The sequence below is a fragment of the Pongo abelii genome, chromosome 1 (assembly GCF_028885655.2).
Source record: "Pongo abelii isolate AG06213 chromosome 1, NHGRI_mPonAbe1-v2.0_pri, whole genome shotgun sequence".
Taxonomy (NCBI): domain Eukaryota; kingdom Metazoa; phylum Chordata; class Mammalia; order Primates; family Hominidae; genus Pongo; species Pongo abelii.
Window position 1 is genome coordinate 26,304,336 of NC_071985.2, and position 72,089 is coordinate 26,376,424.

The window sequence follows — 72,089 nt, forward strand, 5'->3', positions numbered from 1 at the left end:
TTTGGCCTGGCTCTGCTTTTGGACACTTCAGGTCTTCGGCCTGGGTTTCCTCCTCCGTACGATGAGGAGAGGATGGGAGGGGGCAATGCTGGCATGTGTGATCTCGATAGACACTGTGGGAGTCTGCAGAGACCGGAGCATTACCTCTGCCTCCTCTCCCCGGGCCTGGCCTCTCACAGCCCTCAGAGAAAACCCGTCCCTGGGCTGGGGGCGAGGCCGAGACGGGGCGTGGCCTGATCGGTGGGCGGGCCCTTCCGTGGGCGGGGCCGCGGGGCTTTTTGGAGCCCGAGCGAGGGCGCCGCTTCTGAGGCCAGGAGGAGCCAGCCGAGGCGCGGGCGGCGCGGGGAGGCGTCCCAGAGGTGAGCGCCCTGCAGCGGCAGGGGACGGGCCGGGGGCCCTAAGTCGTAGGCGGCGCGGGGCGGGGACGCGGCTGCCTGCAGCGGTCGGACTCCTCTCCGCCCTCCTCCTGGGCTGTCCGGGTCTATTTTCCAGCCTATGTCCAACTCGCGCCGCCTCACTAGGCGGCGCTCTCTGCCCCGCGGCACCTGCGAGACGTGGGGTCCCTCGGCCCAGGGACAGAGTGAGGGTGTCATGTGGGTGTCCTGTGCCCGGCAGGTTGGAGACGAGGAGACCTCGGCAGTGACGAAGTCACTCACGCCCTCGCTTTGAAACAAAGCGGGTCCCTCTTGTGCTGTCTCGCTATCACTCTCGCCCCCACCCTGTGGAAGAGGCAGGTGGCTTGTCCCCAGTCACTTTCTTCCTTGGAAAAGGGAGACAGGGCCACCTCCAGCAGGGCCATGGAAATCCCAGAAAGTCACTGAGCTGCTCAAAAAAAGGCCCGAAACACCCCATCCCACAGCACCAGGCAGTGCACCCTGGCCAAGACTCCGTGGTAAATATTGCTGGCCTTTATGTTGAGGGGGGAAAAAAAGCCTGCCTGTGAAGATCATCGCCCAGTGGCCACGCTCCCGTGAAAACACAATTGGAAAGCCATTTTCTAAGGGGCGAGGGTGGGTCTGGGACCATGCTGTAGCTTGGGTGATTGATGGTCGCGGGAGTGAGGGTGCTGCCCTGGGAAGGCGCTGAGGCCCTGTTGGGTGGGAATCGATGGCTGCGGCTTTCTCCCGGAGGAGGGAGAGCGGTGTTGTTACCTAGTGTTAGGAACACATCCGTCCAGTCCAGCACCGTGAACTGCAAACAAGCAGAGTAACCCTAGTGTCCTTCAGATACTGTTGCTGAGCAGTGACTTAATGAGATGATCAGTTTGGACAGCAGGTGCATCTGTAATGCCGCCCTCTTGCTCAGTGCCTGGAAGAGGCATTGGTGACTCCCCGCTAATGCTAAGGGTAGCTACCGTGCAGGAGCAGTCAGGCTCTTGCAGGGCCTGTGTGGTTTCATCAGTTTTCTCCTGCATTTACCCAGCCCTTCTGAATTCTGAGACGTGTGTCCAAGATCTCTTGGACTCCTTGACTCAGTTCACCCTTGTTCTTGTGGGCAGAAAACAATTCCCAGTGTGCCATACACAGCCAGTCAGAAGGGAAGCCCTGGAGCAGGGCCCTGGGAGAAGTTCTGTGGGGCTAGATGCTAATTATTCAGTTACTGGATTGTGGGAAAATTCCAGGGGAGGTCCCAGAGGAGGGACCCGGCTAAAGCTAATTACTAAGCAGTACAAAAATAATCTCTCTCTCTCTCTCTCTCTCTCTCTATATATATATATATATATATATATATATATATATTTTTTTTTTTTTTTTTTTTTTTTTGAGCAGAGTCTCACTCTGCTGCCCAGGCTGGAGTGCAGTAACACCATCTCGGCTCACTGCAACCACTGCCTCCTGGGTTCAAGCGATTCTCTTGCCTCAGCCTCCCAAGTAGCTGGGATTACAGGTACCCACCACTACGCCTGGCTAATTTTTGTATTTTTAGTAGAAATGGGGTTTCACCATGCTGGTCAGGCTGATCTCAAACTCCTGACCTCAGGTGATCCGCCTGCCGTGGCCTCCCAAAGTGCTGGCATTACAGGTGTGAGCCACTGTGCTGGGCCAAAAATAATCTAAATTTCAACAATCAGTATGACCATGCCTGTGCATATGACCCTAATTACCAGTCTGACTGATTCTTCCTTCCAAAATGATGGCAGAGGATCACCTCTTTGGATATTTACAGCTCTGAGCAAAGCAAAAAGCATTTAGGTGCCATTGTCTGAATGCAAAACCAGCCCTGCCAGGTTTTCAGTGTTGTTTCTGAGGAGGGAGCGCCTCTCCGGAGGACGGTGTTCCAGGACAGTGCCTCCGTTGTTCATTCCCGTGCATCAGGAAGTTTGGCCCTGCCGAGTGTTGAAAGCAAAACTCTCCTGTTTATTTGTCTCTGTATACTGACAGACTTAGACAGCAGACGGCACTGGAATGTCCAGATGTGTTTGTTTCACTGTTAACATTGTGGAAAAGAATGCAGAAGGCAGATCCAAAGCTTCAATCAGATTTCTGAAGCTTAAGTGATTCCCAGCCTTGGTCCCTTAATGTGAGAGCAACAGCGTATAGTGTCTTCTGCTCTCTGGGACAAACCCAAGTTTGAGGCATAGTCCCTGCTGTCCAGAAGCTCCTAGGCCTAAGTAGGAAGACAAAACCAGCACCTGTGAAACAATTAGAGCGCAATTAAGTGAGAAAGTATGTGGCAGCATCTGCTAGCTCAAAGAAGACAGCTAGTGCGGACTGACTGGGAAAGGAAGAGAGAGCTTCACAGAGCCAGCTGGTGTTCAGCTTGACTTAAGAATGACCATCAAGGGCTGGTCCAGGCCCAGGAAAGGAAGCATGAGGATATACGAAGCTCAGAATAACCAAAGGCACTTGCTGCCCAGAGCCAATTCAAATTCCTGCCTTCCAGGAATTCTGGCTGTGGGTCCTGCCACTCTCTTCCTCACCCAGCCATACTGCCCTTCTTATAGCGTTCTAACCATGCCTTTTTTTTTTTTTTTTTTTTTTTTTTTTTGAGACAGAGTCTTACTCTGTCACCTAGGCTGGAGTGCATTCATGTGATCTTGGCTCACTGCAACCTCCGCCTCCTGGGTGTAAGTGATTCTTCTGCCTCAGCCTCCCGAGTAGCTGAGACTACAGTCACGTACCACCATGCTCAGCTAATTTTTGTATTTGTAGTAGAGGTGGGATTTCACCATGTTGGCTAGGCTGGTCTCAAACTCCTGACCTCAGGTCATCCACCTGCCTTGGCCTCCCAAAGTGCTGGGATTACAGGCGTGAGCCACCACGCCCGGCTTGACCATGCCTTTTTTGTGTGCCTCCTTCACTTTGTGCCTACTCTCCTATGCTCAAAATGCTCTGCTGAGCAATCCTCTACAGTTTTTAAGAAGCAGCTCAAATGGCACCTTCTCCAGTGAAGACTTCCCTGGCAGGCCCCTACCCAAGTCAGCAGAGTTGGAGGGTTTCTCCTTTGTTCTCCATTGGTCCTTGCATAGACCTCTGTTGAAGCTCTGTATTGTCCATAGGAGTTAAGGGGTCTTTGACTCACTCACTGAAGCAGAGCTGTGTCTCACTTACCTAGGGCTTCCCTGAGCCAAATTTCGTGTCTGGCACATAAGAGCCATTTGATAAATGATTCTTGATTGAAATTCAAGCCCTTATATTTAACAGTGAAGTGCCCCACCAACTTGGAGTAGAAGGCACAGGTTATGTGTTATAAGGAGTCTCAGATTGGATAAATTAGACGGAGCCAGTTCCTAGAGGCCTTGAGGAGTCTGAGTGTAATGCAGTGGTGGTGCTCAAAACTCATAGCACCCGCTATTGCCTTCACTATAGAATTCTAGAGTCTTCTTGATCTGCCCCCAGCATATCCTCTTTAGCCTCATCTTCCACCAGCTCCCACCTTGAACCCACAAATCTACCTTCTAAGCCACTCCAGCCCCAGGTAGCTCCCCAGGCCTGGGCTCTCTCTTCTCCTTTGTCCATGCTGTTTGGCAGCCTTGGCCAGGAATGCCTACTGCTCTCCCCGGCTAATTCCTGATCATTCATACTCCAGATCTGAATCCCCTATGTGCAGAGGCCCCTCAGGCTGGGTTTTCAAGTTCTCCTCTGTGCTCCATAGCACCCTGCACAGCCTCTAACAGCATTTATCACACCTTCTTATGGCTGCTGGTTACTTGGCCATCTCCCTGCTGGTTAGTTCCCTGAAGGCAGTGATTGGGTTAATCCTTGATGTAGCCCCCATCAGCTAACATTGTTCCTAGGAGATGGTGTCCAATAAGCGTGCATTGGATGGTAGGCTGAACCATGGTGATAAAAATATCAAACGAAGGACAAATCTAGAGACATCTGGAAGGGGAAAACTAGAATTTGGTGATGAGTTATATAAAGAGAGTGTATTAGTCTGTTATCGCACTACTAATAAAGATATACCTGAGTCTGAGTAATTTATAAAGGAAAGAGGTTTAATTGACTCACAGTTCCACATGGTTGGGGGGGGACCTCACAATCACTGTGGAAGGCAAGGGGGAGCAAAGTCACATCTTACATGGCGGCAGCCAAGAGAGCATGTGCAGGGGAACTCCCATTTATAAAACCATTAAATCTCTTGAGACTTATTCGTTATCACAAGAACAGCACGCAGAAGACCTGCCCCCAGGATTCAGTTACCTCCCACTGGGTTCCTCTCTCAACACGTGGGAATTATGGGAGCTACAATTCAAGATGAGATTTGGGTGGGGACACAGCCAAACCATATCAAAGAGTAAGGGACAAGGTTCCTTCAAACCTATGAGGCAGGTGGAGATGGTGTCCTGCAGGGGTAGGATTCCCTAGCCTGGGGAGAAGTCCACTTATATGTCTCTGAGTACTACGCAAAAATGTTTTTTGTTTCCTGGAGGATTTTCAAAATTCAAAATATCAAGTCACTTTGAGACGTATTGAGTCTGTTGTTAAAAAAGGAATGTTCTAGAGTCAACTGAAACACACTTTAAGTACAGGTGAGGTCAGGCCTAGAGAAAGATTTTGGGAGCATAGTGGCGACAGTTTAACTTGTGAAAGCAAATGTGGTCACTGGTGGAAGAAGCCTAAAGCAGAGATCAAGGTCTTGGGGAAATCTGGAAGCCACGGGGGTGGGAAAAAGAAAAGTATCTGTTGGAAAATAGAATGATAGAAAGATAGGGAAAAAACTAAGGATGCCAAAGGAAGAGATATTTCAAGAAGAAATAGGTGGCCAAAGCTGCCCAATGCTAAAAAACAAACAAACACCCACAAGAAGATTCATAAAAGAAAAGAGGCTGGGTACAGTAGTTCATGCCTGCAATACCTTGGGAGACCAAGGTAGGAGGATTGTTTGAAACCAATAGTTCAAGACCAGTCTGGGCAACATAGTGAGACCCCCCCACCCCCACCCCACACACAAAAATTATCTGGGCATGGTGGCACATGCCTATAGCCCCAGCTACTCCAGAAGCTGAGGTGGGATGATCACTTGAACCCAGGAGTTCAAGGCTACAGTGAGCTCTGATTGCACCACTTCACTCCAGTCTGGGTGATACAGTGAGACCTCGTCTCAAAAAAAAAAAAAAAAAAAAAATTTAAAAAGCCAGACCTGAGGAGGTTAAAGAGAGGCTAGTTACTGAGTTACTGGGCAATGGAAACACTGGGTGGGGTTTTTAGACTTTTTGTCTGAGGAATTTGGCCATAAAAGAAAGAAGGAAGGAGGGGTCTGCTCAAGAGAAGATGTTCTGTTTGTTTTATGGTAAGAGAGATCTGCCTGCCTTTGACCACACTAGGGAAGGAGCTCATTTATGCTAAAGGAATATGGATAAATATTCGTATTGTTCACATTGGTTATATTTCATTTAAACCTTCCTCTCCTCCTTTCCTGTCCCCTACAAGTGTCCCACAGAACTTTCTTTCTGGGGAATTGCCAAGGTCATGGTATTGCTAAATCCAGTGACAGGGTGTTGCAACACAGAAATCATTGGTTCTCACTTCACTGGCCTGTAATGAGCCTCCCTCAATGCTTCCAAACAACTTTCCTTCCTAATAGTGCTAGTCAGGCATTTTCTTTTTTACTGTGCACAAATTAATAACATCAGCAATAATAGCAAATGCATAGATAGCAGTTACTCTGAGCTACAGACTATTGTGAGTACCTTTGAGGGGTAAGTGGTGAACCAGTATTCAAGCTTAACATATCTGTCTTCAGGGTCCATGTACTTAAACCGCTATGCTTAAATTCAAGATAAGTAAGTTTGTATTTTACCATAGATTGATGTTCATGTTCCTGACACTACTACAAGATTCATAGTCCTGATGCTACTGACAACATGGCTTCTCCACAGTCACCAAACCAGGTATCTCTCTGGACCCAGGTTCACTGTGAGTTGGACTAGCTTTAATAGTCAATAAGGCCAGGGACAACGGCACATGCCTGTAATCCCAGCACTTTGGGATGCTGAGGCGGGCACATCTCTTGTTCCCAGGAGTTTGAGACCAGCCTGGGCAACATGGCGAGACCCGCTTCTACAAAAAATAGAAAAATTAGCTGGGCATGGTAGCCTGTGCCTGTAGCCCCAGCTACTTGGGAAGCTGAGGTGGGAGGATCACCTGAGCCGGGGGAGTTCAAGGCTGCACCATGATCACGTCACTGCACTCTAGCCTGGGTGACAGAGTGAGACTCTCTCTCAAAAAAAAAAAAAACAGTCAATAAATAATTTGATAGTCAACAAGTAATCTGCCACATGCAAAGTATTGCAAGGGACCAAAAAATATAAGCTATATGTCCCATCTCATTTACTCTTCATAACCATCCCATTTTACAGGCAGGGAAACTGTCTGGATTTGAACTCAGAAGACCATGATAAAGGCAAAATTGAAAGTCACTTTTAGTCCTGAGTTTCTGGGGTCTGAGATTCCTCCTCATCTTGGTCAGAGATATAACTGGGTTCAGATAGCTTCAACACTACCTTTTATTTTCTTTCCCAACCTGTGAACCAAAAGGGTAGTGAGTGTGAATCTCTAGCATGCACAGATGTGCAAGAAATACTACCTCGCCACTATTTTCTAGATATTAATATTGGTTTAGAGCCTTCGTCTCATCTGGCTGGCAACCATAGAAACCACCCCAGGTTGTGTCACTGTGTCACAATTTCAGATCTCTTATGCATTGCCAAGATCCCAGAGGCACGGGTGCAGGTGTCTCCTGCTCCCCTATCTGGTCCACTCGGGTTACCACTGAATGCACTCCTGTGCCTGTCTTGCCTAGCAAGTGCCCACTGCTTCCAGACCACATAGCTAACTCACTGGGGTCCTGCCAGAGTCCTGTCCTCCTGGTACCCACAGACCCCTTTTCCCTTCCTGTCTTCCTGTTTCTAGAAGCATGCCTCTCTGCTTTACCCATCAGCACCCCCCACCCCTCTTCCCCCAACTTGGCAAAGCCTTTGTGTCCCCAACCTAAGGCCCTGTTTGGGAAATTGAAGCCAGAATAACCTGCAGGCTATTCCTGGTAGGGTTCTGACATATACCTGCCCTGGGCCAATGACTAGTGAGCTGGCTACAGAGGTGGAGGTGAGCCTAGGAAAGTAGAAATACAAGGAGGGGGAAAAAAAGTCAAATCTCAAAATATCTAGCCACAGACACAAGCTCCTCTGAGGGTAATTTCATGAGGGGGGGGGGGAAAGTTGCTATTTAAAGCTAGGATATATGTGGATCCATTTTTTTCATCGGTACATTAATAACATCATTTTCCACTATGTATCTTCAAGATCCGGTGTAACAGGCTTGCAAATTTGCAAGAATGAAGAAGGAATGTTCTGCTCCAGGGAGGACTGACCCTGGTCTGTGATTGCTGTCATGATGATACTCAGCAAGTTTCCTTAGATAACTTCAGAGTTAACAAGAATGTAAAAATGCTTCCATTTCAAACTCACCGTTACACATATGCAGAAACTGAGGACAATGAAAGTTAGACTTGTCTAGGATACCCAGACTGTGGCCGAAGGAGGACTAGAACCGATATTTATCCTCTCCCAGCCCAGCATTTTTGCCATGGTCTCATGTATCTCGAAGTAACCACCACTAGCAAGTTGGAGCCAAATCAACTAGCTGACTCCCTGCCCTGACTCAGAATGGAGCACAGCCACCCTGGGCAGTCTGCCCAGGCAGATTCCACATGCAATAAACCTCCTTCGGGTCCCAGGACACTGGGCACAGGGTGAGGACCTGTGTTTCCAGCAGGGATGCGCTCGCCAGCCTCGCCTGTCCCTGCTTACAGTCCCTCGGGCAACACCAGTGAAATCATCTTCCTCTCAGGGCATCCTCATCCTGGCCTGAGCGCCCCCCACCTTTCCTTCTCAACCTCGTCAGGGCTTACCTTGCATCAGGGGGTGTCTCCAGCAGCTACAGGGTGCATTGGATTTTATCTGCCTGGGAAGCTTTCTCTTGATTCCTTCGCTGGCCCAGCACAGACTACACATGCCTCTCAGAACAGTTCTCAAGTGTTTGATACTCTCTCTTCACATTCCCATTCCGTATCTAACTGATCAGTTTAATAGGGTTCCTAGTCGCCGGTCACCACCCCCACCCCAACTGTTTCCAATTTACATCACAATCCAAATAATTTTTGCAGCGCTTAGCAGATTGTCTGTGTCATTACTTTCAGGGATGCCATATTGGACTTCCCTACTCTCATCTGCTCCAGCTCCCTGACCTTATAGTTGCCCAGCTTTCCTGGCAATTGACTTTGCCCGTCAATACACAGGATTTAGCTGAGTAGCATCCAGGGAGGATGTCGGAGCCTCAGATATTAATTTTCTAATTGAGAATATTGGCGCCGTCCGAACCTGGAGACAGGTAGGGATGTTCACTTTCTGGGCGAGCTACCTTTTCCCGACGATTTTAAATGTTGTGCTAGTTGTTCGTTTTTAATAGTCACTAAAACAAAATTATTTCTTTCAATCAGATGCTTTAAAATTGTGTGCTATAGAGTTATAATGTGCAAACAACGGGGAAGCTATTCGGTACCTAAACCATGTGAGTTTTCAACATAACTTTTCAGAAGCCTTTGCTTGCGGCTGTTTTTGTTGTTTTTTGATGCTGGGAACCACCACCTAAAGATGGTAAAGAAAACAGAGGAAGCTTTCCGGTAACTTATGCTAAAGAAACACAAAATCACTCCAGTGCCTTGAGAAATTTCCCTTCCCTCTCTAACTTTCCCCTTCAGTGTTCTAAAGGGAAGGCGTTTCTGGTAAGGTGTAGTTGCGTAAATGATGGCTGCCTACTTCAGCAAGCAAGAACTGTTGGAGTATTAAGCATGGGTAACTGGATCCTCTGGTTTGGGCACTGAAGGATGCCTGGAAGCCGGAAGCAGGTTGTTGCTGCCGGGGTAGGGGCGGCGAGGGTGGGAGGTAGAAACTATTATTGCTGTGATTTTATAGGCAGTAAACTGATGCTCCGAGAGGTTCAGCACTCGCCCAAGCTCACACACCTACTAAACTGTGGAGTTAGGATTTGAATCCAGCTACAAATTTAGTTGTCATTGAAATGTCTAAATGCACTCTACTGCGCAAGCGTTAGGAACTTCCCAGCGGAGCTTAGCTCAGGGCCGCTTGCAGCTCCTCCCCGCCCCGCTCGACTCTCCGGCCGCGGCTCCGCGGGCTCCTCCCCCTTGGTCCCTGCCCCTTTTGCGCCCTCTGCTGGTCTCTAGGGAAAGCGCATCTCCTGAAATCAGAAGTCGCACCCAAGCTGTCCTGTTTCCTTAGCTCCTAGTAAAGCGATATGACCCATCCATCCCCTCCTCCTCAAAGCCTCACATAAATCTTCTTTGAGGTACTCTCTGATGCTTCACTCTTCAGCGCTGAGAAAAATGGGGGGGAAGGGGAAGTGAATGTATTACTATAGCCCCTTCTCAAAACCAATCGTGCAGCATCTTAGTCATGCCTCGTCCTGGAAGAATGAGGCAGCTCACGTGGGCATGGGGGTAATGAGCAGGGAGGCAGTTACAGACTCTTAGGTTTTCACCGCTAACAGTGTGGTCAGTGGACCAGCAGCAGCATCACCTGGGAGCCCGTTAGAAATGCAGACTCTCAGGCCCTGCAGCCACAGCCCTGATGAATCAGAATCACCGTTTCAAGGAGGTCTCAGGCGGGCCGTTTCAGGTTCCGAGCTCGTTTTGAGGTTCTATGGATGCTTTGCAGCATATTCAATTTTGATTTTGTTCAAAGGTCACAGTGACAACTAAGTTTGCAGCTGGATTCAAATCCGAGCTCCACAATGTAATAAATGTGAGATCTTAGACAAGTGCTTAACCTCTCTGAGTTAATCATCTATAAAATAATGGAAAGCACTATAAGCCAACTCTTCAACTTTCAGGACATTGTTCACCCGAAACCTGAAATCCAATAACTGCACTGTCTTCTAACACAGCCATAATTTACCTAAATGTACTGCTTAGAAATGTCTCACTCTGATGGTGACCTTAGTTCTATTTGTCCCTAGAGAGCCGCAAGACCATTTTGTCTGGAGGTTCTCTGCTCACTGGAGAATAGGGACAGTGGAACTGTCCTCATCCTTGTGCTTGAGTCTTTGGAAACCAAATGACCCCAGAAATGTCATGAAAGAGATTTTTAGGTCCCAGAGGAACTGAATGGCTTAGACACCCACCTTCTGAACAAGAGGCTGGGCCAGAGATTTCTCAAGATCCCGTCAACCTTGGTGTTCTATACGCCTTGATTTACAAAATGGTCTTGATCTTTTCCAATTAAAATTCCATTTAGTAGAGATACACAGAAAGTTTGCAATTCTTCCACAAGAAAACTGCTGTATGGCATAGAAAAATATCTACATAATATTTTTTGTTTCTTCTTCTTAATTAGCTTTCCTATTTTCCCTTAGGAAAACAAAAAGTCCTTTCTCCTGATTCACCAAAAAATAAAATACTGACTACCATCACTGTGATGAGATTCCTACAGTCTCAGGAACTGAAGTCTTTAAACAACCAGGGACCCTCTGCCCCTAGAATAAGAACATACTAGAAGTCCCTTCTGCTAGGACAACGAGGTAAGTGCTTCTGCTAAAAATGTGTCATAAGTGTGTGTGTGTCTGTGTGTGTATGACACATGTATAAATATATGCATATTTGTTTATATATAATATGTACAAATATACATACATAATATTTATATATATATGTACAAATATACATACATATAAGGTCTCTCTGTCGCCCAGGCTGGAATAAAGCAGTGTGATCATAGCTCACTGCAGCCTCAAACTCTTAGGCTCAACGGATCCTCCTGCCTCAGCCTCCCAAATAGCTCAGACTACAGGTGCACACCAGCATGCCTGGCTAATTTTTCTATTTTTTGTAGAGACAAGGTCTCACTATGTGGCCCAGGGTGGTATAGAACTCCTGGGCTCAAGCAGTCCTCCCATCTTGGCCTCCCAAAGTGCTGGGATTACAGGCATGAGCCACCATGCCCAGTCCTATCTTCAAAATATTAATGGAGAAAAATATTGCTGGGGTACTTAAGTTGTGCCAGATACTACAGGGGGATCCTGCATGAACGAAACTGAGTGCCTGCCCCTCAAGACTTACAATCTAGTGGAGAAGGCATAATATAATAAAAATGCCACGATGGAGATGTACCCAGAATACCAGGGGACGGAGATAAAGAGTGCATGTAGGTCAGGCATGGTGGCTTATGCCTGTAATCCCAACACTTTGAGAGGCCGAGGCAGGTGGATCGCTGGATCCCAGGAGTTCGAGACCAGTCTGGGCAACATGGTGGAACCCTGTCTCTACAAAACAAAAACAACAACAAAAACAAAAATTAGCTGGGCATGGTGGTACAAGCCTGTAGTCCCAACTACTTGGGAAGCTGAGATGGGAGCATCACTTGAGCCCAGGAGATTGTGGCTGCAGTAAGCCCTGATTGCACCACTGCACTCCAGCCTGGGTAACAGAGCGAGACCTTGCCTCAAAACAAAAAAACAAATACAAACTAGTGCACATAGAAGTGTGAGAAGTGCACGTAGAAGTCTCATGGCAGAGGTGGCCTCTGAGGTGGCCTTTGACGGGGGAGTTGGAATGAGATAAGCAGATGAGACGTTCACGAGCATTCCAAGCCCCAGGACCAGCCTAAGCTGAGAGATCGGGTGGAGGGCAGACTCTGAGAATGGCAAGTTAGATCTTGAGCACAAGGCAGTGACGGGACGCCAGTGTAGATACAGCCAGGAAGGCAGGGTGGCTGGAGTTTCCCGCTCTGTGAAATGAAAGGGTTCAAGCACGAGGACCTCTCTAGTCAACCATTCCAGAATTCACTTAGAGTCTGTGGTGGGGACCCTGAGGTCATCCTGCAGAGTTTGAGTGATATGGGCATGAGGAGTCAGTGAAGACTTCTAATCGGAGTCATGCCCTAGGAAGCCCCCTCAGATAGCAAGTGAGGGGTGTGTGTGTCAGGGTCAGGCTTACTCTGGGAGACTAGCAAGGTGGTGTCTCCCATATCTAGAGAGGAGGCAGTGGAGCCTTGCAGCCGAGCAGTGGCTGCAGAATTGGAAGAAGGGGAATGGATGCTGGAGGCATCCTGATGCGAAATTCACAGAACTGGCCACCAACAGCACTGATGCTCTGCTTAAGGCTTCTTCCAGCTGGCAATTAAGGAAACCAGAATGACCTCACCCTCCTGGTTAGATTTTAAGGATATATACACTAAAGACAGAAATAAGGATCCATGAGCAAAGATGAATATGAGGCAGTGTCTGACCAGTGAGAAGGGTCTCAGAAAGGCTATAGCCCTAAATGCTCTGAATTTGGGGGAAATGCTACAAATATGCAAAATGATTTTTCAAGCTCTGTTCAGATAAGCAAGAAGGAAGCAACAAGCTCACTCTCAGAAGCAGATGGTGCAATGGTATCATACTAGCAGATAACCACTCCCTGGCAGGAGAGAAGTGATGGCCCAGGTAGGAGAGAAAGAAGCAAGCAAGTGATGTGGGGCTGTTCTGAATCTGCCCAAGTCCTTCGCAGACCAGCCCATCCAAGGAACCCAGAGAACTGGCAGAGGAGCCCTCTGCACCTGGCAGCCTTTTCTGCAGGGCCACGAAGAGGGAGGGAGGCACCAGGCAGGATGTGAGCAAATTCATTCATTCAGCAGATATTTGCCAACATACTACATTCTAGGTGCTTGCAACACGGTGAGTCAAAGAGAACCAAACAATACTTGGCCTCTGGAACAAAATTCTGATTCACAAAAAGGGACATAGGTGGGCTTTTAAACCACAAACCAGTGAGCTTGACAGCAACTGTGGACAAATTTCTAGAAGAGGTTTAGTAGGTGGTCTGCAGCTCTGTGGAACGGTGTGGGGATCCCTGTATGTCAGCCTGTGTTTCTGAATGGCGAGTCACAGAGAACTCAGCTTGTTTCCATCCTGACAGGGTTACCCTTTTCTAGCAACTCTAGGAATTTGGCAGGGCATTTGACAGTCTCTCAGGGTACGCCCCAACCCCCACCCATTGCTAATGGAACAAAGACTGCACATAAAAGTGCACATAGAAGGGAAATTTAGGCTACACTTAATAGACGTGCTTTGTATTATGGAATCATAAAGACCTAGAGAGGCAAACAGACCCTAATGAGACCACCGGGCATCAGTAAATAAATCAACCGTTCTGCAGTGCACAGAAACCTCGTGTGCTGATTCTCTGAGTCCTCTTTAGAGAATAGTAGTCAGTTGTCAGACGTTTACCCCGCTGTGTTAATCCCTGATGCTAATGACTGTTGCTGCTCAGGCGTGTGATGGCTCTGAGAAGAAACCTGGGTAGGAGCTTGCTTTCCATTTTGCCCGCATGAACGGACTGCCTGTTCCTGGCCGTGGAGTGCATTTTGCACTCACGTTTGCACGTTTGCCCTCCCTCCCTGACCTTGTTAGCCTGAGTGTGAGCTGCCTGGGGCCCAGTCACACCTCCCTGACCCCAGCTTCCCCTCCCAGTGGCGCTGGGACTGTTCCCCGGGGAATGTTCCCCGGGACTGCGGCAGAGCCCTCTTCGCGGGCCTGACACGGTGTCCGGCCGCACGGATGACCGGTAGAGGGCAGCAGCGCGCTCCGGGTCGGTCGGGAGCAGGGCCTTCCTAGTCCAGAAACCGGGTCAGGTCCGCTGCTGAGGGCCGGGGCCTGGTGGGCTAGGGGCAAGGGCAACCTGGTGAAGGGGTGGGCTCACTCTGCAGGAAGAAGAGAAAGAGGAGACGTGGAGAAGTCCTGCTGACCACATGGCGTATTGGACACTGCACCTTTATGTGGGCCCCAATGTGCCTGGCGCATGGTTTCTGCGACAGGAGCCCAGCCGTCACGTGTAGACATGCAGAAGGCTGGCAGATGGGCTAGAAAAGCAAGGAGGCTCAGCACTTGGAGGTGTCGAAAGAGGGTTTGAAGAGAAAGCCCGGAGTGCCTGGAATGATGGAGAGGCATGAAGAGGCTGACACCATGAAAGTCAGGGACAGCTCAAGGGCACTTTCAAGGCCGTCAGGGAATGGTGCGGAGAAGTGAACGTGCGCAACAGCTGGAGAGGGCGGTTGTGAGGAGGGTCAGAGAGAAGGCCCTCCTATCACCGGTAGAGGGTCATGACTGCAAGTTGTCCAGGTTCTTGGCGTTTTGAACAAAGAATTGGACAAAACACCCAGCAAAGCAAAAAGCAAAGAGAGTGCAAATGCAAAAAGCAACCAATCGGAGGCTAGGAAGAAGTTACAGTTATATTTCTATGCAAATGAAGACTCGACAGGCCATCAGTCTGATGGGTTGTGGACAGCAGCTATTCAGAGTCTGGAGTGAACTTACAAAGTTGCAAATGAAGACTCACCTGCAACCAGTCTGATTGGTTGCGGACAGCCAATTTCCCATCTGCCACGCAGAAAAGGACAAAGGGAGTAGCGTCTGGTCCTTTTGTTACTTATGCATGGAAAGTTAGGATTTTCCTTTCAATTTAGTTCTAGGAAGTCGGCGTGAAACAGACTTAGGTTCCTTGCCTCCAGACCCTATTCTCCTGCCTCACTCCCACATTGTTCCATTGTCAGGAATAAACAACTCTGGGGGTAAGGTGGACCTCCAGATGAAGATGAAGGTAGAAGGGGAGGAAAGGCTGAGAGACTAACCTGCCACTGGGACCCAGGGCCAAGGACCTTTGTGATTGAGGGGAAGTGACCACAGATCAGCAGATGATGACTGAGAGATGGGCTGGAGCAGGACTGCGGTCTGGTCCTGAACAACACATGCAGCCATGCCCAGAGATGCTAGGCTTAGAGGCTAACATGCAATAGACAGCTGCGTGGCCTTAAGTTACTTAGCTTCTCTGGGCTTCAGTTTCCTTATCCATAAAATGGTACCTACAGTAATGGTACACAGTAATAGTACCTACAAAAGACTGGGAGGATGAGGGAAGGGAGGGAACTCCCAGCTGTGTGGGGAGGAGCATACGGGCGAGGGTAACCCCCCATATGGTATTATAGGGATTTGCGTCTATTTCTGTCCTCCCTCCAGACTCTAGCCTCATGGTTCTCAGACATGGGTATGCATCAGAATGACCCAGATGCATTAAAAACACTGCCAGGTCCCAGCCCCAGAGCTTCTGATTCAGTGGGGCTGGGGTAAGGCCCAGTAATTTGCATTGCTCACTAAGCCCAGGGGCTGCTGCTGCTGCTTGTTCCAGGACTGCACTGTTGGCACCACTGCTCTGGAGTCTGCAGAGCTCTAGCAGGGACTCCTGTTGAGGAGAGACGGGCATATAGTGGGAGCCGAGGCCTAGGACGAGTAACTCTAGGACAAACAAAAATTCCAGTTACAGTGCAAGAAGAGGTAGTGCTGAATGAAAAAGCGATCACTCCAGCAGAGCTTTAAAGTCATGGTGGTTTATGAAGGAAGTTAGAATTGCACCTGGGGAGCAAGTGCTGAGGTTAATGGCAGTGCAATCCCCCGTCTGTTTTATTGGAACTGTTGTCAGAGGCAGAATGCTGGGCTGGAGGGACTGTGGCCCTAGCAATGTTTTGGACTTGACAGTGCCCATTTGTTGGGCATGGTTCCGGTGGGATGCTGTATTATGCCTCTAGAGAATGTATTTGTCCTGGAAGAGTTCACTTTGTCCACTGCCCTCGAGCCTTTATCCAAGGCTAAACCCACATTCTGTACCTACATTTGAAATTGGTCCAGGAATTTTATACCTGTGTGAATTTGGAGAAACTCTCCAAATTCATTTGGAAATGAATTAGTGTTTTTCTCAGACAGTGAGTCCTCCATGCTTGCTGTTCCAATGGCCCTCCAGGTTTGGGCCCAGCACCTGCCAGGAGAAGCATTCCCTCTGTAGCTTCCACCTGACCACAGCCAGCCCAAGCCCCGCTCAGAACCCCAGGCCTGCCAGCGAGCCTGTGACTGGAATTATCTGTTAGGGATCAAGCATTAACTTGACACAGGAGCAGCCCTGGCTCAGCTGGAGGCATCCGCATGCTGTGGTGCCCCAGGAGCAGAGGCACCCCCGAAATGCAGGCTGTGTGTTTGCTGCAGAGACACCACGGCCCATAACTCCCCAAGCGTAGGTGAGCAGCTCTGCTGTCCAGGCAATGAAGTCAAGAAAGGGAACCAGCCCAGCTAATGGCTGGGATTAAAGCTAAATGAATTCAGCTCAAATGAAAGGGATACTGACCCTTCTCCCTCTGGCCTCATTAACTTAATTAACAGTGCTTGGCAGGAGTATTGAAGCCTGCATTGATTGTTCTGTTTCTGTTTTTCCCCCTCAAAGCCCTAGATACAAGTTAAATCAGCCTTAATAATAAAAACCCAATACTCAACAGCCCTCAGATTTTCTTGCCAGCCCTTCCTCCTCTAAGAGAATCACTTGGTTTCTGAGTTGGAGGGGATCCATTAGACCAACACTTCTCAAAGCATGGCCTGAGACCACTAGCATCAAAGTAACTGGGATATGGCTATAAAATGCACTTTCCAGGCCTCAGAGGCCTGTGGCACTGGAATATTGAGAAGTCCAGTTTGGGTATTTGTAGTGGGTTTTGGGGGTTTAATTTAATTTTTTTAATTGTGGTAAAATAGACATATAATTTTCATTTTATAAAAAATGTCCATTTTAATAATTTTTAGGCAGACGGTTCAGTGACATTAAGTACATTCACCACTGTTTGTCTCCAGAATGTTTTCATCATCCCAGACTGAAACTCTGCCCATTAAACGCTAACTCCCCATCCTCCCCTCCCAGCCCCTGGTAACTTCTGCTCTGCTGCCTGTCTCTTTGAATTTATCTATTCTAGATATCTTGTAAGTGGATTCATGCAATATTTGTTCTTTTGTGACTGGCTTATTTTACTCAGCATAATGTCTTCAAAGTTCATCTGTCTTGTACTGTGTGTCAGAATTCCATTCCTTTTTAAGGCTGAAAAATATCTCATTATATAGACAACAAATTTTGTTCATTTATTCATTCATTGGTGGACATTTGGGTTGTTTCCACCCTTTGACTATTGTGAGTGATACTGCCATGAATATTGGTGTGCAAATATCTGTTGAGCTTCTGTTTCCAGTTCTTTTGGGTGTACACCCAGAAGTGGAATTGCTGGGTCATGCGACAGTTAGTTCTGTGTTTCATTTTTTGAGTCAGTACTGTTTTTAAGCAGCCCACGTGGTTCTAAGGTGCAGTCAGGGTTGCAGTTGGAAGACCAGGTGATCAGACTCTCTGCTGGTGGAGTCACCTGAAGACTCTGAACAACCCTGGATGCCCAAGCCACACTCCACACCAACTAAATCAGCCTTTCTCAGATGGGACCCAGACGCTTGTATTTTTTTAAAGTCCCCTGGTGATTCCTGTGTTTAGCCAAGTTTGAGAACCATTGGTTTCCATCAGTGATTCTCAAATTTGAGTGTGTATAAAATTCACACAATGGCTAACGATACAGATTCCTGAGAGAGCACACCACTGCCCCACCACCACCACACCCCACCCACCACCACCACACCCCTGCCGCCGCCGCCACCACCACCAACCACCGCCAACCCCAAAGAGGCTCATTTAATGCATCTGTGGTCAGTCTGGGCTTCCTGGGTCTGAAGACTTCCCAGTTGATTCTAATGTGTAGCCAAGGCTGAGAGCTACTAATCTTGTTCAGTCTTTCAATTAAACATGAGAACACTGAGACTGTGAGAGGTGACACACTGCCCAAGTCCCCGAGCTCGTTAGGGTCTGAGTCTGCACTCATTCCCAGGGCTGATTTTCAAGACAGTCCCACGGGTTCTCCATACTCTGCCTTGCAGGTGCAGGGGGTAGAATCCTATATAGAACCTGTATTTTTTCTACTCTTAATTTGAACTGTAATCCTTGAATTAGAGTATAGTCAGTGCTGCTGTAATGCTTGTTTTGGAATGTAAATTTGTTTCTAACATGATTGATGTATTAGGGAACAATATTAATGTGTTAAGGAAGACTATTGATATGCTGGAGAATAATATTAACATATTCAAGAATGTGAATTTCATATTTGCTTATGTGCAATTTCTTGCATGTAAAGGCAGAAAACTGTACCCAGCTGTGCCAAAACACAAAAGAATACACAAAATACACCTCCAATACTAGTCAGCTACCTCATTCTCCATGTGTGATTTGAGCCACATGCACCCACATCTGTTGCTGTAACTTCCCCTCTGATATCAAAAAACCCTTCTTCCCCCATTCACAATAACTCACTGGCCGAGTGCGGTGGCTCAGGCCTGTAATCCTAGCAATTCTGAAGGCCGAGGCAGGTGGATCACCTGAGGTCAGAAGATCGAGACCAGCCTGTGCAACATGGTGAAAGGCCATCTCTACTAAAAATACAAAAATTAGCCAGACCATGGGCACACCTGTAATCCCAGCTACTCAGGAGGGTGAGGCAGGAGAATCACTTGAGTCTGGGAGGCGGAGGCTGCAGTGAGCTGGATTGCATTCCAGCCTGGGTGACAGATCAAGACTTCATATCTAAAAATAAAATAACTCACAAGCTGCAACCTTTCGGATGTCCACTTCCACAAGCAAACTGCAGGTCATTTTCAAAGTCAAGTGCTGTATTATGTATTTTTAAGAATTTAACTTGGCTAAAACTGTGCTACCTTAAGGGGGGCTCCAATCCTTTTTTTTTCTTTTCCTTTTTTTTTTTTAGATGGAGTCTTGCTCTTGTCGCCCAGGCTGGAGTGCAGTGGCATGATTTTGGCTCACTACAACCTCTGCCTCCTGGGCTCAAGGGTTTCTCCTGCTTCAGCCTCCCAAGTAGCTGGAATTACAGGTGCCCACCACCACACACAGCTAATTTTTGAATTTTTAATAGAGATAGGTTTCACCATGTTGTCCAGACTGGTCTCGAACTCCTGACCTCAGGTGATCCACCTGCCTCAGCCTCCCAAAGTGCTGGGATTACAGGCGTGAGCCACAGCGCCTGGCCCAATCCTTTCTTTATATGCCACTGTTAAGTTTTCAAGTGTGAAACACCCTAGCTCTATTTTTCCCATGAGCCTTGTGGTTTTTATTGTGTGATTTTGCATAGTGTAATGACTTGTAAAAAGGAATGTGTATGTCACCTGATAGAAGAACTAACTGTAGATGGAATTATACACATTGCTTTTTAGCATCCTTTTAACAATGATTGAGCAGCTCACTGCCCCCTTGAGAATTTTAGTGCCTGTCCCTCCCTTTCCTCCCTCTATAACCACTAGACGGCGCACTCCTCCGCTGGGGTCGGGCGCCTTTGCAGCGGCAACCTGAACAGCGTGGACGCCGTTCTTGAACTCTCGTCTCACTGAGGTTTGATCGGGTCTGGAACAACTTCACAGCCTGGTTCTCCTCTTTAGATTGGATTTCCCCAATCCCAGTGCTCATTCAAGATTTACTTCCGCCCACTTTAGCTCTGGCTCCTTTTTGGATGGTACTTCCTCCCAGGCTGTCTGCAGGAGCTGCCTCGCTGCACACACCTCTGCTCACCTGCTCACCTGGTTCCTCTGCTCACCTGTCCTGCCATATAACCCACAGAGATCTACTTCAGAGACAAAAATCTCGTTATTTCATGCCTTTCTGTACTTCATAAAGAAATCGGTCTGCGTGGTATCTTTGTAATACGACATAAGCCCAGATAATGTTCTTTCACATCCATTTGTTCAGCTGGCCTTATCCACCTTACTTACTTACTTTCATTTTAGCTTCCCTATTATGTACTTGAAAATTCAGTGTCCTGGAACATATTTCGTTTGGGGCTGTCTTTCACTCGTCTTTACCACAAATTCAAGGTCTGCTAGTTTGATGGCATGTTTGGGAACCGGCATTGAGTCATCCATAAAAACAAAGAATTTAAACTAAAAAATGTAACTGTTCTTTAGAGCTGGCATTCTCACTCCCATGTCTGCAGGGATTTCTCCGATTTCATGAGATGAGAATTTCCTTCTCATGTTTGGATAAAATAGCAGCTGCAAAACTGTCAGCAACTTGGGGTCCAAGTTTGTTCTTTCCTGCAAATACTGGTAGTTCAATATTGCAACATATTTATATCTTAGAGTCACTTAAAATCCTCATTTCTGAAATCAAATTTTCTATTCTCTTTTCTTCTAGAGTAGAGATCAGCAAACTACGGTCTGTGTTTGGACTGCAAAACCTAAAATATTTACCCTCTGGCCCTTTAGAGAAAACGTTTTCCATCTCCTGTTCTAGAACCTAAAGTGTGATTGTTTAACAGAAACTAAGGGTCCTCAACGTGACGTGGAGATGGACAGGCCTCAGGAAGTCAGCAAATCCTCTGAAACTGGGTTCAAAATTTGGTTTGTGATGCAAATGTACATTTTTGTAGGAAAAAGGATCAAAGCTATCCTCAGAGTCTCAAATGGGTCCAAGACTTCAAAAGGTTTAAAAACATGTTGTCTACTTATGGGCAGTGTGACTGAGCATGAGAGCCCACCATAACATCCTAGGTGTGCGCAATGAGGCCAGCATGCTTACATGCCTTGTTAGGGCACTTCAGAATCTACTTCATACTATAAGATGTGGAAAAGGTTATGTGGAACCCAATACAAATATGGTCTTTCCATTACCATTTATTTTCTTCCTTGGGTGGCAAGTCCTGTTCTCCCCCACTATTCTTGTCTCATCTGAAGTACATCTTCAGACTCTTCACCTCAGGTACCACTGAGTAAGGGCTCATGCTTCTTACCACACACCCTTATCTCTGCCTCCCAGGATTATATCAGCTTCTAGAATCACAGCCTTCCAATTGCACACCAGGAACCCTGGAGCTGGATTTAGGGCCCATTGCAATAACTGCCTCTCATCTCATCCCTTGTGACATCTGTCCCTCTCTTCATAGATTCTATTCTGCCTTTTTTAGGTTGGTTTATCATCATGATGCATATTTGATATTATTGGACACTGTGGGGTGTCAATGCTAAATGTGTAATTGAGGGTGGCAGGGACAGAGCGGAGCACCTCCCATGGCACCTGAGAAAGCCTGTCCCAAACCTTGGAGGTAGGAGGAATGGTGTTTGCCTTTAGGAGTTTCTTCTGAACTGTAACACCCTCATCTGCCCTGATTGGTTTCTATTTTCTTTCAATAATTCTTCATTTTATCTATTGAGATCACTTTGAACTTTTATCCCATTTTCCAAAATGCAGCCTCCCGCCTGTGTGTGTCATCTATAAATACAAGGTCATTAGCTCTGAGGCCCATTTGAAGCCACAAGAAATTCACTGAGACAGAAAGTGGCTACTTTGTTTGCATTACTCAATCTCATCACCTACAAAAGAAACAAACACTGGCCAGGCACATGCCTGTAATCCCAGCAGTTTGGGAGGTTGAGGTGGGCTGATTGCTTGAGCCCAGGAGTTCAAGACCATTCTGGGCAATATGGCAAAACCCTGTCTCTACAAAAAAAAGTACAAAAATGAGCTAGCATGGTGGTATGCACCTGTGGTTCCAGCTACTCAGGAGGCTGAGGTGGGAGGATCACTTGAGCCCAGGAAATTGAGGCTGCAGTGAGCTGTAATCACACCACTGCACTCCAGCCTGGACAACAGAGTGAGACCCTGTCTCAAACAAAACAAAGCAATCACAAACTATGTAGGTGGAAAGAATACATAGGATTTACAGAATTCCTGGCTTTAGTCATCAGAATGCCTGTAAGGAATGTGGAAAAATACCTGGAAGCTTTACCTTTCGGCACTGCAGCACTGTCAGACCCAGGCCTCTGTTTTATAACAAATATTTGAAATGACCTCTTTATTATTTTGAAATGACATTCATAGATGTAACATAATCCACCTACATACATAATTTTATAGAAATCAGTATACTGTCCTAACTTGGATATAAAAAAGAAATAAAAGGGGAAGTAATTTATAATGAGTTGGTACATGTCTCAATCTGTGAATGCTTGTGTGCAACTAGAAGATGAAATGAGTTAAACACTCACACCTACTTATAAAGAAGATGCTTGGATTTAAGAGAAGTAAGATGATATTCAAGTGACGCTTCTTAAACATTTTTTTCCAAGGTAGGGTCTTGCTCTGTTGCCCAGGCTGGAGTGCAGTGGCACAAACACAGCTCACTGCAGCCTCAAACTCCCAGGCTTAAGCTATCCTCTCACCTCAGCCTCCCGATAGCTGGGACTACAGGTATGCACCACCATGCCAGCTAATTTTTGCATTTTTTTGTAGATATGGGTTTTTGCCATATTGCCCAGGCTGGTCTTAAAACTTCTGGGATCAAGTGATTTACCTGCTTTGGCCTCCCCAAGTGCTGGGATTACTGGAGTGAACCTCTACACCCTGCCTCTTCTCAAACTTTTTTATTACACTTGACATTTTGAAATGAGGACTAAGTAAATTTGCTCACACATAAATGCTGTCACCATATGATGCAGATGGGTACTGTGTATGACATTGTTTGATTCTCCACCGAGGCACTGGCCATCATGAAATGATTTTCTGAAATGGTGAATAGCACTGTCAATAAAAAAAAAGTCAAACTCTGTAACATATTTCAAGAGTTTATTCCAAGCCAAATGTGAGGACCACGACCTGTGACACAGCCCCAGGAGGTCCTGAGAACATGTACCTAAGGTGTTCGGGCTACAGCTTGGTTTTGTATATTGTAGGGAGACATGAGACATCCATCAGTCTATGTGGGGTATGCATTGGTTTGTCCGAAAGGCCTGGGGCTTCCGGGTCATAGGTGGATTAAAAGACTTTCTGATTGACAATTCGCTGAAAGAATCAAGTTTTTATCTAAAGGCCTGGAATCAAGGGGTTGTGAAGAAAGGTTCTTATGCAGATGAAGCCTCCAGGTAGCAGGCTTTAGAGAGAATAGATGGTAAACGTCTCTTTCATGAGAACTAAAAAGGTGCCAGACTCTTAATTAAATCTCTTCTGGATCAGGAAAAGACCTGGAAAGGGAAGGGGATTCTCTGCAGAATGTAGATTTTCCTATGAGACACAGCTGTGCAGCGCCCTCTCAAAATATGTCAAATAAATATTCTATTTTGGGGTAAAATATTTAAATTTCTTTCAAGTCCTGCTATTTTATTTTATTTTATTTTATTTTGTTTTATTTTATACAGCCTCACTCTGTTGTCAAGGCTGGAGTGCAGTGGCATGATCTTGGCTTACTGCAACCTCTGCCTCCTGGGTTCAAGTGATTCTCATGCTTCAACCTCCCAAGAACAGATGTCACCACCCTGCCCGGCTAATTTTTTGTATTTTTAGTAGAGACGGGGTTCCACCGTGTCAGCCAACCTGGTCTTGAACTCCTGACCTCAGATGATCTGCCCACCTTGGCCTCCCAAAGTGCTGGGATTACAGGCATGAGCCACTGTGCCAGGCCTGTTGTGTTGGTATCTTATTGCTACAAAGAGTCTGTTCTGTCAGTCTGAAGATCTCTGTTTTAACGTTTAACGCTGGTCAGTAGTGCCTGAATTCCAAAGGGAGGAGGGTATAATGAGGCGTGTCTGACCCCGTCACCTTTCCCATCATGGCCTGAACTAGTTTTTCAGGTTTTTTTTTTTTGGAATGCGCTTGGCCAAGAGAGGGGTCCGTCAGTCAGTTGGGGAGCTTAGAATTTTATTTTTCGTTTATAACACTTTATTAAGGTCCAAACTAAACAAGGTAGAGTCTTTCCTAGATTGATAATTACCTAGATTGACACAGTAGCTGCATTCCTGAAAAATTCAGTATATATTAAAACAGTGCAGAAACTATTTTGTTAGCATGTAACACAAAGTTAGGTTCTGAGGTAATTTTGAGCAAGTTTTCGACCCTTGGGGACTTTGGGCGGGACATCCTACAGCTGTGTGGATGCTGGCTGATTCTGCATGGTACGGGACTGTCATGCACATGTCAACCAAAAATTAAATTCTAAGGCCCCACAACCATCTGAATGGACTTTCTTTCTTTTCTTTTTTTTTTTTTTTTTTTTTTTTTTGAGATGGAGTCTGTCTCTGTCACCCAGGCTGGAGTGCAGTGGCACAAGCTCAGCTCACTGCAACCTCTGCCTCCTGGGTTCAAGCAGTTCTCCTGCCTGAGCCTCCTGAGTAGCTAGGATTTCAGGCCCGTGCCATCACACCTGGCTAATTTTTGTATTTTTAGTAGAGATGGGGTTTCGCCATGTTGGCCAGGCTCGTCTCAAACCCCTGACCTCAGGTGATCCACCCGCCTCAGCCTCCCAAAGTGCTGGGGTTACAGGTGTGAGCCACCTTGCCCGGCCCATCTGAATGGACTTCCTTCTAGCTCAGGGCACTCTAAAATTTAACCTAAAAGTCTGGTTTAGGCCATGATGGGAAGTGGAGGCTGAAAATGCCTCATTATACCCGCCAGCATTAACATCAACACTGATGATGATTAGCATTATCATCAACAATGCTGATGAGAGGCATTTATATTATATTCTCTGTAGCCTGCTGCCTGGAGGCTTCATCTGCATGATCAAACTTTGGACTCCACAACCTCTTATTACAACCCAGACATTCTTCCCTATTGATAACTCTTTTTTTTTTTAAGATGGAGTCTCTCTGTCACCCAGGCTGGAGTGCAATGGCACAAGGTCAGCTCACTGCAACCTCTGCCTCCTAGGTTCAAGCAATTCTCCTTCCTCAGCCTCCTGAGTAGCTAGGATTTCAGGCATGCGCCACCACACCTGGCTAATTTTTGTATTTTTAGTAGAGATGGGGTTTTGCCATGTTGGCCAGGCTGGTCTCCAACCCCTGACCTCAAGCGATCCACCTGCCTCAGCCTCCGAAAATGCTGGGATTACAGGCGTGAGCCACCACGCCTGGCCTCTATTGATAACTCTTTCAACCAATTGCCAATTAGAAAAATTTTAAGTCTACCTATAAATTGGAAGCTCCCTCGCCCCTCAAGTTGTCTCATGCTTCTGGACCAGACCAATGTACATCTTAAATGTATTTGACTGATGTCTCATGTCTCCCAAAAATGTATAAAACCAAGCTGCACCCTGACCACCTTGGGCACATGTTCTGAGAGTCTCTTGAGGGCTGTGTCACAGGTCATGGTCATCACATGTGGCTTGGAATAAACCTCTTGAAATATTTTACAGAGTTTGACTCTTTTTTATTGACAGTGTTATTCACCATTTCAGAAAATCACTTCATGATGGCCAGTGCCTCTGTGGAGAATCAAATATGTGGCACTCATATTTAGCTCAGAATAAATCTCTTCAAATATTTTACAGTTTGGCTCTTTTCATTGACATACATTATCATGACATCTTGATTACAGGGCGGATACCCACCCCTATCACTGTGACAACCAAAAAGCATCCCTGCAAAATTACAGCTGTCCCCATCAAGAGCCACTGCTTTTAGAGAGTGTTACAGATAAAATGCACTGAGGCAAAGGTCCTCGAACAGATCCAATCCCTTTATCTTTCTGTTGATGGCAGTGTTGTTCATTCAACATACTCTTGCCTTTTCTTTTTTCTTTTTTTGTGAGCACCGTGCTTCTTTCTGTTTGCTGTATGGAGAATATAGTCTACCAGGGGACAGAGATGATAAGTATAGAGAGGTAACAGCATGCTGGCAGCCCCTGCTCGCTCTTGGTGCCTCCTTGGCCTCATTGCCCACTCTGGCTGTGCTTGAGGAGCCCTTCAGCCCACCGCTGCACTGTGGGAGCCCCTCTCTGGGCTGGCTGAGGCCGGAGCAGGCTCCCTCTGCTTGCGGGGAGGTGTGGAGGGAGAGGCGCAGGTGGGAACCGGGGCTGGGGTGCTCACAGCCAGCGCGAGTTCCAGGTGGGCATGGGCTTGGCGGGCCCTAACTCAGAGCAGCCAGGGGCAGTGAGGGGCTTAGCACCCAGGCCAGCAGCTGCGGAGAGGGCGCCGGGTCCCCTAGCACTGCTGGCCCGCCCACGCCCGAATTCTCGACAGGCCTCAGCCGCCTCCCCACGGGGCAGGGCTCGGGACCTGCGGCCTGCCATACCTGAGCCCCCCTGTGGTGGGCTCCCGCATGGCCAAGCCTCCCCGATGGGTGCCGCCCCCTGCTCCAGGGCGACCGGTCCTGTCAACCACCCAAGGACTGAGGAGCGCAGGCACATGGGGCGGGACTGGCGGGCAGCTCTGCCCCTGGCCCTGGCGCGGGATCCACTAGGAGAAGCCGGGGGGGCTCCTGAGTCGGGTGGGGACTTGGAGAACTTTTATGTCTAGGTAGAGGATTGTAAATACACCAATCAGCACCCTGTGTCTATCTCAAGGTTTGTAAATGCACCAATCAGTGCTCTGTGTCTAGCTAATCTATTGGGGACTTGGAGAACTTTTGTGTCTAGCTCAGGGATTGTAAATGCACCAATCAGCACCCTGTCAAAATGGACCAATCAGTTCTTTGTAAAACAGACCAATCAGCTCTCTGTAAAATGGACCAATCAGCAGGATGTCGGTGGGGCCAGATAAGGGAATAAAAGTGGGGTGCCCCAGCCAGCAGTGGCCACGCACTCAGGTTGTCTTCCACATGGTGTAAGCTTTGTTCTTCGCTGTTTACAATAAGTCTTGCTGCTGTTCGCTCTTTGGGTCCGCGTTGTTTTTATGAGATGTAACACTCACCACGAAGGTCTGCAGCTTTACTCCTGAGGCCAGCAAGACCACGAACCCACTGGGAGGAATGAACAACTCCAGATGGGAGGAACGAGCAACTCCAGACCGCCGCCTTAAGAGCTGTAACACTCACCCTGAAGGTCTACAGCTTCGCTCCTGAAGCCAGCGAGACCACGAGCCCCCCCAGAAGGAAGAAACTCCGAACACATTCAAACATCAGAAGGAACAAACTCCAGACACGCCACCTTTAAGAACTGTAACACTCACCATGAGGGTCCACGGCCTCACTTTTGAAGTCAGTGAGACCAAGAACCCACCAACTGTGGACATAGTATGATAAATAAGCAACGAAATAGACAAGACAATTAAGGGCTTGTGATCATTGCTTTGATGGAAATAAGATGGTTTTTGAAATAGAAAACAGGGCGGGGGATTTATTTCAAATAGTGTGTGCAGGAGAAGGCTTTCTGGGGAAACACTGATGTGTGATCCCACCGCAGTAAGGGCAGAGAGAAGAGGGTTCACATGAAGGAAACAGCACTTGCCAAGGTCCCGAGGCTGGAAAGAGTTTGGAATGGCGGACCATGTGTGTATTCCAGGATGGCTGGTACTTCCACCCTAGGACCTTGGTGCTGGCCGCTCCTCTCCCTCAAACATTGGGCCTCTCCACATCCTTTCCTTACTTCCATTAGACCCTTGCCCTAATCTCATTACATCAGAGACACCTTTCCTGATGCCTCTCTATAGACAGCAGCTACCACCCCAGCCATGGCACCCCATCTCCTTTTTCCCACTTTACTTTCTTCCATTGCATTTACCTTTACCTGTCAGTACCTATTTCCTCTTCCTTTTGTTGTCTATCACCTCTTCCATCCACCAGAATGTAAGCTCCATGAAGGCAGGCTTGGTCCATTTTGCTCACAGCTATATCTCCAGCTCCTAAAACAATGCCTGAGGCTTGGTGTGCTGGCTTATGCCTGTAATCCCAGCACTCTGAGAGGCTGAGGCCAGTGGATCACTTGAGATCAGGAGTTCAAGACCGGCCTGGCCAACATGGTGAAACCCCATCTCTACTAAAAATACAAAAATTAGCTGGGCGTGCTGGCACACACTTCTAATCCAAGCTACTCAGGAGGCTGAGGTGGGAGAATCACTTGAACCCAGGAGGCAGAGGTTGCAGTGAGCTGAGATAGCACTGCTGCACTCCAGCCTGGGTGACAGAGTGAGACCCTGTCTCAAATAAATAATAAATAAAACTGCCTGACACGTAATGGGTGCTCAACAAATTTTTTTTTAATGAGTTATTGAGAAAAACTATTCAAGATAATGTTGACAAGACAGTCAAGAGCTGAATCATGTAAGTACTCACAGGATTTTATTCCAAGTACAGCAGGAAGGAAGGGAAGGGCCCTGTACAAAGAGGAATGGTATCAACCAGATTATGTTTTTGAAAGAACATGCTGGCTGCTGGCTGGAAAATGAAAGCAAGACCAGAAATAAGAGAGCCAGTGAGGAGTCTCCAGTCTGGCCCACACAGAGAGATGGCGGTGGCTTACAGTAGGGCAGTGGATAGGCTTGGGAGGTGGCACCAACAGGACTTGCTGAGGGATTGGATATTGGGGGGATGTTTAAAAGAATGATGTTTAAAAGACTCTGCTGTGTTGTCACCCTGAGACTCTGGATGGATATGGTGAAGCCATTTACTGAGATGAGGGAGAAATTCAGAGTGGTGATAAACATTCTCACCAAGTTTTTCCTAACAATTATTAGATGCCTGAGTTTGAAACTTTGAGTCAATCCAGGCATCGATGCCTACTTCTGATTTGCTGTAGCTGTGTGCCACAGCCTCACAGTTTCTGTGGAAACCCCACCATACATCAGCCCCAGCACAAAGCACAACCTCGTCAGAGCTAGCCCACCTCCAGCACCGTGACTGCTCCAGGCTTAACCTCTCCTGGTGTTGACACTTTTGCCAGTGATGGTGTCTCATGGGATTCATGCTCTTTATAAACCATTGCCTTCTTCCTATTTCTTTCATTTATTTTTCCTCTCATTCTCCTGCCCTCTGAGCTATGTAACTCTTCCTTTACCTTCCAACAGAGGCCTTTCATTACATTTAGAGAAAATGGAATGCATAGTAGGCACCAAAGATGGAGGTGCTATGCAAATAATAGACACCAAGCTCTCTGCGGGTGGGGTCCTTGTGTGTTTTCTCTTCATAGCACCCAGCACAATACTTGGAACATAAGCCAGACACATTTATTGAGCACCATTTCTGCTGCACCCATAAAAAAACACTCAACCCAGACAAATGGTCAGCTCCCCAACAGGACTTAAGCAAGTGGGCCAGTCTCTGTTTATTGTTGTACACTCACACAATCACACAGCTGCCAGGCGAGCACTAGGCACTTATCACACTTTTATTAAACCGATCACATCTGGCTCTTTGTGGGGATGCCAGAAAGTGCCCAATTTCTGCATGATGGGATGGACTGTGTGTGGAGTAAGGTCGGATAAATGGAGATGGGCCAGTAGCCTAGACAAGTTAAGGGAGAAAAACAGTGAATTTATTTTCCACTCATCAGCCGAGCTTTCTGTGGGCTAGGAACAGGGTGCCTGGCTGAACTGAAGCAACATTGTGTCTCTTCCTGCTGTTTTCTCCAACTCCCCTCAGCAAATCATGAATGAATAAACAAACGAATGAATGAACAAACATAGAGTTATTATAAGGATTAAGTGAAGGCAGGGTGCAGTGGCTCATGCCTGTAATCCCAGCATGTTGGGAGGCCAAGGTAGGAGGATCACTTGAGCTCAGGAGTTCAAGACCAGCCTGGGCAACAAAGCAAGACCCCCATCTCTGTATTTTTATTTTAATTTAGAATAATAAATAAAATTTTTTTTAAAAGAAAAGATTAAGTGAAATGTTTTTTAAGTACCTAGAATAGTGCCTAGTATATAGAAAATTCAACATAAGTGTTTGATAGAAAGAGAGCAAGAATAGGCCAGGTGTGGTGACTCACATCTGTAATCCCAGCACTTTGGGAGGTTGAGGCGGGCAGGTCACTTGAGCCCACAAGTTGGAGACCAGCCTGGGCAACATGGTGAAACCCCATTTCTACTAAAAATACAAAAATTAGCTGGGTACAGTGGCACGTGCCTATAGTTCCAGCTAATCAGGAGGCTGAGATGGGACGATGGCTTGAACCTGGGAGGCGGAGGTGGCAGTGAGCTGTGATTGTGCCACTGCACTCCAGCCTGGGTGACAGAGCAAGACTCTGTCTCAAAAAAAAACAGAAAGAGAGTAAGAATAGCTTTGTCTGTATCTGCCAGCAGCCATGTCTGTGGAGTCAGAGGAATGAAGGGGTCAAAGGGAGCAGGCACATAATAGAGAATACCCCCAAGATATGAAGACCCCAGTGCAATACCTCGAGCTTAAATGCCTGTGTTTTCATTCTCCCTTCTACTCCATAGGATCATGGGAGACCACCTAGACCTTCTCCTAGGAGTGGTGCTCATGGCCAGTCCTGTGTTTGGAATTCCTTCCTGCTCCTTTGATGGCCAAATAGCCTTTTATCGTTTCTGCAACCTCACCCAGGTCCCCCAGGTCCTCAACACCACTGAGAGGCTCCTGCTGAGCTTCAACTATATCAGGACAGTCACTGTTTCATCCTTCCCCTTTCTGGAACAGCTGCAGCTGCTGGAGCTCGGGAGCCAGTATACCCCCTTAAGTATTGACAAGGAGGCCTTCAGAAACCTGCCCAACCTTAGAATCCTGGACCTGGGAAGTAGTAAGATATACTTCTTGCATCCAGATGCTTTTCAGGGACTGTTCCATCTGTTTGAACTTAGACTGTATTTCTGTGGTCTCTCTGATGCTGTATTAAAAGATGGTTATTTCAGAAATTTAAAGGCTTTAACTCGCTTGGATCTATCCAAAAATCAGATTCGTAGCCTTTACCTTCATCCTTCATTTGGGAAGTTGAATTCCTTAAAGTCCATAGATTTTTCCTCCAACCAAATATTCCTTGTATGTGAACATGAGCTCGAGCCCCTGCAAGGGAAAACACTCTCCTTTTTTAGCCTCGCAGCTAATAACTTGTATAGCAGAGTCTCAGTGGACTGGGGAAAATGTATGAACCCATTCAGAAACATGGTGCTGCAGACACTAGATGTTTCTGGAAATGGCTGGACAGTGGACATCACAGGAAACTTTAGCAATGCCATCAGCAAAAGCCAGGCCTTCTCTTTGATTCTTGCCCACCACATCATGGGTGCTGGGTTTGGCTTCCATAACATCAAAGATCCTGACCAGAACACATTTGCTGGCCTGGCCAGAAGTTCAGTGAGACACTTGGATCTTTCACATGGGTTTATCTTCTCCCTGAACTCACGTGTCTTTGAGACACTCAAGGATTTGAAGGTTCTGAACCTTGCCTACAACAAGATAAATAAGATTGCAGATGAAGCATTTTACGGACTTGACAACCTCCAAGTTCTCAATTTGTCATATAACCTTCTGGGGGAACTTTACAGTTCGAATTTCTATGGACTACCTAAGGTAGCCCACATTGATTTGCAAAAGAATCACATTGGAATAATTCAAGACCAAACTTTCAAATTCCTGGAAAAATTACAGACCTTGGATCTCCGAGACAATGCTCTTACAACCATTCATTTTATTCCAAGCATACCTGATATCTTCTTGAGTGGCAATAAACTAGTGACTTTGCCAAAGATCAACCTTACAGCCAACTTCATCCACTTATCAGAAAACAGGCTAGAAAATCTAGATATTCTCTACTTTCTCCTACGGGTACCTCATCTCCAGATTCTCATTTTAAATCAAAATCGCTTATCCTCCTGTAGTGGAGATCAAACCCCTTCAGAGAATCCCAGCTTAGAACAGCTTTTCCTTGGAGAAAATATGTTGCAACTTGCCTGGGAAACTGAGCTCTGTTGGGATGTTTTTGAAGGACTGTCTCATCTTCAAGTTCTGTATTTGAATAATAACTATCTTAATTCCCTTCCACCAGGAGTATTTAGCCATCTGACTGCATTAAGGGGACTAAGCCTCAACTCCAACAGGCTGACAGTTCTTTCTCACAATGATTTACCTGCTAATTTAGAGATCCTGGACATATCCAGGAACCAGCTCCTAGCTCCCGATCCTGATGTATTTGTATCACTTAGTGTCTTGGATATAACTCATAACAAGTTCATTTGTGAATGTGAACTTAGCACTTTTATCAATTGGCTTAATCACACCAATGTCACTATAGCTGGGCCTCCTGCAGACATATATTGTGTGTACCCTGACTCGCTCTCTGGGGTTTCCCTCTTCTCTCTTTCCACAGAAGGTTGTGATGAAGAGAAAGTCTTAAAGTCCCTAAAGTTCTCCCTTTTCATTGTATGCACTGTCACTCTGACTGTGTTCCTCATGACCATCCTCACAGTCACAAAGTGCCGGGGCTTCTGTTTTATTTGTTATAAGACAGCCCAGAGACTGGTGTTCAAGGACCATCCCCAGGGCATAGAACCTGATATGTACAAATATGATGCCTATTTGTGCTTCAGCAGCAAAGATTTCACATGGGTGCAGAATGCTTTGCTCAAACACCTGGATACTCAATACAGTGACCAAAACAGATTTAACCTGTGCTTTGAAGAAAGAGACTTTGTCCCAGGAGAAAACCGCATTGCCAATATCCAGGATGCCATCTGGAACAGTAGAAAGATTGTTTGTCTTGTGAGCAGACATTTCCTTAGCGATGGCTGGTGCCTTGAAGCCTTCAGTTATGCCCAGGGCAGGTGCTTATCTGACCTTAACAGTGCTCTCATCATGGTGGTGGTTGGGTCCTTGTCCCAGTACCAGCTGATGAAACATCAGTCCATCAGAGGCTTTGTACAGAAACAGCAGTACTTGAGGTGGCCTGAGGATCTCCAGGATGTTGGCTGGTTTCTTCATAAACTCTCTCAACAGTTACTAAAGAAAGAAAAAGAAAAGAAGAAAGACAATAACATTCCGTTGCAAACTGTAGCAACCATCTCCTAATCAAAGGAGCAATTTCCAACTTATCTCAAGCCACAAATAACTCTTCACTTTGTATTTTCACCAAATTACTATTTTGGGGTCCTCTCCAGAGGTTTTTTTCTTCTTTTTGCTACTATGAAAACAACATAAATCTCTCGATTTTCATATCAACACCATGTTCTGTCTCAGTAACCTCCAAATGGAAAATAATAGATCTAGAAAATTGCAACTGCCCTTCAAGGTTCCCAGTCTCCATTGATTTTCTTTCAGATCCAATAATACTGTTCTGTCCTGCTGTGTTGATTATGGAATGTATCCTAATCATGGGAAGGGCACTTTGGGAGAAGTTGCAGATGGCTGACATGCTTTCTCTGGCATTCAGCTAAAAAATGGAATGGTCCATGATTCTGGGTTCTCTGTGTTCTGCAAAACAACATTAAGTAGAAAACAAACAGAAGCAGAGGCACATTTCCTTCTTTTGCCACAGAAACAATGCCACTGTTGAGTGCAAGTCACACTTTGTCTTGTAGATAAGAGGTGGCCCCAAAGAAGCTGGGATGAATGGGAGTCACTACCTGTCTTGTGGCTGTACTGCACTTCATGTTCTTACCTTCAGCTTCTCCAGGTCTCGCCCTAGTGAGTCAAGAACTTTCTCTCACATGCTGCCTGTATTTAAGCCTGGCCTTCAAGACCTTCCATGATTTATCACCAACCTACATTTTCAGCTTTATTTCCTAGCACACCTCATTGATCAGCTGCTCAGGCTGTTGCATGAAGAACATGGACTTTGCACACAGATCCTGGGTTGAGTTCTGAGTCAGCTGTGTATTAGCCGTGTAACCTTGGCCATGGTATGCCCTTGCTGGACCTACATTTTCTCACATAACAGCATCTATGTCATAGAATTCCTATGAAAATTAAATTGGCCAAGGATGTCAGGGCTTCTCAGATCTTTTCCTTCGTTGCCCTAATGACCACAAGAGAACACATACACTGAAGGCCTTCTGGGGGCAGTTGCAATTTCACTGAAGTTGTATTTTTTTATCTTAAATGAAATCTATGTGTATTTTCCATTCTGTTCTTTTTTTCATGTTTATTAATGTAGAAATGTGTTTTTGCAAAAGGATTAAGAACACTTAAAATGAGGAAACTGTGCCAAAATTACCCCATAGCTTCACACACTGCCTCCTCCAAGTCCAGCATAACTCCAGGTCAGCTCCTGCAGTTTGAGGGGTACACATGGGTCTGGGACTCAGCTCTCCAAACTGTCACCTTCTTCCCCTCACTGGGCCCCTCAATCCTGACTCCTCCAACACACACACACACACACACACACACACACACACACACACACACACACACACACACACACACACGCTATTCTCATCCCAACTTCTTTTGGCCACTTCTAATCAATGAGACCGAGCTTGCCCTGCACCCAGCGATGGCATTATTTTCACGCACACCATGCAGGCCCCACTCTACCTCTTTCCTCTGGATTCTTCTCCCATCTCTGCACATCCATCCTACATTTTCTTCAAAATCCAGCCCATGAAGCTCCCTGGGATCCCTAACCCAAAGTCCTCTCTCCCTTTTGTGAAAACTCTTGACACTTTATCTGGTCTTTTAAAAGTAGCATTTACTACTACTTCCTGTCTCCTTTTTTCTGAGCCTGCCTGGCCGCCCGCCTCTCTGGAAGATAAGTTCCCTGAGGAAAGACCTTGTCTTCTGTGTCCTGCCCTCACTGGCTGTAGCAGATCACTTATGGTTTTGGGACCATTCAAGGGTTTCCCACCTACACATCTGCCCATGCTTCTTCTTCCCCATGGAATTTCTTCTCCCCATCCTACCACTCGTCTGCCTGGTGAATTTCCTTGTTTAGCAAGACTGCCCATCCCTCATGACCCCAGTGACAGATTTTCTGTCACTGATATATGACATTGTGTTACACCAGTGTGTTTATGTATGTGTGTGGACAGCTTAGTTTGTGAGACACTGCAGTCAGGACCTTGTCTTGTTCATCTGTGTATTGCAGGCCCAGTTTGGTGCCTGGCCCACAGTATGTGCTTAATAAATGGATGAGTGAAGTATGTTGGGAAGCCTAGCCTCCCTCATGTCAACACCTGCTGTTATTAGACTTTCCACTGGAGGGGCAGGGAGGATGAGGGCCTGAGAGAGCAAGATATCCATGGAGGTGCTGAGTGGTAAGCTGAAAAGGGCAGGAGACCACAGGCTGTCAGACACCCCTGAACAGTATTTCAAATGGCCAGGCGTGGCACAGCCCTCCTGGGTAGTGGGACAGTGGCAGCCTGGATTAGCAGCTAGAAGCAGGGCTAGAATGGAGAGCTGAAGGGGTGGGGAGGAAAACAGAACCCACATGAATTTGCAGTGAATAAGGTCTCCTGGAACCTTGTGCTAAGAAATACAGTAAAACAGGGCCAGGCACCAGTGGCTCATGCCTGTAATCCCAGCACTTTGGGAGGCTAAGGTGGGCCAATCACTTGAGGTCAGGAGTTTGAGACCAGCCTGCCCAACATGGTGAAACCCTGTTTCTACTAAAAGTACAAAAATTAGCTGGGCGTGGTGGTGCACACCTGTAATCTCAGCTACTAGGGAGGCTGAGGCAAGAGAATTCCTTGAACCCAAGAGGTGGAGATTGCAGTGAGCCAAGATGGCACTACTGCACTCCTGGGTGACAGAGCGAGATCCTAACTCAAAAAAAAAAAAAAGGAAGGAAGGAGACAAAACAAAAGTATACTGTGCCAGTAACAGGTATAACCGCAAATCAGGAAGACTGTGGAAAGACCACTCTGCTCGGTTCATGCCCTCCTGTCCCACCTGCTGCTCAGCCATGGTTTTCCCCCAGTTCTAGGGGGCGGGAGGGGCACCCAGGACACTGAAGAAATCTCCTAGTCAGAACACCTTGTATGAACAGGATTCCTAGGGAAAGGGGTTTCCTAGTCCGGCTAGGGGCTGGAGGTAGTGCTACACCAGGGAGCTCCCTTGGTTTGGGTGACCATCGCTATGACTCTATTTTCCAAACCAAACCTGGGACATGTAAAATGACAAGTGCAGGTGTCTTTACAGGAAGAACAAGCTGAAACACAGATAACTCTCAACATAGGAAAGGAGTCTATCCCACAACCTTTTCTAATCTTCTTATTTAAAAACACAAATTACAGGTAATTTTCCTAATGAAACACATTTAAAAGGCATCTTTTGTGGTCTCTGTATAGAGTGTATGGGGGACCTGTTCACGTCTACATCCTAGCCACTGTTGGATTCAACATACCACTCTATTTCAAAACTTCCCTTTTCTGGCAAAGTTCCAAAACTTACTAAAATTCTTTTGTCTTCTTTTCTATGGTCAGGCCCAGCAGTTGGAATTCTTTTTGAGGCCATTTTCCCAAGTCTTTATCACATCACAAGACTTGCTGCGTACATGACAAAAGGAAGGCCCAACGGAGCCACATTGGGAAGTGGGCCCTGGGGAGTCTGCTGAGACGCTGGTTGCTAAGTGACTGCCCTGTCTTCCATGGCGCAGTGATTCAAAGCCAGGCCTCAGGAAATAGATAAATTCCACATAGCACAGCCTTCTGGGGTCACTCCAAAATGGTGAGAAACTACCACAGTTCAATCTCAGAATGGCTAGAGCTTTCTGTAGTTGAAAATGTGACATTCTGGAAAGATCTAGAATATTGACTAGGGCTGCTGAAAACTTCAAAGAGAATCCCACTGATGCCAAATACAACTGACTCTGAAAATCCCTTGCCAACCATGTGCACTTGCAGTGAAGAATGTTTTAGAGTCTTGATATTATGTAAAGCAAATGTGGTTTGAAGTTTTAAATCACGAAAGAATCACGTTAAGAGGACAAGAGACTGTGGGGTAAAAGTTTAAGATAGTTAAATGCTCATGTACCACCATATAAAATTGATTTTAAAAAGTCTACAATATTAAATCAAGAAATAGTGTTCCAAATATATATATTCAGAAGTATGAAAATGCCAGAAGAAAGAACCAGACAAATTAATGATGATTGCCTGGGGAAGTTCTGCCCAGTTCTTCCATTGGGAGCATCTAGAAAAGCTGGAGAAACTATTTTTTAGAATCTATTTAAAGACACGGGAAAGCTGCAAGGTAGTAAATAAGGCCAAGAGGCAAGAGAAGAAGGAAATCAAGAAAGTTGACTACATTGCAATTAAGACCATCTATTACCAAAAAAAAAGACTATCAGTGAATGAAAAGGGAAACTTTAGCATGGAGGGAGATATTTGTAATACACGTATCCAAAAAGGACTCACAGGCAAAATCTAAAAGAACTTCTACAAATCAATAAGAAAAAGACCACAGAAAAGAAAAATGGACATGACACTTACAAATTTCACAAAAGGCTATCCAATGTCCAATAAGGAAACGAAAAGATATTCAACCTCCTTTAGTCATCAGAGACATGCAAATTGATACCACATTGCAATCCCACTACCCACTCACCAGAATGGCTAAAATTAAGATGACTGACAGTACCAAGTATTGGCAAGGCTGGGGAGCAATTGAAACTTTCCTGCGTGATTGGTGAGAATGTAAATTGGTATACTATAAAGCAGGGTTCCCCAGCCCCCGGACCATGGACCCATACTGGTCTGTTAGGAAGCGGGTCACATAGCAGGAGGTGAGCGGCAACCTAGCAAGCGAAACTTCATCTCTGTTTGCAGCCACTCCTCATCGCTTGCATTACTGCCTGAGCTCCACCTCCTATCAGATCAGCTGCAGCATTAGATTCTCATAGGAGCTTGAACTTCGTGTACGAGGGATCTAGGTTGTTTGACCCTTATGAGAATCTAATGCCTGATGATCCATCATTGTCTTCCATCACCCCTAGATGGGACCATCTAGTTGCAGGAAAACAAGCTCAGGGATCCCACTGATTCTACATTGTGGTGAGCTTTATAATTATTTCATTATATATTACAATGTAATAATAATAGAAATAAAGTGCACAATAAATGTAATGGGCTCGAATCATTCTGAAATCACCCCACACCTATCCCCTGCCAGTCGGTGGAAAAATTGTCTTCCATGAAACTGGTCCCTGGTGCCAAAAAGGTTGAAGACTACTACTTTTATTTTTTATTTTATTTTATTTTTTAGATGAAGTCTAACTCTGTTGCCCAGGCTGGAGTGCAGCGGCACAATCTCAGCTCACTGTAACCTCCACCTCCCAGGTTTAAGCAATTCTCCTGCCTCAGCCTCCCAATTAGCTGGGATTACAAGTGTGTGCCACCACACTTAGCTAATTTTTTTGTCTTTTTAGTAGAGATGGGGTTTCACCGTGTTGGCCAGACTGGTCTTGAACTCCTGACCTCGAGCGATCTGCCTGCCTGGGCTCCCAAAGTGCTGGGATTACAGGCGTGAGCCGCTGTGCCCAGCCAGAGACTGCTACTTTAAAGAACAGTTAGTCATCTACTAAAGTTGAACGACACATGCCCTGTGATGCTGAAATTCTACTCATAAGTATATACACACTAGAAATCCATGCACTTATGTGCGAAAACACACTTAGAAAAACATTGGTAGCAGCATTATTTGTAGTAGCCAACATTGGAAACGACCCACATGTCCGTCAACCACAAAATGGATCAATAAATTGTGGCAATTGAAAGCCCTACAGAAATGACAATTAGCCAATTATAGCTACATGTAACAACGTAAGTGAATCTTGAAAAAAATGTTAAGTCAAAGAAGCAAGGCATAACGATGAAATACCAAGTGGTTGCAATTTGAGAAATTTTAACAAGGCAGAACTCATCTGTGGTGATAATGAGGACAGTAGCCACCTTTGGGGAGGAGCGGGTAGCGCTGGGGGGGGGCTTCCAGGATGCTGTGTATGTTTTATGGCCTGACCTGGATGACAACAACACTTTTGATAATACATCTTATCGGCACTGATGAATTTGTTCACTTTTCTGTGAGATACTAGTTTTCCATTTAAAAAACAATTTTATTTTATTATTATTTTTTTTGAGATGGAGTCTCACTCTGTCACCCAGGCTGGAGTGCAGTGGCGCGATCTTGGCTCACTGCAACCTCTGCCTCCTAGGTTGGAGAAATTCTCCTGCCTCAGCCTCCCAAGTAGCTAGGATTACAGGTGCATGCCACCAGGCTCAGATAATTTTTGTATTTTTAGTAGAGACAGGGTTTCACCATGTTGGCCAAGCTGGTCTTGAACTCCTGACCTCAGGTGATCCACCCACCTCAGCCTCCCAGAGTGTTGGGATATGAGTTAGGCAGATTTGTTGGTTAAAGGAATAGAGACATGTAGCAGACCAATTCATGTAGAGCTTATGGGACATTCTTCCCAAAATACCTTATTTTTGTCAGGGATTGCCTCTGATCTAAATGTGTTTCCATGCTCTGCTCCCACCAAAGGAAAAACACAAGTGATTATCCTGGAGGGCTTAGGGAGATTGGAGGAGTCAGGGAACTGCAAGCTTTTATCATGAGTATTTGATATTATTTACATTTTAACTCTGTGCATGCATTTCAGTAATAATACTTAAAACAGACAAAAACAAAAATAAATATGTACTTAGATAAAATTGAGACAGTAACTCCTGCCCCTGGCAGAAGACAGAGAATCTAGAAATAATTAGCCAAAATTCTAAAATTAAGCCACCAACAAAAAAAATTATTTCAACAGGTGAATATACATACAAATGATATACACACACATATTTAATATATAGATCATATAATATATTTTATGTATAATGTTTTGCCCAATTTTATTTTTCTTAAGATTAAAGGCACTTTTAATCTCTTTTACTTAGCAATTAAATATTTGATTTCTTCATGGCCACAATAACTTCCATTTAGATAGACCTTTTAAGAAATTAAACATTTTTATTTCACAGAAAAGTCCATGGAAAGAACTCACTAAGGCTTCCATGGTCCTCTCAGACACCACAGTCCAGGAGAGTCTGACAAGGTGGCTTTATTCCTGAAACTCAGGGACCTGATCCAATGCCCTGGAAATTGTGTTTCTTTTCCCAGCTCAGGCTATTCACCTCCTCAGGCCCCTGTTTTCCTGTCTCCTCCCCAGGAAGGTTGCGATAAAAATCAACGACATCATGTCTCATCGGGACCCAGCCACCCTTCAGGAAGCAGGTGCTTTGGCTGAGTGGAGGCTGGGGCATTTTTCTGTTGCGCTGGCCTGCGTCTGCCGTTCGAGTAGCCCTAGGGGCCTAACACTTGAGATCACCTTCATGGTTTTTCCAGTGACCTTGGCCATTAATGAGCTCCCAGCGCTTCCCCCAGCTGCAGCTGTGTTATACCGCCAGAGTCTTCCAAGCCTGCAGGTTGTGCCAAGCCTGGAGGGATTTGCAAAAGTAAGTCACCAGTGGTTTCCGTGCACTGGTCCCTGTGAAAACAAAAGAAGCTTTTTAGAGTGGGAACTAGGGATCACCACTCATGATTTAAGGAAGACACTCAGGCTTAGGTGTGAAACAAAGGAGAAGCTGGTGTGGGGAGTTCCTGGCTGGCAAGGGACAACCCCAATGTGAGCCTCGGGTGGGGAGTTCCCCAGCCGGCTTCTTCTGGGCTTGGAATGAGAATGCGGAGTTGCAGTCTTAGCTGTGTGTTGTTTCACCCCTTGGCTTCAGGCTTTGGTTTGTTGTTGTTGTTTTCCCCCAGCATTAAAAGGTATATAGAATTAATTAGCACAGTTCCTAGCACAAAATAAATGCACATTAACACCTGGTAGTGCAGAGAGAGAATCTATGTTGTGGAAAAGTTGACCATCTAGGTTCTCTGGGCTCCACAGGTCTGCTTCTAGTTCCCCTGGTCTGGACACAGTTCCTTGTCCGTGGGGTGAATCTAATCTCTTTGGAATTCAAGGCAATACGTCTGGAAATCTGAGAAGAAAATCAGTAAACTGGGTTTTTCTTAAACATACAATAAAATGGATACATTCTAAGTGTAAATTTCAATGTCTACACCCATGTAACCATTACCTCCATCAGCATATAGAATGCTTCCTTTACTCCAGAAAGTTCCCTCTTTCCCTTTCCTGACAATCCTTACCCCTGCCCCAGCTCAGACAACCACTGTTGTAATCTATCAACATAGATTGATTTTGGCTGCTCTAGAACTTCACATCACTGGAATCATTCAATCAACATTTTGCATCTGTCTTCCTTTACGTAACATCATTTTTTGAGATGCTTCCAGGATATTATAATATCAGTGAGTTTTCCTTTTTATTGCAGTGTGGATATATTACAATTTATTTATCCAGTCTCCTGTTGAGGGACACCTGAGTTGTTTCCAGTTTTTAGCTATTAGAAATAAAGTTACTATGTCCATTCATTTACAAATCTTTTTGTGGACATGTTTTCCTTTCTCTTGGATAAATATGTAGGAGTAAAATTGCCAGGTCATAAGGTAGGCATATGTTTTCCTGTTGTATTAGTCTGTTTTCATGCTGTTGATAAAGGCATACCGGAGACTGGGCAATTTACAAAAGAAAGAGGTTTATAGGCCAGGCACGGTGGTTCACACCTGTAATCCCAGCATTTTGGGAGGCTGAGGTGTGTGGATCACCTGAGGTCAAGAGTTTGAGACCAGCCTGGCCAACATGGCGAAACCCCATCTCTACTAAAAATACAAAAATTAGCAGGGCATGGTGGCACATGCCTGTAATCCCATCTACTAGGGGGGCTAAGGCAGGAAGATCACTTGAACCCAGGAGGCAGAGGTTGCAGTGAGCCAAGATTTTGCCACCGCACAATCTGCACTGCAGCCTGGGCAACAGAGCAAGACTTCATCTCAAAAAAAAAGAAAGAGGTTTGTTGGACTTACAGTTTCATGTGGCTGGAGAGGCCTCACAATCGTGGTGGAAGGTGAAAGGCACATCGCACGTGGTGGCAGACAAGGGAAGAGAGCTTGTGCAGGGAAACTCCCCCTTACTACACCATCTGCTCTCATGAGACTCATTTGCTATCATGAGAACAGCATGGGAAAGACGTGACCCCGTGATTCAGTTACCTTTCACTAGGTCCCTCCCACAACACATGGGAATTCAAGATGAGATTTGGGTGGGAACACAGCCAAACCATATCATTCTGCCCCTGGCCCCTCCCAAATTTCATGTCCTCACATTTCAAAGATAATCATGCCTTCCCAACAGTCCCCCAAAGTCTTAACTCATTTTAGCATTAACTGAAAAGTCCACAGTCCAATGTCTCATCTGAGACCAGGCAAGTCCCTTCTGCCTATGAGCCTGTAAAATCAAAAGCAAGTTAGTTACTTCCTAGATACAATGAGGATACAGGCATTGGGTAAATACAGCCATTTCAAATGGGAGAAATTGGCCAAAATTAAGGGGTTACAGGACCCATGCAAGTCTGAAATCCAACAGGGCAGTCAAATCTTAAAGCTCCAAAATGATCTCCTTTGACTCCATGTCTCACGTCCAGATCATGCTGATGCAAGAGGTAGGTTCCCATGGTCTTGGGCAGCTCCACCCCTGTGGCTTTGCAGTGTACAGCCTTTCTCCCAGCTGCTTTCGTGGGCTGGCATTGAGTGTCTGCAGCTTTTCCAGACACACAGTACAAGCTGTCAGTGGATCTACCATTCTGGGGTCTGGAGGACAGTGGCCCTTTTCTCGCAGCTTCACTAGGTGGTACCTCAGTAGGGACTCTCTGTGGGGGCTCTGACCCCACATTTCCCTTCTGCACTGCCCTAGCAGAGGTTCCCCATGAGAGCCCTGCCCCTGAAGCAAACTTCATCCAGGTATTTCCACACATCCTCTGAAATCTAGGCAGAGGTTCCTGAAACCTCAATTCTTGACTTCAGTGCACTCGCAGGCTCAAAACAGTGTGGCAGCTGCCAAGGCTTTAGGCTTGCACCTTCTGAAGCCACAGCCCGAGCTTTACGTTGGTCCCTTTCAGCCACAGGTGGAGCAGCTGGGACCAAGTCTCTAGGCTGCACACAGCATGGGGAACCTGGGCCTGGTCCATGAAACCACTTTTTCCTTCTAGGCCTCTAGGCCTGTGATGGGAGGGGCTGCCATGAAGACCTCTGACATGCCCTGGAAACATTTTCCCCATTGTCTTTGGGATTAACATTTGGCTTCTCGTTACTTATGCAAATTTCTGCAGCCGGCTTGAATTCCTCCTTAGAAAATGGGATTTTCTTTTCCATCTCATTTTCAAGCGGCAAATTTTCTGAACTTGTATGCTCTGCTTCACTTATAAAACTGAATGCCTTTAACAGCACCCAAGTCATCTCTTGAATGCTTTGCTGCTTAGAAATTTCTTCTGCCAGGTACCCTAAATCATCTCTCTCAAGTTCAAAGTTCCACAGATCTCTAGGGCAGGGACAAAATGCCACCAGTCTCTTTGCTAAAACATAACAAGAGTCACCTTTGCTCCAGTTCCCAACAAGTTTCTCATTTCCATCTGGGACCACCTCAGCCTGGACTTAATTGTCCATATTGCTATTAGCATTTTGGGCAAAGCCATTCAACAAGTCTCTAGGAAGTTCCAAACTTTTGTGCATTTTCCTGTCTTCTTCTGAGCCCTCCAAACTGTTCCAACCCCTGCCTGTTACCCAGTTCCAAAGTTGCTTCCATATTTTTGGGTACCTGTTCAGCAGCACCCCACTCTACTGATATCAATTTACTGTATTAGTCCATTTTCACACTGCTGATAAAGACATACCCAGACTGGGCAATTTACAAAAGAAAGGTTTATTGGACTCACAGTTCCATGTGTGTGGGGAGGCCTCTAAATCATGGCAGAAGGTGAAAGACACATCTTACATGGTGGCAGACAAGAGAAAAGAACTCTTCAGGGAAACTTCCCCTTATAATACCATCAGATCTCATGAGACTTATTTGCTATCATGAGAACAGCATGGGAAAGACCTGCCCCCATGATTCAATTACCTTTCACTGGGTGCCTCCCACAACACGTGGGAATTCAAGATGAGATTTGGGTGGGGACACAGCCAAATCATATCACCTGTGAAAGAAACTGCCAAGCTGTTTTCTAAAATAATGGTAACATTTTATACTTCTCCCAGCTATGTATGAGGTTCCAGTTGCTCCAAATCCTTGTCAACACTTGATATGGTCAGTCTTTTGCATTTTAGCCATCCTATTGGGTGTGAAGTGGTAGCTCATAGTAGTTTCATTTGCATTTCCCTAATGACTAATCTGCTGAGTACCTCTTCACATGCTTATTAGCCATTCATATATCTTCTTTTATGGAGTGTCTGTTCAAGATTTGTGCTTATTTTAACCGAGTTGCTTGTCTTTTTAGTATTTATTTGTAGGCATGTTTTATGTATTCGGATACAAGTCTCTATCAGATATATGTATCATTATTATTTTCTCACACTCTGTGGTTTGCCTTTTCATTTTATTAATAATCAGCAAATCTTTTAAATTTTGATGAAGTCCAATTTATCTATTTATTTTATGGTTTGTGTTCTTGTATCCTGCCTAGGAAACATTTGCCTACACCAAGATCATGAAGATGTTTTCTTCTAGAGGATTTCTAGTTTTAGCTCTTTATGTTTAAATTGAGGGAAACTAAATGTATGGCCTTAAGGAGCTGTTCCAGCCTAAGACTATACACCAGCAGAAAGGAACTCACAGCACTGAAAATACTGTTCTCCACCCTCCCTCATCCCTCTTCCTTCTGAATGGGAAGAAAGAGTAAGAAGCTTTTCCTTCCAGCTGAAAGCAAAGGAGTACCCTAGCCCTCTGTGATAGCTGACAGCAGCATCTTTGTTAAGCAAATAGATTGTCTCTGCCAAGAAGGAAGAGAAAAAGAAGCATTAATTGGGCACCTTCTACTTGCCAGGCTCCATTCTAGAGAATTTACCTAAATCATCTCATTGAATTCACATAACTAGATAATGTAAAGAGTGGTCACTTCCCCATTTCACAGATCAGGAAACTGAGGCTCTGACTAAAAAGATGAAGCAACTTGCCTAGCTAGTGATTCCAATCTGGGTTTTGCTGATCCTTTGCTTACCCTTCCTCCACCCCTGAAATGCCCCTTTTCTTCTCCTCAAGGTGGCTGTCCCAGAGAGGCTGCTCTCTTTTCTGGAATTTGCCTTGTTCTGTCCTCACTGCTGAAGCACTGTCACTGCGTCCTAACAAAACACCACAGGATCTGTAAGACATTGCCTCTCATTGGAGGTTTGCTCCTTCTCCCTATCTCAGACAGGATTCAATCAAGAAAACAGAAGCCACAGTATGTACTCCAGGTGTTTAAAGTTTTAATTTAGAGAATTAAGGGTATAGTGAAATATTGCAAGACCTGGGGTAGTGGAGGTCAGGTAAGCTGACACCAAAGACCTCATCCCAAAACACTCAAAGAGATGTACACATCCCATGCTTGTCGGCAGCAGCAAGCACGATTGTTCCCAAATCTCAACTCCTTACAGGGCTGTAACTGCCCCTGAAGAACAAAGACCTTTCCCCTGCCTCTGTCCTAATCTCAGGAGTGCTTCTCATTTGCAAACTCTAACCAGGAACCAGACAGGGACAGAATTCAGGGAAGTATTCCTGGCTTTGCTTCCCTCTGCAGAATGGACTTTGGCTTTGAGGGAGGGCCTGGGGTTGGTGGTAATGCCAGGTTGACCTTGGACAATCCAGCACTCTCTAAGGATGGCCCAGCCCCTTGAGGGGAGTCAGCACCCTCTGAATAGCATTTTCAGGCCTCTCCCAGGAAGCTGGGGCTTGGAGTGGGAGTGTCCCCCCAGAAGAGTGGCAGGGGCAGGATGATTCAGGGGCAGCCCAAACCTTAGAGACATTCCCCAAGGTGGCCAAGGCAACCATGAGCAAGAGCCGAGACCTTAGCCAACAAGACAATGGAGGACAGCTCATATGAAGGGCAAAGCAAAGGCCGAAGTGAGAGAAGTAAGCGCTGTGACATGGAGACCAGGTCAGGATAGGATGGATGGCTCAGGAACCAGGCTCTTAAGGAGAGAATACTCAGCACTTCTGAGAACATGGCAGCTCAAGGACCCGTGCTGGTCTGGGCCCGCTCCCCCAGCCCCTGATGGGAGCCTATGTGCTCTGCAAAGAGCTGTGCCCTGTGATGGGGTGTCTGCGACCTGGGAGGGAATACACTCAATCTCACATGGGTCCTGGAAGCCTGTGCTCCCCCCACAGCCAGGGAAGATCGTGAGCTGCTTTGTGAGTGTGAGACATGAGGGGACTTACAGGTACAACAGCCAATTGACTCAAACAAAACTATTGCAGGAAAGAAAAGGCTTTGTGAACTATGGAGTGCTGCGGGCTGAGTTGTGGACCCCCAAAATTTATATGTTGAAGTCCTACCCCTAGTGCCTCAGAATGTTCCTTTACTTGGAGATAGGGTCTGATAGAGTTTAGATATTTGTCCCCCCAAATCTCATGTTGAAATGTAGTCCCCAGTGTGGAAGGTGTGACCTGGTGGGAGGTGATTGGCTTGTGGAGGAGGATTTCTCATGACTGGTTCAGCCCCATCCTCGTGGTGCTGTCCTCATGACAGTGAGTGAGTTTTCGTGAGATCAGGTGGGTTGAAAGTGTGTGGTCCCTCCTTCTCCCTATCTTGCACCTGCCTTGGCCATGAGAGAACTGCCTGCTCTGCTTGCCTTCTGCCCTGAGTAAAAGCTCCCTGAGGCCTCCCCAGAAGCTGTGTAGATGCCATAGCCATGCTTCCTGTACAGCCCACAGAACGGTGAGCCAATTAAATCTCTTTCCTTGGTAAGTTACCCACCCTCAGGTATTTCTTTATAGCAGTGCAAGAACAGACTAACACAGGATCACTACAGGTGGAATCAGGTAAGACAAGATCATACTGGAGTAGGAAGGGGGTTAATCCAATATGACTGGTGTCCTTAAAAAATGGGAAATTCATCAAGGGCAGATTGGATAAAGGAAATGTGGTACATATACACTATGGAATACTTCACAGCTATAAAAAAGGAGAAGATTATGTCCGTTGCAGGTACAGGAATGGAGCTAGAGGCCATCATCCTCAGCAAACTAATTCCGGAACAGAAAACCAAATGCCACATGTTCCCACTTATAAGTTGAAGGTAAATAATGAGAACACATGGACACATAGAGGGGAATAGCACACACTGGGGCCTACTTGAGGGTAGAAGGTGGGAGGAAGGAGAGGATCAGAAAAAACTATTGGCCACTAGGCTTAGTACCTGGGTGATGAAATAATCTGTACAACAAACCCCAGTATCAAGAGTTTACCTATATAACAAAACTGCACATGTACACCTGAACCTAAAATAAAAGTTTTTTAAAAAAAGAAAAGAAAAGGGGCTGGGCATGGTGGCTCACACCTGTAATCCCAGCATTTTAGGACACCCAGGTGGGTGGATTGCTAAGCTCAGGAGTTCAAGACCAGCCTAGGCAACATTGCAAAACCCCATCTCTACAAAAATTAGCCAGGCATGGTGGCATGTATCTGAAGTCCCATCTACTTCAGGGGCTGAGGCCAGAGGATCGCTTGAACCCAGGAGGTGGAGATTGCAGTGAGTTGTATTTGTGCCACTGCACTCCAGCCTGGTTGACAGAGCAAGACCTTTTCTCTGAAAAAAAAAAAAAGAAAAAAAGAAAAAGAAAAAGAAAAGGATATAATCAGCCGAATTCAAAATGTGTGAAATGCTACAAAGTAAATGAACTAATTTTTTCCAATAAATAAATGATAAGAAAAAAAGAGAGAAGAGGAAACTACTATAGATTTTAAGAAATTTAAGACTTATCAACCAAACACAATGTGTACATAGACCTTGTTGAGATCCTGAACAAATTGACTTTTGGGGAAATGTGAACACTGAGTAGCTATCTGGTAATACTGGGTTTTTTGGTTTTGTTTTTGTTTTTTGAGACAGAGTCTCACTCTGTCACTCAGGCTGGAGTGAAGTGGTGTGATCTCAGCTCACTGCAACCTCTGCCTCCTGGGTTCAAGTGATTCTCCTGCTTCAGTCTCCTGTGTAGCTGGGATTATAGGTGCACGCCACCACGCCTGGCTAATTTTTGTACTTTTAGTAGAGACGGGGTCTCGCTATATTGGCCAGGCTGGTCCCTAATTCCTGACCTCAAGTGATCTACCCACCTCAGCTTCCCAAAGTGCTGGGATTACAGGTGTCAGCCACCATGACTGGCCAGGTGATACTGTTTTGTTCAGTTAATAGTGAGATAATTGTATCAAGATTATGTATTTAAGAGTTCTTGGCTGGGTGTGGTGGCTCACATCTATAATCCCAGCACTTTGTGGGAGGCCAAGGCAGGTGGATCACTTGAGATCAGGAGTTCAAGACCAGCCTGGCCAACATGGCAAAACCCTGTCTCTACTAAACACACACACAATTAGCTGGGCATGGTGGCATGCACCTGTTAGCCCAGCTACTCAGGAGGTTGAGGCATGAGAATTGCTTGAACCCAGGAAGTGGAGGTTGCAGTGAGCCAAGATAGCACCACTGCACTACAGCCTGGGCAACAGACTGAGACTCTGTGTCAAAAAAAAAAGTTATCATTTAGAAGACATGTGACTGACATTTATGTAAATAAAATAATGATAATGAGAATTTGCCTTAAAATATTTCTGTAGAGATAGGTGCAGGGAGGAGGAACAAATGAGATAAGATTGGCCATTTGTTGGTCATTGTCGATGCTATGTAATGGGTACATGGGGGTTCATTATACTATTTTTGTGTATGTTCAAAATTTTCTACTATTAAAAGTTTTTTTTTAATTTTAAAATAAAAAATAAGTAAAAATGGGAAATTTAGAGGTAGACATTCATGCAGGAAAAGTGCCAGGTAAAGATGAAGGCAGGGATCATAGTGAAGCTTCTACAAGCCAAGGATCACCAGCAAACCACCAGAAGCCAAGGGAGAGGCCAGGAACAGACTCTCCCCACAGCCCTCAGAAGGATCCAACCCTGCTGACACCTTGATCTTGGACTTCCAGCTTCCAGGACTGTTGAAACAAGACATTTCTTTGGTTCAAGCCACTCCATTAGTGCACATTGTTATGGCAGCCATGGAAAACCAGCCACAGAGGGTCAGTTCCTATGGAGGTGGGGTGAGTGATGAGATGTTCCTGACTGGGCTGACAACGGAGGACAAGAGAGCTTGGGTGTGGTTGGGAGAATAACTAGAAACTTCCCTTGATCTCTCAGCATTCTATTCCATCCCTGTCACTTCGATGTCTCTCTTTCTTGAATATGGAAGCAGCCCTGGGCCCAGCTGCTGCAGGTGGCCAGGAAGGAGCCTGGGAGGATGATGGGGTTCCTGAGCTGATGGAACTGGGCTGTGAGTAGGCAGAACCCTGTTCCACCACACACACCCCAGTGGAGGTCAGTACCCCAAATCTGACACCAGGATGTAGCATGTCCATGGAGTCTGTCTGCTGAAACCTGTCCCACCCTCCCCTGGCCCGTAACTTTGAGAAAAAAAGCAGCAGACACAATTCCTACCTACGTTGCTGCCATCCTTTATTCAGCCCATTATCAGAAGTGATGACACATTGCAAAATGCTCAGGCTAGTTGAATTTCTGCAACAGGGCAAAGCGGTTAAATCCTGTCCTTCCTGGAGTCTCATTGATCAGGCTTTGAATCCCAATTCTACCATGGATTAGATTTGCAACTTTGGGCAAATTGATGAACTCTTCTGAGCTTTGGACTAATAATAGGGTTTTGTGAGTAATACCTGAGATAATGTGTGTACAACACCTTGCATGTTGTTTAGCACCTACTAGAAGTGCAACCAACCCTAGCTGTTATCGCTAGTTTTTCTCTTTCTCCGTCTCCATTCCTGAGATGTGTGTAGCTACTCTGTGTTTGCTGTTGGGAAGAGTCGTAGAGAGTCGTATCTTCTTCCTGAGAATGGTAACTGAGCTGCCCCTTGGGACTGTCCAGGGGCCGGCCATTAGCCCCACGAGGCAGCAACAAAACCAACAAGCCAAGTCTGTTTACTCTTCTGGTCTGTAATTTAAAATGTGTTTGATGCCACTTTTTTTTCTTTTTAGGACATTCTGTATCTGTGATGAATGACCCCTGCATACATTATATCTTTCAGTAAAAACAGTGGTATTTGAGTAGTGTTACTAGCCAAGCTGCTTAACTCTCACATTACAGATGTCAGTGAAACCCCTTGGTAGGTAGTGTCTAAAATTAGATTTATCTGCTTATTTACACAATTATACTCGCATGAGTTTGAATGTTGGGGAAAGATCAAGGAAAAGACCAAATCACTAGATGGCAATAGCACACAAGAGCTTTATTTGGATGAGGCTTAGACAGACTGCATGGAAGGGGAAAGTCCCTCGTGGCAGGAGACCTTCCAGAGGAAGTGGCAGGGCCACCACCAGAAGAAAAGGGCAAGGACACTCCTAGGGGGGAGGAGGATCAGAGAGGAGGTTACAGGTTTAGAGGATGTCACAGGTCTAGAGGAAAAGAAAAGGGGCCAGGTGCAGTGGCTCACACCTGTAATCCCAGCACTTTAGGGAGGCCCAGGCGGGCAGGTTGCTGAGCTCAGGAGTTTGAGACCAGCCTAGGCAAACATGGTGAAACTCAGTCTCTAAAAAAAAAAGATTTAAAAATTAACCAGGCATGTACCTGAAGTCTCATTTACTTGGGGGACTAAGGCTGGAGGATCGTTTGAACCCAAGAGGGTCCATGGTGGGGAGCATCATGGTGAGGAGTCTCTGTGTCAGAGAGCTCCAAAGGACAGCAGCCATTTGGGGTCTTTTGTAGCCCTGAGGTTCGTCCTACCTACGAACACTGAGAGGGTGTCGGGTGTAGTTTTGCAAATTATCGAAGCAGGCAGGCTCTAAATGGGCAAATAATATTTGGCCTACATTAAAGCAATTGGATGTGCAAGAATTTGAGTTTGGTGCTGGCAGGCTTGAGTTAACGGTCCTGGGCTGTGGTGCGGAAGTAAACAGCATGGGGGCCAATACACAGGGGCTGTCTTGAACTCCTTCATACAATCCGTTTATAACCTGTTTATAACTTGTTTATAACCCACTTATACCACATACCCCTAAAGCAAATACCTAGCAGATAGCATGCAGGGCCTATTTGCCTGGCCTCCTTCAATGGCATCACATTCTCCACCACCAAGATGGTTAATATGGACAAGCTCTAGCAGCTGCCCAGTGAAGTCCACACACTACTGCCCAAACCAGCTCAAGTCCTTAGTTGTCATGAAAATAATGTGAGTTCCCACAGCCATAAAAGGGAAAGCAGCAAGAGCCACATGAGCATCCCCGGAACCCTGGGAACAGTCATCAGTGTCATCTTCAGGGTCATGTCCTTACAAGCAGTTCTCAGGCTCCTGCTGAGGATCAGAACAGAGCTGAAGTCACAGGGTATCAAAAATGGATAAGCCCAACCTCAGCTCACAGAGGAACTGCTCAGCTGACAGATAATTGTGTTATCTCAGTGAATCCAGATGACAATGTACTTGGCCAATGAAACATCTTGGTCAATGGATCTCCAAGTTGGTTATAAAATTAAAGCAAAATAATGCCATTATATGTAAGATGTCATTGATTGTAAGATGCTCCTTTATTTGATGTACCACTAATAAATAAAAACACTGACATTTAAACAATGACAATTGCATAACACATCTGCTTGTTCAATGTTAAATATGAAAAAATGTGCTTTAGAATTGATGAGATGCAGTAGCAAAAACTACTCTCTGTGTATGAGGCATTTGATCTCCCTGGGCCTCAGTTTCCCTCGCCACCCCGCACCAATCCTTCCACCTTCTGCCAAGTCTGTTTACTCTTCTGGTCTGTAATTTCCCTAATGTGACAGGGAAGGTCTCTAAAGTCCCTTTCTGCTCTCACATCCTATGGTTTTGGTCCAATCCCTTCCTTGTGGAGCCTGGGGTTGCTTTCCACAGCCTAGATCTCCCCCTGGGAGATGGCATTCCTTGGGGCAGCATTTTCAGAGTTTCACTGGGTCTTATCAAGAGACATTTGGCACTTGATTTTCTTAAAAGCGGAGCACACCTGGAATATTGTCATTGTCCAAGACTGTAGTAGAGTCTCTCTCAATTGCCAGGACTGCAGGCAGTAGCACCAGATTTAGGATGAGGGCAAAGGTGGAGATAGTTGACCCCAGCCTGGAGCGGCCACCATTTGCTCCCTTGACCAAGTCAGGAAAGTAAGAAATGTGTAGGCCTTCTTCTTCTCCTGCCTCAGACCTTCCCACGCAGTCCATCACCAAGCTGGGCCAGTTCTACCTCCTAAGTGTTTCTGACTCTACTTCCTGCCATCCCCAGAGTCTGGCTCACTCATCTGGATTACTGTGATAGCCTCTTACTTGGTGGTTCTCAGCCCTAGGCCCACATCAGAATCACCTTGGGAGCCTTTCAAAACTCTCAACATCCAGGCCCCACTCCAAACAAATTATATCAGGATCCCTGGAGGTAGGACCTGGGCATTGTTTAAGGGTTCCCCCAGGTGATTCTCATGCGAACCAGATTAAGGGTCATTGTTCTAACTCAGGAGCTTTTAAAAATCCTGTGGCCTTCCCAGGGCCTAGGTCATACCCCAGACCAATTGCATTGGATCTGTAGGGTGGAACCCAGGCCTGGGGGTTCTGTAAACTGCCTGGAGACTCCAATGTGCCCCGGGATTTTGCATCAGTGCTCTGAGAACTACTCCAGTCTTCTCATTCCTTTTCCACACAGCAGCCAGAGGGACCATTCCAAGAACAAATCCAGCCATGTCACTCATGTCACCCTCCAGTTAAAATCTAAATGAGGTCAGGTGCGGTGGCTCATGCCTGTAATCCCAGCACTTTGGGAGGCCAAGGCAGGAGAATCACTTGAGCCCAGGAATTAGAGACCAGCCTGGGCAATAGAGTGAGACCCCATCTCTAAAAAAATAATTTAAAAATTAGCCAGATGTGGTGGTAAACACCTGTGGTCCCAGCTACTTGGGAGGCGAAGGTGGGAGGATCACTTGAGTCTGGAGGTCAAGGCTGCAGTGAGCTATGATTGCACCACTACACTCCAGCCTGAGTGACAGAGTGATACCCTGTCTCACACACACACACACACACACACACAGGCACACACACACACACAATCTTTAAATCAGACCTGCTTTTAGGATAAAATGCAGAATTCATTTATCCTAAGCGGCAGCTTCTAGGGCTGTTCCTGAGCTGTGTCCAGCCTCCAGCAGGGGGAGCCTGGGAGGCATCCTGGAGCAGAGGAGATGCTCTCCTGAGCTTTCCGGGTTTAGAACTCTCACTAGGAGCTGGAGAGCCAGATGAGGGGAGGTTATCAGAGCCAAAGGAGTCCTCCAGAGTCCATCAACCTGGAACCGGGAGAGCCATGCACCTGCATCATAATACTTGTGGTGCTGGACTAAGATTTTTCTGGAGAGTTGACCCTCCCCACACGCCTGCAGGAACCCTGCTCTTTGTCTGCTAGCTTGTCTGTTTCATCCCCACATTGTCGGTAATCAGCACAGCGCTTGTCTGGCACATCCCAGGAATGTTTGTAAAGGAGAGGGAAAGGGAAGCAAGCAAGGCTGGACTGTCTGCTATACACCTAGGGCTGCCCAAGGAGTCGGGAGAGCGGAGGTTAGAGTGACCGCCATGATCAGTTCCAAGCTGAGAGTTTAAACTTTGTCCTAAGGACAACAATGAGATGTCGTGGAAGGGTTTTAAGCTGGAAGGGACATGACTGGATTGCAATTTTGAAGAAATAATCCTGCTACAGTGAGGAGGTTGGGTTGCAAAGATATTATCTGAGAGCAGAGGATATTAGTAGGCTTTTTTCTTTTAGAAATTCAGGAGCAAGGGATGAGGGCAGAGGAAATGAGGCCCGAGCAAGTGGGGCCCCAGGGCTCTGACCCGTTTGCGATTTTTTGTTTGTTTGTTTTGTTTTGTTTTGTTTTTTGAGACGGAGTCTCGCTCTGTCACCCAGGCTGGAGTGCAGTGGCGCTATCTCGGCTCACTGCCAGCTCCGCCTCCCAGGTTCACGCCATTCTCCTGCCTCAGCCTCCCGAGTAGCTGGGACTACAGGCGCCTGCTGCCACACCCGGCTAATTTTCTGTATTTTTAGTAGAGACGGGGTTTCACCGTGTTAGCCAGGATGGTCTCGATCTCCTGACCTCATGATCCACCCGCCTCGGCCTCCCAAAGTGCTGGGATTACAGGCTTTAGCCACCGCACCCGACCCCGGCTGCGTTTTGAGGCCAGGGCTGAGCACAGGAATGGGGGTGCCACCTGCTCTGGGGTTGCGACATGAAGCACATGGGGCAGCCAAAAGCTGTGAAGGGGCCACGGGAGGCTGGGGAGCCCAAAAGGCGTCCACAGGAAGGACCCAACAAAACCCACCCTGGGCCTCAGTTTTGCCATCTGTAAAATGGGATAATATGGGCACTGCGCTCACAGGGTCTGAAAGCAATGAGACACTTATATCTGCAGCTGGCACACAACAGGCACTGATTACATGTTAATTGCTGTTATTATTTAAAAGAGAAGAGGCTGCAGTTGGGGTCAGTAGGAAGCAGAGCAGGTCAGGGCGGGTGGGTTGGAGGTGGAGCCGGGTAACGCCCTGACTTCTGGTATGCGGTGCTGGGCTCCCTCGTCTAGAGGCATGGGGGAGCCGGTAAGGGAATCAGGCTGTTCTGCCTGAACGGGAGAGATCTGAAGTTGACCAGAAGGAGAGGGAGGAGTCAAGGATGGCCCCAGGATTCCAGAGTCATTCCTGAACACAGAGTCACGAGTGAGCTGCAGATAACATGGCAACTTAGATCAAAGCCCTGATCCATGAGAAGTCAGCAGGCCTCTGGAGCTTAGGAAAGAGGCCCAAGTGGCAGGTGCACCTTTGAGACCCATCAACACAAAGGGAGAGGCGGGAGCGGGGTCAGAGCTTGCAGAGTGAGAAACCCGAGGTCAAGGACGGAGCCTTGGGGAAAAATGGCATTTAAGGGGAGAGTAGAAGAAGCAATGCTAGAAGTGTGGGCAAAGGAGCGGTAGCCAGAGAGGTGAGGATGGAGCAGAAAAGAGCAGCAGCACAGAAGCCAGGAGGCCAGCTCCAAAAGTAAGAGCCCCTCAGATAACCATGTGATGAAGGAGTGGGTGAATGGGTGGACAGCCATCGTCAAGTGCTGCTTGAAAATCCCATAAGAGAAGGCCTGAGAAACATGCCCTTGGCTTTGGCTACGGGGAGGTCACTGATGAACTCCCAAGGATGTCAGGAAAGCATCAGGCAGTTGTTTTGGGGGAATGTGTGGTTGTGAAGGTGGAGGCAGCAAATGCAGACAGCTGCGGCAAGCAATTTTGCTGTGAAGGGCAGAGAAGCTATAGGGTGTTTAGGAGGGAGACATGGGGTTGAGAGGTTTCTGTTCTAAGGTGGGAGAGGCTTAAGGACGTTGAAGTGCTCATGGAAAGGAAAGAGGAAAAAGCTGAGGACTTGGGGAAAAGAGGTCCCTGCTTGGGAGTGGGTAAGAAAATAGGCATGGGCAAGGGACCCCCCAGAACACTACAGAGACCCTATAGGATCAAATGAGTGTGGAGTGAGGGGAGGAGGAGAAGGGTAAGGCGGGGACTCACAGACCTCTATGCAAATACCCGTGGCTGTGTTTAAGGCAAGGCCATAAGGATGCGTCTGCACTTGGAAGAAATAGAAGCCAATTCTGAATAGGATAAAACTCCAAGTCTTTACAGAGCTGGCAGCAACCTTGTTGCAGCAAGAAGCATTTAAGCTGTTTTGCATCTAGACTCTAACCCACCCCCTTTTAGAACATAGAAAATGTATTCATGGCTGAACTGCTTCCTTGTTTTATGTGCTTTTAGGAAACTTTCTTCAGTGCTATTTTCAAAGAATATAGTTGAGTGTGTGTGTGTGTGTGTGTGTGTGTGCATGCACAGGCGTGCACGCAATTTCATCTTGTTTAAAGTTTCAGCTGGGAAAATTAAGCCATACAGATTCATAATGGAAAGAAATGCTCACTCTCATAATAATCTGATGTGGCTCAGGAGCAGGCAGTGGATCTGTTACACGTTTTATGTGTGTTTGTCAGGCAGCGCGTAATTGACATTACAGCGAACACTGAGGAATTCTTTCTCCCACCAGATCTCTCGTCATTAATTGCACTTAACTTTCACAGAAAAAATTTTCCTTGAAGTGTTCCACGATCTGAGTCATACTTGGAGTGAATCTTTTGGGGAAAAAGTGAGCTAAAATTGCTTCAACTGTTTTTGACTGATGGGATGTTGGAAAACACACACGCACACACACACAGTTTTTCTCTCTTCTTTAAAAGAGAGGGAGGAAAAAAAACACTGACCTATTTTTACAGTCATGCAAGTCACTAACGGTAGAGATGTAAATTCCAAACTTGGCAAGGCTGGGGCTGACATCTTTGAAGAGGCAAACCCAGCCAACTCAAAAGAAAAAGACCACAGACATCACAAAAGTTTGAAATCCTGCATCTGAGCCTACAGAGGGAAATATTTCCTATCCAGAATTTCAGCAAACCTCATTATAGGAGCCCCACTAAAAAGCTTCAGGGATATTGCCAACTGCCATTTCTTTTCATTAAAACAAGCCTGAAAAAAAAAAAACACACAGAAAGCAAAGCAACATTTATCACCCAGCAGCACAATGAGAAAGTAGCAAACTCCTAAGCCTGAACTTCAAAGACCTGAGCTCCAGCAGACATCTTCACTGACTCTGGAGACAATTGCAATACGTTTTCAGGATTGATGTGGGTATTTAAATCTGCATTTGAAGACAGAGATAGTAGAATTCCAGGCATTGGGGAGCTGAATATCAAGCCTGTGAGAGGAGTAAGGAGAACAGAAGATCTCATTCCCCACAGTGCACCTTAAAACTCAAACACAGCAGATCTCCCATTAAAAAATGGCTCAGTGTGCCAGGCGCAGTGGCTCACACCTGTAAACCTAGCACTTTGGGAGGCTGAGGTGGGTGGATCACTTGAGGCCAGGAGTTCGAGACCAGGCTGGCCAAGATGGCGAAACCCCATCTCTACTAAAAATACAAAAATTAGGCCGAGTGTGGTGGCTCACGCCTGTAATCCCAGCACTTTGGGAGGCTGAAGCAATTGGATCATGAGGTCAAGAGATCGAGACCATCCTGGCCAACATGGTGAAAATCCTGTCTGTACCAAAAATACAAAAATTAGCCAGGCATGATGGCATGCGCCTGTAGTCCCAGCTACTCAGGAGGCTGAGGCAGGAGAATTGCTTGAACCCAGGAGGCAGAGGTTACAGTGAGCCAAGATCACACCACTGCACTCCAACCTGGCCACAGAGTGAGACTCTATCTCAAAAAAAAAAAGAAAAAAAAAATTAGCCAAGTGTGGTGGCACGTACCTGTGGTCCAGCTACTCAGGAGACTGAGGCACAAGAATCACTTGAACCTGGGAGGCAAAGGTTGCAGTGAGCCGAGATCGCACCACTGCACTCCAGCCTGAGCGACAGAGCAGGGCTGTCAAAGGACAGCTCTAAAAAAAAGGCTCAGCTATCCCCAAGGACAAACTGTGATGCCAACAACCTCACAAGAAGAAGTTAGACTTGACCTGGCTTATCTATAAGGGATGTGCTAGGTCCATGCCAACTGTGGGGCTAGAGGAGACTTCCCCATATGCATAGGATTTGGAGTGAGCTACACACCTTGAGGAGACAAAGGGCCAGGAAGTCAACAGAGCATGGGATTTGGAATCACAGGACCCAAATTCAACATCCAGCTCTGAAAATTACTGCTATTGCGAGTTACTTCTTCCAGTTTCAGGTTCTTCTTTGCAGGGCTATGGTGAGACCTGGCACGAGTATGTGTTCAATAAGCAATTCCTGCATGTAATAATAACGGTAGTAGAGGCACCTGAGCCACAGGATCTGCCTTTGCCATTTATTTCTTGTGTTTCAGGTAACCCCAGCTTCTTCGGGCCTCAATTCCCTCATCTGTAAAATGGGGGTGATGGTGATGGTGACAATGATGACAGCTACTCTATTTAAATCACTCTCCTGTGCTCCCATACATTCTCTGCTTGTTCTTGGGGGAGCTTCCATTATATGCCACATGAATATGTAATGTGCAAAACACATAGTAATCCACATTGCATAAGTATTTACACATTCCCAATGATGTGAGTGTGTCGGGGGCTGGTTCTCTCTCCCAGCAAGCCAACAGCAGGGCTCCCCCTGACCTGGTTTGAATACGGGCACTGACAAAGACTCTTGCGTTTGACCAAACTTTTAGGCGCCTCTGAGTCCTCTGCTCAACTAGGTATGACTTTGGGCTTCACGCTCTGTCTTTGTAGAATCCAGTTTGAGCAAGAATCCTATTGTCAGTTTAGCAACAATTCCCCACCCTTGGAATCCAACCACCCTGGGTATCTTCTCAGCCTGGCCTGCCTGCAGCAAGAATTCTGTTGTCAGTCTAGCAAAAATGCCTCCTCTTAGTAATTTTCCATCTGCAGACACCCGCTCTGCTCCTGGGCTATGAATCCTCACTTGTCCCTGTTGGGCTCAGTTGAGTTCAGTCTCTCTCCCCACTGCAAGACCCCATTGCAGTGGTCCCGAGAGCTACTGTGATTCCCCCAGTGAATAGAATCTGCCTTACCATCTGTAACAAGTATCACAAATAATTTTTTCTTTGACAGCACCCCAAAGTCACGGGGTCCTCTGAGGCCAGAGCATTCAGCAGCACCAAATCCCAAGGTAGCAAGGGGCCATAATCGTTATCATTGGTTTCCGGCCCACTGGATTTTGTAATCACAGGACCCAAGTTCAAAGTCCAGCTCCTGGCAAGAGCTGATCTCCTGGAACAGCCTCAAAGAGGGCCCCTCCCTAGCACTCTCCCCACTGCCCTTCCCTACCTTTGAAACATCTTCTGGCCTCAGATCTCCTCTGCATCCTCAGTTCATGATGTGGCCCTGCTCCAGCCCTGGATTCTTTCCAAATTCTCTCTCCACCTAGACCAGCTGCTTGTCCTCCCAGGACGGCCCTGACTCAAACCCTGCGGCATCAGGTCTGGGGGTTGTGAACCCGTTGTTCCCTAATCTCCCGTTACAATCCATCTTGAACACATTGTCCCTGAAGCCATTATCATCCATTTCAAGCAGAATTTATTAAGTGGGAAGAGATGCTCTGAGACTCTCAGGCAAATTCCATTTCTTTAGCGTCGAAAGAAAACAGCCACTCGGGGCAGCCTGGTTTCCATCCACTACAGTGCCAAATGCCTCCGCCTTCTTTCCTGAGGGCCTGAGATCAGAGAGAGCAGCAGAAGGCCTTGTCAAACTCGGGCCCTTCTAGTAACTTCCAAAGCTTCCAGGGTGTGGCCAGCATTGTTGAGAACGGGAATATCTGCAGAGGACCTTAGGGTGAGCCTCTCCAAAACTGAGGAAGTACAATGTATGGGGCACGCCTTTTGTTTCCATTCTAGCCCCTCCACAGGTACACGGGGAGCCTTGGGTGTGGGCGACCCTGACGCTGTGCTAAGGCTGGCATAAGGGAACATGATGGGCATCCCAAGCAGCCTTCAGTTTACAGGCGTGCTCCAAGCGCCTGCTGTGCACGAGGTGGTGTATTAGGCACCATGGGGGTGGGGCTGGGGAAAAACAAACCTCAGACTATACACGTGCACCAGCGTCAACTGGAGAAGACAAACATACGCGCCACAGTTAATTAGCCCTACAAAACAGCACCGGCTAATGAAGTGGCGCTGGAAATAATGTGTGTGATATATTTACTGTAATTTAGTTTGTTTTCTGCCAGAATAACGCAAGCTCAGATGTGCCAGGAAGAAGGACGTGAGTTAGTCCTGGAAGGGTAAGAAAGATTTAGATCCACTGGGGCTCCCCCTGGGCCCTTCCACAGTGCCCGGTGTCCTCACATTGCCCCTGACCCAACACATATCTCACTCCAGTCTAAGGATTAGTAATGTAATCCTTGCTAACGCTTTCCCAAGGAGATGGAAGAAAGTTTTTCTCACAACCGAAACAGCAAAAGCTTCCCCCAAACCCCTTTCCACTATACGGCTCTGACCTCTCTGCTCCCACAGCAGTGGGCTCATCCACCCCCAATACCCCCGAGACCTCCTCCTCACATTCTCCAAGCTTCCAAGCCATCTTTCACTTCAGAATCCCATTCCCTTTAGCATTCAGTCGGTTCAGCAGTGGCTGGCCAGGCCAGAACCAGGTATCGTGGGTGGAATTGTGTCCACTACAAAAGTCATTTGCTGAAGTCTCATGTTCCTCAGAATAGGACCTCATTTGAAGATAAGGCTTTAGAAAGGTAATCAAGTTAAAATGAGGCCATTACTAATCCAAAATGAACGGTGTCCTTATAAAAAAGAGAAACGTGGAGACAGCCACACACACAGAACGCCACATGGAGATACATGAAGATGGTCGACTACCAGCCAAGCAGAGGGGCCTGCAACAGATTTTCCCTCACAGCCCACAAAACGAATCCACCTGCCAACATCTAGATCTCGGACTTGCAGCCTCCAGAATTGTGAGGCCTCAGGTTTCTGCTGTGTAAGCCTCCCGGTCTGTGAGACTTTGTTACAGCTGCTGTAGGAAGCTAACACACCCCTCCAGGAGCCCCTGGTTGTGTGCAGGAAGCTTCGACTCACATGCTAAGGTGTGAGGGGGGCATGGCAGGTGATCCGGGAAGGGGAAGCAGCAAAAGCAAAGGCACGAAAGCAGGATATTCAGGGAGGCCAGCAGCCTGGCTCTGGAGAGGAGTTTGTGATGAGGAGCATAAGGTAAGGTGGCCAGGCCAGGTCAAGTGCAAACAGGGCTAGATGCTGAATTTACGTGTGACATGTATTGCAATATTCATTTCTTCTTTGTTCCACAGAGATTTCAGGCAGCAGGGTAGCCTTTCCAGGTGCTAGAAAGAGTCATTTCTCTGGGACCCAGACTTCAGTCTCCGTATCTTCGCAGCAGATGTGTCCTCTGGGTGGTACCACTTGGTGTCACACCCTCCATCCCATGCCTGCAGCTCCCTCCACAGCACTCAGCTCTGTGCACATCTTGGCATTATCTGGGTCTGCCTCTCTCTGTTTTCCCTGTGGCCTGGTGTCCCTCTGCGGGTGCCCAGTCACACACTCTGCACGGGGGGAGGGCCACACACCATGGACAGCAGTGGAAAGAGCACTGGGCTTAAAGTCAAGGGACTGGGCTGAAAGAGTTCGGGAAGTGCCACCCAAACACGGTATGCTAGCTACCTTGAACCGAAGGCACTGGGCAGCACGGGATGCAGGCGGAGGCTTGCTCTGAGCTGCCTTTGTCTGCCTAAAGACGGATCCTCCAAAGGGACCTCAATTATCATGAATCCCCTCCCCAGGAAATTCATGAGCCAGGGGAGACTTGCATCACAGCAGAGGGGACTGAAGGTTGATGCCATGCCCAGGCCAACTTTGTCATAGGCTACCCGTATTCTCCCAAGGGCCCATTCATCTTTCCCCAAATCGTTCATTCTCCCCATGGCACTTCCATCCCCTCTCCCGCCTCCGCGGTGAGTCAGGCGCATAAGCTTCTAGGTCTCTCATTGGTTTGGGGATATTCACTTTTCTTTCCCATGATGCATCCATGTGCATAATAAATGTGGTCACCCTTCCTCCCGCTAATCTGCCTGCTGTCAGCTTATTCCATAGACTCCATTATGGAGCACTCAGAGGGTAAGGCTTCCCTTCTTCCACGGAGCCTTGCTGAGCCTCAGTTTCCCTATGAGGCAGGCATACTTCACCATCTCTTTTCAGGCTGGATATTCATTCTAAGGCCACACATGAATATGAGAATATTAAGGCCTTTTAGGTAGAATATTCTAAGAATCTTAAACGATGGTAACTCTTAGTGGAAGTGGTATTCTGACAAAACAATGGGGCAGGGAGGGTGGGAAATGGTGTCTTATGGTCACTCTGGGACCCCAGGCAAGGTAATCCTAATGGAAGCTCAGGCTTTTAGGGCGGGCTTTTTTTTTCCTGTCTAGGAATGGAAACATGAAGCAGATTCGCAGTATATCCCAGGGAACTGGACAGTCTACTTTGGGGCCGGCACAGGAGAGATGACCCCTCACCGCCTCCTAGGGGTGCTGGTTGCGGCTTGACCCGAGGGCGCGTCCTCCCGAGCCCCTGCGGCTACTCTTCTCGCCGCCCCCAGGTGGCGCTGCAGGACCACAGCCTCGAGGCTCCTCCGCCCCAGGTTCCCGCCCTGCAGCCCCAGACCTGCCTGGATTTACTCCCCTCAGCGGGAGGAGACACCAAGAGGCCGACGCGTAAATTCCAGGCCTGGCCTTCTTCCAGCGCTCCAAAACCTTCCGGAGCCTTCTCAATCAATAGACTCAAAGGCTTTTAGCGTGTCCCTGCCACTTGACGTCAGAGGTGACACGGGTCTGTGAGCCTGGCTGCTGGAATTCACACTCAGCCAACACCCAGCTCGGGGCTATTCCCCTTGAGCCTGTCCCAGTGCCCGGAGGGGCCTCTTTCCCTCATTCCTCCCCCTTCTAGAAACCCTAGACACAGCGCCAACACCACACCCAGAGGCGCCGGCCTCAGGGGAGAAACCCCTGTGAGGCGCAAGCTGACAAAACACACAACAAACAAAACGCCAACAGAAATCACAAAAACAGTCTTCATAGATAGAGCCATCTGGCTGGTGACAACCACCGCCAGCACCTGCACCTACGGTCCGTCCCTGTTCCCCCACACCACTCAGGGGACCCACACACACCCCACACACCCCACACACGCCACAGCACACACACCACACACACGCAGCATACTGTATACCCACCACACACACGCACACACACACACCATACACACACCACACTGTATACCCACCACACAGAAAACAAACACCTGTATACCTACCACACACGCACCCCACACATGCCACAGCACACACGCCACAGCACACATGCCACAGCACACACACCACACACACAGCACATACCACATTGTATGCCCCCACACACACACACCACACGCACACACCACACACACACATCACATACATGCCACAGCACACACAACACACACAACACAGCACACACACCACACTATATACCCACCACACATACACCCCACACACACACAGCACACACACCACACTGTTTACCCACCACACACACCCCACACATGCACCCAGCACACACCACACACACAGCACACATGCCACACACACAGCACACATGCCACACCCACACAGTACACGCACACAGAGCACACACACCACACACACAGCACACACTCTATACCTACCACACACACACCACACACACACAGTACGCATGCCACACCACACACACACAGCGCACACACACCACACACACAGTACGCATGCCATACCACACACACACAGCGCACACACACCACACACACAGCACACAAGCCACACCACACACACCACACATAGAGCACACACACCACACTATTACCCACCACACCCCTCACACACACAGCACACACATGTCTACACACCACACATGCCACACCATGTACACCCCACACAGCACACACACCACACTGTATACCCAACACACACACCCCATACAACACACACACAACACACACACCACATACAGCAAACATACCACACTGTATACCCACCACACACACACCACACACACCCACCACACACAGGTCTACACACCACATACCATATAGTATACCAACTACACACACTACACACACCCCACATACACACAAACCACACACACCACACATCTACACACCATATAACACACAGTATAACCACTACACACACTGCCTACACACACACCACACCCACACACCTACACACCTATGCACACATCTACACACCACATACCACACAATATACTCACTACACACAGCACACACACCCCACATGCATACGACATACCCACACACTCCACCCACACATCTACTCACCACCTACATTACAATGCATAGCCACCACACACACCATATACACACCACATACATCACACCACACACACACAGCCCACACATACACCACACATATGTGTCTACACACCAATACCACAGAGTATACCCACTACAGACACCACATATACACCACATACATCACAACACACACACACCACACATACGTCTACACACCACACGCACATCACACAGCACACCCCATATACACACCCACACATCTACACACCACACATCATTCAATGTGTACACACACCATAGACCACCACACACACCATAGACCACACACTACAACCCACATACATAACTACCCATGCCACACCTACACATCTGCATGCCACACACCACACAATATATACACACCACATATACTCCACACACACACCACACAGTACACACCCACCACATGCACACCACATCCCACATACACCCATGCCATACCCATATGCCTCCACAGCACACCGTACCCACCACACTATCACCACACCCCACATACACTCACACCTCACACCACACTCACCCACTGCACAGTGTCTACCCACCACACACAACACACCCACATACACACCAACACCTCATGCCACACCCAACATATCTACATACCACACACCACGCAATATATACCCACCACACACAATATGCATATGCCCAAACACACAGTATACACACACCACACATACTATGCGTACACACACCGCACAGTGGACACCCACCACACACACAATCCACATGCACCACACCCTGCACACACGTGCCACAGGTCAGCCTGGAAGCATGATCACAAAATGGGACCCCGTGGTGAAATCCTCGCTGATCTAGAAACAGCTGCACCGCCGCCCTTCCCGGGGAGAGTCCCAGGTCCCCGGAAGAGCCCCAAGATGCAGCCCGGCCCATGCTTACCAGCAGCCCTGCAGCAGCAACACACCTGGAGGCAGAGAGAACTTTGGAATATGCTAGACAGCCAGTAAGCGCACATCTCTTCAGAGCTTTGCTACTTTTGTCAAGAGTTCCATGCTACTTTATGAGGTAACAGAAAGACAAGGTTAAAGCGGATTGAGCTCAAGCTACATCTTTTACATGTTTAGCACCCTCATTGGACTCTGACCCTGGCTACTCACGAGGGAGACTTTTCCTCCCTCTCCTGTGGGCCTGTGTGAGCCAGGCATAGAGCTTTGCCTGGGCACTGGTCCTTCCCCCCCAGGGCTGTGAGGGCAGGATCCACGGCCCCGGCAGAGTGAGGCTGGGGCCGGCATTGGAGCCTGAGGGGCAGGAGACCCCAGAGAGTTCCCCCCGAGCAGCACAGGGTGGGCATTGGGGTCAGAGCCTGTGGCCTTTAAACCTGGTTGCTCACACCACTGCTTCTCAGTACAGCCAAGGTAGTACTCGAATCCAATAGAAAATGTGAACAGAGAAGCCCGGTCCTGTGGGCCAACCCCAGGGAATGCGCTCCTTGGAGAACTGGGAGGCCCGAGCCCTGTCCTGTGGCTGGGGACAGTCTAATCTGCGATGCAGCAGATGCTGGGGGCCTCACAGAGGGCTCTGAACTGAGGGTCCTTTCCACCCCCAGCCCAGCCTCAGGGCCAAGAAAAGAAGGTGCTCAGTGACCCCGCATGAGCTCTTTCCCGGGTGCACGAATTTCATGCAGTTATATTAAAATAGAAATACTCAAAGCCACTTGGAACCAACTGACTAGCTGGGCATTAACATGGTGCCTAGATACGTAGGGCCTTCCTGGATTCTAGCTGTTGCACCCTGTTTCTCAACAGTGCTTACTTACACAAGCAACTGGGGATTGGCCCCAAAAATGAGGATTGCTGGGACTTGCAAATAATAATTGTCACCAAATAGGGTCTGGATAATTAGAATGAAGGATGATTAAAAGCATGAGGAATCTTGGGAGTTTAAAGAGTCCAGCCTCTCCGCGAGTGTAGGAATTCATTCTCATTCTCCAGGCAGGGATGATCCGGCCTCTGTGTGAACACTTCTAGGGACAGGGCACCCCCTTTTGGAAATCAGCCCACTCCAGTATGAAAGAGTTTCTTCTTCACTCCTGCGTGGGTGTAAAGTCTGCCTTCTGAGACTTTGGCTCACGGGTCTGAATTCCACCTCTGAACCTCCAGAAAGGAGTCTTCCCCTCCCACTCAGCAGGTCACCCATGTCTCTGTCACTGACCACTGTCCACAAAGGGGCTGTTTAAGAGGGCAAAGGTGAGTTGGCAGCTACTTGGATCAAGGCGACCTGCCACACTCATTCCGGGGAAGTCACCAGAGTACATGGCCGAGGCTGGAGGGCCGATGTTTGAGTCTGTCAGAGTCTGTGCATTGACAGGATCCAAAAGCCTGGGGCAGCAGATGAGAGGTTCACAGCTGCTATGTATCCCTCTCCACGTGGAAAGGCAGACACGGGGGGCCCGTGGCCCTCACATAGAATGCATAGTCTCCGGTGGTGGCCTTGGACCCCTCCTCCCCTGTGATCAGCCCCAGCAAGAAGCGAGGCTGTCCCCCTTCCCCGTGCCTCGAGCCATAGAAGGAGCAGCAGTCCTGGGCCCAGCCTTTAGCAGTCCTGGCAGTTTCCTCTTTCTCTTGGGAAAAGCCAGCGACCACACTATAAAGCAGCACTGATGAGTCTCCTGAACAGTGAGCATGCACGTGCGGTAGAAGCTTCAACTCTCCTCTCCCTGACCATCTTCACTCATCATCCATGCCCCAGTTGTACTACGGCTGGCACCAGCACAGCCCTGCACCCCTCCTGCTTCTGCTCAGGACTCCACTGCCTGCTGCTCCTAAGCCCCTCTGCCGGCTGCACTGCCCAAGCCGGAACCTGGCTGGGGGCCTCCCTCCTCCCTCTGGCCTCTTCTCTCCAGCCTGGAATGGCCCAAGCCCTGATGGAGGAATAAACGTGCCAGCAGCCAGAGCTGGAGAAACATCCCAACAAGGTCACAGATTGGCCATGATGGATGGACCCCCAGGTTTCCTGAGGGCCTCATAATTTTTTTTTTTTTTTTTTTGAGACAGTCTTGCTCTGTTGCCCAGGCTGGAGCACAGTGGCATGATCTCGGCTCACTGCAACCTCCACATCCCGGGTTCTAGCAATTCTCCTGCCTCAGCCTCCCAAGTAGCTGGGATTACAGGTGCCTGCCACCACGCCCAGATAATTTTTGTATTTTTAATAGAGATGAGGTTTCGCTGTGTTGGCCAGCCTGGTCTCAAACTCCCAACCTCAGGCGATCCACCCTCAGCCTCCCAAAGTGCTGGAATTACAGGTGTGAGCCACTGTGCTGGGCCTGAAGGCCTCATAAATATTGATTTCATTCCCTCTCTGTCTCTTGCAACTCCGCTGAAGGATTAGCATGTTGTGGGAGCTTCCGGAGGAAGAAAAGAGGGTAACGGAATGCATCGCAACCCAGAGTGCAGGGCCCCTATGCAGCATGGAGTGAGAGTCGGATGGGTGCCTCGCTGTGCATGTCCAATCCCCTCCCCAGAGCAGCTACAGACATCACCTCATCTCTCTAAGAGTCTCTGGGACAGGAGAGGAACGTGGCTCTCCTTCCCCTGCTCCCCACACCCAGCCTCATGTGGCACCAGGAAGGCAGGCAGAGCCTGGCAAGGCAGAGCAGGCAGCCCAAGGGTGCTCACAGGACCTAGTAGAACCCACCCTCATATATGGCCCCGGAAAAAGGGTCCCCTGGAGCCCTAGCCGGCCCCTGCCTCTTGGGGACGCGAGGTGGCCCTCTGGGGCTGAGGCCTGCTGCACCCTCCACCTCATGGTCAGGGCAAGGGTCCTGGACTCAGAGATCTGCTGGCCTCACTTCTGTTCCCCTGCTCCCTGGCCTTCGTGTCCGGCCTCGCTGTGTGTCTGTGTGGCTCTCTCTGTCTGCCTCTGTAGCCTCCAAGGAGGACAGCTGGATTCATTTTGGTGTCTCAGAGCCTCTACTGTAGGCAATGCCTTTTATATAATAGTTGTTCAATGAGTGAGAAGTTAAATGAAAGAATTAGAGCTTCATAGCATGGAGTGATGGGGAAGGACCTTAACCTTGCCTAGAACCCAGAAGTTAGACTCCAGGCCTGAGGCCTCGCCACACCCAGCCCCACCATTCACAACTTCAGCCACAGACCCTGTGCGAGGCACAGGTACTGATAGATGGCCACAAGGGGCGCCACGACACTCATCCCCATCTGCCCTCGGGTTGCACCCTCAGGGTTGGGTGGGCCACCTCTCTCCCTGTGGACATGGAGTGGCCCGCACAGAAGGATGGAAGGGAGGGGTTCCTGGAGCAGAGCCCATCACTTGCTGCAGAGGCATCCCCTGAACTGGCCCGCTGTGGGGTTCCTTCCTTTCCCAGGGGCTATTATTGGTATTTCCCACTCATCTTCAAGACTGAAAAGGAATCTTTGAAAACACAAGAAGGGGAGGGGGCGTGGGGAGGAGCTCCCTAAGCTGACTCCTTCTGGAAGTCGCTGATCTCCTAACAGGAAAGCTGGTCTTTCCTGTTTAGACATCATGTCTGGCAAGAGGAAATCAAGACCAAAGTAACAATAATAATTACATAAACCTATGATATGTTAACATCACTAGTATCAAAAATGGTTATGTTTGCATAGGGCCTGCCAGGCACACCAGGGCACACAGCCTGATGGTGGGCTGCTGTGGTCTGAGGAGGAGCTGTGGAATTTGGAAGGCTTGACTAGGGATGGGGAGACCCTTAAAGACTCTCCAGGACACGAACGCCTGCGGTAACCTTCAGAATCAGGGGAACGTGACTTCAGGCAGAAGGAGAAAGGAGCAGAAATAGAATGAGTGTGGGCTCTGCTCTCTGCCCAGGTTCAAATCGCAGCCCCAGCTCCTGACAGCTGTTTGACTTTGAACTAGCTGCTCGACTTCTCTGTTTCAGCCTCCTTGATACCAAGAGGGAGGTCATACCCAGCTCATACTGGAGTTTTGTGGGATGAGAAACTAGCAGCATGTCTGACACATTTGACCCTACCCTTGTACATTTATGAGCCGTGCCGAGCCAATGCAAAGAAATACATAAGCCAAAGGCACAAGCTGTATTCAAGATTGAGAAGAGGAAGGTTGGGACAAGCGACAAAATGACTTAGTTTCCAATGGGAGAAAACATCTCATACAGGGGCCATTTGATTCCCTGGCTTTGCCCAGAGAATCCCTCAGGCCTTCAGTCAGTGCCAGCAGGAAGGCGTCTGCCTGGGGTGGCCTGCAGTGCCAGCCTCACACCGCCCCACGCAGGTGTGTGCCCAGTGCAGCTTCACTCGGATGTGTTGGCTGAGAGCTGGCTCCATACCAGGCAGCATGCTAGGCATATGTCTGTATATTCCAAAGGAAGGAGGAAAAGAGAATGTGAATGGCTCCAGGGAATACAGGGCTGGCTGGGAGGAACAATCTATCAGCTATTCCTCATCTGTGGAGAGCGGTCATTTCACTCGCATTTCAGCTAACAGCACCCCCGAGAGACTGCTAGTTAAGTACCAGAAGGCACCCCCTGGGTGTTAGGATTGTGCCCATACAGTCTGTTTGTTTTTTTTTTTTTTTGCAATTCTTTCAGCATGTTTCAACTGAAATCATGTTTATAGAATGAACCAATAAAGAAGGAAACTGAGGCACACTGGGAGGAAGAGACTGCCTGCCCCAAATTCACACAGCAAGTGACTTGCAAATCCAAGAGTGAACCTAGAGAGCTTGTCAATGCCTGGCTAATTCAGGCGAATGTCTCCTGTCCATTCATTCTGCAGGGCTGCCTTGGCTGAAACCGCCTTTGCAAAAATCACAACTGAGAAAATTATGACAGGGAAAGATATCAGACCTAACTGACACCATCTTGCTTCCAGCCTCTAAACGGTCCTTGTTCATTCCTGGACATAGTCCGAACCAGCTTTGGGAAGGAATTTAGTTTATAGTTTAAATAATAGCCCTTCCTAAAAGGCTAAACTGTTCTTATAAAGCAAATGAAAGGCCACCAGCCACCAAGTCAGGAAGAGGAGGGCTGGAATTCTAAATATTACCAGCCATTATTCCAGAGGTCATAAGATTTGCAACTTCTCCAATTACTTTTGGAGGTAACATCACTATTGTGAATCTAAGATTGGCCTTTTGAGATGAGTTTTCAGGTACATTTCTAACAATTGGATGGCCCCACCTGGACCTGCCAACCAGTTCTGTGGCCCCCACCCAGGAACTGACTCAGCAGAAGAGAACAGCTTTGACGCTCTGTCATTTCATTGCGGAGCCAACCAATCAATACTCCCAATTCACTAGCCCCCCACTCACCAAATTATCCTTAAAAACTCTGATCTCCGAGTTTTTGGGGAAACTGATTTGAGTAATAATAAAACTCCGTTCTCCTGCACAGCCGGCTCTGCATAAATTACTCTTTCTCTATTGCCATTCCCCTGTCTTGATTAATCGGCTCTGTTTAGGCAACGGATAAGATGAACCTGTTGGGCAGTTACATGGCCAACAAGTTAGATTAAACAAGTTAATCTAACACTTGTTTTTATTTAACTGTGTCAGATATCTTCATGAGACAATTAAGACAGTTAAAAAAAATGTGTTTACTGAACCTAATAAACTGTGAAACAAGATATCTAAACAAAAAGCTCATTGTTGAACTATAAATTTTTAACACACTGCTGATGAACCAAGAGCCTTTTTAAGGACATTGAATAAACAAGCAGTTGAGTTTAGAGCAGACATTCACTCAGGCGCATGCTCCTCATTTGCAGGCTGCCAGTGGACACGAAGCATCCACACCCCCACCCACATCCACAAATACTCGCTGCCCCCACAGGACAAACATGTCACAATGGCCCTGCACAGCCCATGACTGGGCAGTCATTTGCTGCCTTCTCAAGCCCACAGAAAGCAAAATATCTCTTTCTAAAGAAAGAAGTGACCACCAAGCACGGGGTGTTGGGAGTCTTGCCGCTCCTGCAGCTGTGGTCACCACTCCAGGTGCTGTCTGTTCCCCAGGATCTTGGTCACCTCTGGTCACTCAGGCCCCTCCCCACCACCACCACCACCACCACCCCCCCCTTTCCCTCCCCACATCTCCCGCACACACCCTCCCAGACCCTGCAAACCAACAGCTTCATTCAACACATCAGGGGCTCCACCCCAGCCAGGAAGTTTGCTCTCCCTTCACTTCTATTTTGGGAACTTGGACGCAGCCCTGGAATTTTACAGGCCTGGGAGGAATTGGCTGGGCCTTAGCACTTTCCTTTATCCCTGCCTCCTCTCCCCACAAAGCCCCTTTTCCTCTGTATCCCCAGGACGGAATGCACAGTACCCTTGGGCAGCAGGCGGGCTGCAGAAAGGGGACAGGCGGGAGGAGCAAGGCTGCAGCCCTAAGTTTTCCAGGGAGAGTCTAAAAACTTTGTGATTTTCTGCAGCAAAAGTGTAAGGTCTGTAATCTCCTCGACTAGAATATCTGGGAAGATTCCCTTAGCCAATATTAGGGCAAAATAAACTGTCTTCTTGGCCAGGAGTGGTGGCTCATGCCTGTAATCCTGACACTTTGGGAGGCTGAGGCAGGTGGATCACTTGAGGTCAGGAGTTCGAGACCAGCCTGGCCAACATGGTGAAACCCTGTCTCTACTAAGAATACAAAAATTAGCCAGACACGGTGGCAGATGCCTGTCATCCCAGCTACTCTGGAGACTAAGGCAGAAGAATCACTTGAACCCGGGAGGCAGAGTTTGCAGTGAGCTGAGATGGTGCCACTGCACTCCAGCCTGGGCAACAGAACAAGATTCTGTCTCAAAAAAATAATAAATAAATAAACAACCTTCCATAGAGAGAGGGCTCTTGACTGTAGAAGTAAATTGTACCATGATTACTTATTTATTACCCACTCCCCAACTAGTGTGTGGTTTCCATTGGCCCTGGGATGTTTGTCTAACTCGCTGCTGTGTGGACAGCACAAGGAACAGAGCACCTGGACTATGGATTAAGCTCACAGTGGGTGCTCAATAAATGTTGAGTGAACGGATGGATGGATGAAGACATTGGTGGAC

The 72,089-nt window shown here is 47.4% G+C and overlaps 1 protein-coding gene across 6 annotated transcripts; it reads left to right on the forward strand.

The window, feature by feature from the left end:
• The first annotated feature begins 270 nt into the window (after window positions 1-270).
• On the forward strand, window positions 271-47,749 carry TLR5 (toll like receptor 5). 6 transcript variants are annotated; one of them, XR_008509644.2, is made up of 4 exons: window positions 271-359; window positions 10,872-11,036; window positions 40,201-40,486; window positions 45,184-47,749. XR_008509644.2 is itself a non-coding variant. In XM_054519876.2 (4 exons), exon 4 carries the CDS (start codon window positions 30,543-30,545, stop codon window positions 33,117-33,119), a length of 2,577 nt encoding a protein of 858 aa, XP_054375851.1. In that variant the 5' UTR covers window positions 277-359; window positions 6,249-6,334; window positions 10,872-11,036; window positions 30,539-30,542; the 3' UTR covers window positions 33,120-35,188. The 6 variants fall into 6 exon arrangements, 2 of the variants coding, with proteins under 2 accessions (XP_024111630.2, XP_054375851.1); XM_054519876.2 differs by lacking the exons at window positions 40,201-40,486; window positions 45,184-47,749 and adding exons at window positions 6,249-6,334; window positions 30,539-35,188 and having other exon boundaries at window positions 277-359; XR_008509641.2 differs by lacking the exon at window positions 40,201-40,486 and having other exon boundaries at window positions 44,609-47,749.
• The last annotated feature ends 24,340 nt before the right edge of the window (window positions 47,750-72,089 follow it).

Coding starts and splice junctions, on each gene's coding strand:
- TLR5 (XM_024255862.2), top strand. CDS start 30,543: ATGGGAGACCACCTAGACCTTCTCCTAGGAGTGGTGCTCATGGCCAGT.